This window comes from Bufo bufo, chromosome 2 (assembly GCF_905171765.1).
Source record: "Bufo bufo chromosome 2, aBufBuf1.1, whole genome shotgun sequence".
NCBI classification, from domain to species: Eukaryota; Metazoa; Chordata; class Amphibia; order Anura; family Bufonidae; genus Bufo; species Bufo bufo.
Window position 1 is genome coordinate 282,660,227 of NC_053390.1, and position 72,089 is coordinate 282,732,315.

Here is a 72,089-nt window from a genome sequence, read left to right on the forward strand (position 1 = left end):
GCTGTGGGAGGGAGTGACGTTATTTACATGGGACTGAATGTTACAGGGGTCTGAGGGAGGGAGTGGTTATTTATATGGGACTGAATGTTGAGGAGGCGATGTTATTTACATGGGACTGTATGTTGAAGGTGGCTGGTGGGGGGGATGATGTTATTTACATGGGACTAAATGTTGAGGGGGTGATGTTTACATGGGATTTCATGTTGGAGGCGGCAGGGGAGGGGGTGATATTTACTTGGGACTGTATGTTGAAGGCGGCTGGGGAGGAGGTGATGTTATTTACATGGGGCTGTATTTTGGAGAGGGCTGTAGATAGAGAGGGGTGTTATTTACATGGGACTGTAAATTGCAGGGGGCTGTGGAGATGTTATTTACATGGGACTCTATGACGGAGGGAGGGAAATAGTGTTATTTACATGGGACTGTATGTTGGAGGGGCTGAAGGGAGGGTAGTGATGTTCTATACATAGGGCTGTATTTTGGAGAGGGCAGGAGAGATGGTGTTATGTTATTTACATGGGACTGTATGGTGGAGGGAGGAATATACGTAACTACAGGAGGTACTGCAAATCCAGGGGACATTATAGGCGTTTTTATTACTACTGTGGGCTCTATAGGAGGGACTTATAGATCCTCCTTATTTTTACTAAGAGCACTATGGGGGCCTTATTACTACTGAGTGGTCAGTAGATAGCTTTATTACCACTGGGGGAACAATAGGGGGCCTTATTTCTACTGGGGGCTCTGTGAGGGCATTATTAATACTGAAGAGCTCTTCTACTAATAGGGGCAATCTTGGGGAGCATTATCACTGTTAGGGGCACTGTAGGGGGCATTATTACTAATAGGGGCATTCTGGAAAGGAATTACTATTGGTAGGACTTGGAGGAGCACTATTACTATGGGGGCACTCATATTTCTTCAGGATAGAATTTGGGGGTATTGGGGAGCACAGTGAGCAGAAGGATAACACTGTGGGGGCTCCAGGTTGGGGGATAATGATAGAAAAGTGAGTAATCTAAGATGTCTGTGTGTCACACTCTGCAGAGACGAGGCGCGATTGAAAGAAGTTGTCAGGACCAAATGGAGATGATGACAGAGAAGATCTACATTGGAGGAGACGTCACCCGGGAGGCTCTAGATGTGACAGGTATGTGCTGCTGTATAGCGACTTAGAGAACTGGACCATATTCATTGGGGCTTGGGCCCCGGATCTTTTGAGACACTAGCAACACCCCTGCGTGGCTGGTGGTCTGGTCTAACAGGAGAAGAGGAAAGAGAATATCTACATCAGAGAAGAGAAGTCACTGGATGTAAGAGGTACATATGTGGCGCTGTATGACCCTGTATGTTCTGTAGCGCTGCATGTAATGTTTTCCAAGTATGTCTTTAAAGGGGTTGTCCGCTTTGTATGCTGCCTTCTCTGCTCTGTTTGCCTGCTCATCACCGCAAATGCTACGACAAGCAAGTGAACAGAACAGAGAAAGCTGCTCTCATATGAGCGCTGCCCTCTTTTCAAACAGCTGGGGGCACATAGGTCATTACTACTATGAAAGGGGGCACAGAGGGCATTACTAATGAGAAGGGGGCACAATGGGCATTATTACTGTGAAGGGGGCACAATTGGCATTATTACTTTGATGGGGGCACAATGGGCATTATTACTGTGAAGGGGGCACAATTGGCATTATTACTGTGAAGAGGGCACAGTGGGCATTATTACTTTGAAGGGGGCACAATGGGCATTATTACTGTGAAGGGGGCACAATGGGGATTATTACTGTGAAGGGGGCACAAAGAGGGCATTACAACTGTGAAAAGGGAAAGAGAGGGCATAACTACTCTGAGAGGGCACAATGTGGGCATAACTACTGTGAGTGGGCACACATCTGTACAAAACTACTGTGAAGGTTGTACAATGAGGGCAATACTTCTGTGAGGGGGTACCATTTTTTTAAAAAGTATTTGGGGAGGGGGGGCAGAGAAAGGACCCGCCCCGGGTGCCAAACATTGCGTGGCATGCGCATTCTCTTCAACTAGCTGAATGGTGGGAGTACCGGGTGTTGGACCCCAGCCGATCTAATATTGATGACCTATCCTGAGGATAGGTGATCAATAAAACTAACTTGGACAACCCCGTTAAATACAGTGCACATAGAATACTATACGGTCAGGATGGTAATTTTCTGATACAGAGCTCCAAATCCCCTGCTCTCGTCAAATTATTTCTGTCTGCCTGCACCTGTCACTAGAGGGAGCTCATTGCAAAGGAATTTAAACATACTGCTACTTGAAAAGAAAACACCCTGCCCTTAGTTTTCCAATAGTTTAGGTCTGAGCCTAGATGTTATACCACACTGGCGGTACTGCAAGGTTATGGGCTACCTTGATATGGACTACACATGACCTCTAAAGGTGTCCTGTGGTATCTGGCACCAAGACTTTAGCAGCAGATCCTTTAACCCCTTAATGGAAACTGATATACATGTATGTCATCTGCATGGCCTGTTTATTACAGAATGCAGCCCATGTACATCGTTATGATCAAGCAGGCACACCAGCCCATGTGATTATGGGAAGCCAGACATGACTGACAGCTGATAAAGATGCCCCTAATAAGGGCCGATCACGTTTGCTCTACTGCTCCAAATTAATAGTAACCGAAGTGTTTTACATCCACGGAAGAAAATAACTGTGACACACACACTGGGGTCAAAGCAAATTCTCATTTATTACAGGAAGTACAGCAGTTTATAACGTCATCAGAGGGGCTTTCCCCCTGAGGCACGTGGCATTGTTACATTGGCTAAAATATGAAAATAAGAAAAGAGATAACACTTGGCATCTGCCCATTGTGCATTGTTTTACAACTGTGGTATGTGAACTATGTAAATATCTAGCTGTAAGCGCCATCTTGTAATGGAGTCTTCTTTAACAGCAGAAAAGCATATATGACGTAGCAAGGAGGCGTGTTCTCTTCGGTAGGATGGAACCTTTGTGCTCTGGAGAAGATAAGGTGTTGTCTGAGAGCTAGAGTATGTGGGAGCTTTCTGAGCTGAACCAAAGAATGGAGTCCATATCTCTATCACAGCTAAGCTCCTGCTGAAACAGCTGGGGTTGGAACAAAATGTGATCTAGGACATTTAACCTATTAGATTTCATTATCAATAGCAACTGCAGCATCTGAACGGTTAGACAGAGGCAGGGTGCTACTGCTGTCACATCAAATGAAAAGAAGAAATAGCCCAGCAGCAGGGAAGTACGGTTCTTGCTTTATTCATGTTATGTCCGTGGGTGTGGAACCACCATGTTAACCAAAAGAGTTGACTTTGGGCTAATCCTAAGGGCATTATCCTGACAGTCCCCCAGTAGTCAACCTTTACCGCTATACAGGGATCCAGACATCATTTAGGGGAACCACTAGGCCACTACTGTCTGTGTGTGGTTGAATGCTGACCTACTGGGGAGACAACATTTAGAGCACTGAGGGGTCAGGCCAAATTGTAACCAGGGACAGACTGAGCTCATTGCCAGTGGAGTTCATGCTATGTGGTAAATGGTCCAAGGTCAGTGCAGGCAGCGAAGGGTCAATACAGAGGTCAGATCAGGCAGGGGAGAGGATGCTCAGAATCCAGTAAATGTGCAGAAAGTCCGTACATCAGCAGACCATACACCTTTGCAGGATAATATGCTAGGAAAACTATTGCTCAGGCACCTCTCCACAGAGGAAGGTGCCTAAATTACCCCAGAGTTGCCAGCCAACGGCTGGTCAAGATTAAACTGCTTTGGCCCTTTAAATGGGTTTTCCCGAGACTTTAATACTGATGCCTCAGGATAGGTCATCAGTATCGTCTGACACCCGGGACCCCCGCCAATCAGCTGTTTGAAAAGACAGCGGTGCTCTCAACAGCGCCACGGCCTTCTCACAGCTTTCCCTAGGCCAACGACAACACGTTCATCAGTCATGTGGCCTAGACGCAGCTCAGCCCCATTAAATTGAATAGCAATACCAATCACAGCCGCTATACAATATACGGCCCTATGCTTGGTAAGCAGGGAGAAGGCCGTGGCTCTCACAGGAGTGCCGTTGCCTTCTCAAACAGCTGATCAGGAGGGGGTCCAGGGTGTCAGACCCCACTGATCAGATACGTGGTAGGCGTATGAGAGTGCCGGATTTGTGTGAGGAGGAGGCGGGGCGTGCACTATTTAAACCTGGCCCTCCTGCCCCCACTTGTCGGTTCGAACACTTTCGAATTGGCTTGTGGGTTGGTGCCAGAGAAGTGCGTGCGTGCGTCACTGGAGGATCGGGTGATCGGTTGCGTCGGGCTCGTCGCTACAGGACTAGGTAGGCAGGGTGGTCGCACACCCGTCTTACGATGTATTAACATGTGGGGCTGCCGAGCGTGCTGCCGGTCCCCAGCCGCGCTGGCGACTACTGTATAAACATGTGGCGCTCCCGATCGCTTCCGGCACCCCCAGTGACATGTCCCGTTTTTTTCCATGTGTATACTCGTGCTGACTTACACACTCCCGCTCTAGGCACCCCCATACAGGCACCCCGTCCCGCTCCAGGGCCGGCGCCAAGCACCCCCGCTCCCACACACAGTGTCCCCCAGGCGGGCACCCCTCACCTGTGGCGCAGCAGCATCTGATCACGCCGGCCGTCGGCTCCACAGCACAGCTCACTGACTTGCTGCGCTCCAGCAGCTCCTGGCTTGTCAGTGGGCGACACCTACAGGCCCACACTGGTATTGCAGTCCAAGCACAGGCATCACTTGCTCAGGCAGTGGCTAGGTACTAGGGCAGGGGAAAAAGAAAAAAAAAAAAAAGTGTGTGTTTAATATATTTGGAAGATGTGTTGAAGTGCAAATACATGGTGGGCTTCAAGGAGGGGGGGGCTGGCCACTGCACTTGCGCACGCAGCCGGGCCGCCCGTAAGGCCGTACGATGAGGCAGGAGGTTGGTTAAAGCGCAGTCGCCATAGTCCGGTGGTTAGCTAGGGAGCGGCGGCATGAGTGAAGGGTCACCCAGCCAGCGTGCGCTCACCCACATGTCTGTCCTTGTTTATCCAGGTCCACAGGTGGTTGGCTATACTTACGACACTGTGGGGTTTGTGGCTGTCATGGCCGCCAGGTGAGTCAGGGGTGGGGCATGCATGGGCGGAACCCCTCTTTTCTCCTACGTAGGCTTGGGGGTCGGGGGATGGTGGACTACTATGTCCAGCCGCTGGCGCATCTATTACAGGGGGGCGCCTACAGAGAGGAATGTTGCTTTGCCAGGTCTGTCACGACTACAGACTCCTTATAAAGCCCTGCCACGACTGCAGGCATCAGTCTGTCACGTCTACAGACCCGCTCTAAAGCCCTGCCACGACTGCAGGCAACAGTCTGTCACGACTACAGACCCGTTATAAAGCCCTGCCACGACTGCAGGCTTCAGTCTGTCACGACTACAGACACGTTATAAAGTCCTGCCACGACTGCAGGCATCAGTCTGTCACGACTACAGACCTGTTATAAAGCCCTGCCACGACTGCAGGCATCAGTCTGTCACGACTACAGACACGTTATAAAGTCCTGCCACGACTGCAGGCATCAGTCTGTCACGACTACAGACCTGTTATAAAGCCCTGCCACGACTGCAGGCATCAGTCTGTCACGACTACAGACCCGCTCTAAAGCCCTGCCACGACTGCAGGCAAAAATCCGTTACGACTACAGACTCATTATCAAGGCCGGCCACTACGGCACGCAGTAACCTCACGACGGCATACCCGTCAGCTATACTACCACGGCAGTAGGAGGGATTCCGGTACCGCTACTACGATGCAGGGACCCCTCGGGGCTGCAGGTGCGAGGCGGTCACAACCACGGACTCGGCCGCACTCCCGTTGACCACAGGCACGGGGTGGGGATAGCTGCGGGAGGTGGCGCCACGGCCACATACTCAGCCCAGACACAGCCTGGGTATGCAACTTCACGGTCACAGGCTAGGCCGGCCAGGCCTCAGTCTTCCAGCGGGTCCCAGTCACGCCACGAAAAAAAAATAAAAAATATATATATACAGTCGGGCAGTTAACAGACCTGGCAGCGCTTCTGGTCATGACCGTGGGCGCCGTCGGCCCTTGGCCACAGACACTAGGTCTCCCCCCCCCGGTCTGGACCGGCCAGTAGGTAGCGATTAGCATTGATGTTGTTACTTGAGTTTGAATTTCTTTTAGTAGGGAGATGTCTCAGGAGTTTCTTCCGGAGGGTTCCTTATCTTCTCGGGACAGCGGGGAGCAGCAGTCCGTGAGATCGGCGGAGTTGCCGATAAGGTTGTGGACCGTCCCTAGGCTGACGGCAGAATTATCAAGAAGGGGGATACCGTTCCCGGCCGCCGCGAGAAAGGCGGAACTTCACCACCTTCTGACTTCACAACCCGCGGCTCCTAGCCGAGATGAGGGGTCCCTCAGTGCCATTCTGACTTCCCTAACGGAGCTGCATGCTGCGGTCAACACCATGGGTACAGCGGTGTCAGATATGCAGGCTAGGCTGGAGACTGTCGAGGGCCAGCCTGCAGCGTTCAACACAGTGTTGCAGACAGGGTCTGTCGCCAGCTCATCAGCATCCGCAGCGCCGGGTGGGTCCAGCCTTCCCATTTTGTTCCTCCCAATATCCGGCAGGATATTCTGGAAGGGAAAGACATTAATTTAGCGTCCCTGCTCGTGCCGGCACACGAAGCCCCGGACAATAAGACCATTTCCTGCGGAGAGGTCTCTGTTGTGCTCAAGTCTAGGGACGCAAGGCTCAACAGGAAACTCAATGTTGCCGAATTTGTGTTGGCATTCAGCCTTTACCGAGACGTGGTGTGCTCTGCTAGCCCCCTTAGGAGGGAGGAGCTTGACCTATATTTATTCAAGGTCGTCGATCTAGGGTATAAATATGGAGGCACCGCCTTCTATGAGTACCACCGCTCCTTCTCGGCAAAGGCTGCGGCCACACTCGCTCAGTGCAAACATGTCGTAGACTGGTCTCGGATGGATACCGAGTTATTTTGCCGCCACTTTGCGGGCCTCAAAGCCCCGGCTTGCGCTGGTTGCGGTTCCTACGCCCACACGGCCGAATGGTGCTCGGAGAGCGGCAGTACAGCCGCGCCTTCCGTGTCAGGCGTTCTCCCCATCCAGCCGGCGGAGAGGGCTTCCGCGTCCTGCGGGAACTTGGCGTCGGCTATCCGAGATCCCGAGACGGTCACCCAATTAATCCAAATCGAGCTGGATAAGGCTTATGTGATTGGCCCAGTGCGGCAGCCTCCGTTTGATTGCTGGAGGGTTAACCCGGTCGGGGTGGTGACAGGCAAATTTTCCAATAAAAAAAGATTGGTGTGCGATTTGTCGGCCCCACATTCCTTATCAGTCCCCAGTCTGAATTCTCTGATCCCCTCGGAAGAATTCTCCATGAGGTACGCCTCTATTGATGAGGCGATTGAGGTCATACTCAAGTTCGGGAGAGGGGCCTGGTTATCCAAGGCGGATATCACAGACGCCTTTAAACTGCTCCCCATCCAACCGGAACTCTGGCAGTGGCATGGGATAAAGTGGCAAGGGCTGTACTACTTTGCCAGCAAACTGACCTTCGGGTCCAAGTCAAGTCCATGGCTCTTTGATCAGTTGGCTAGCGCGTTGCATTGGGTCTTATCAGACGTCTTCAGGGTCAGCCATGTCATGCATTACCTGGACGACTTCCTTCTGGTTGAGCCCTCGACACGGCAGCCTCAGGACCTACAGCGCTTGCAGACAGTATTTTCAGACCTAAATGTGCCAATAGCTTCTCACAAAGTAGAAGGCCCCGACACCACCATCACCTTTTTAGGGATACGTTTAGACACAGTACGCATGCAGGCGAGTCTCCCACCTGATAAATTAGATAGGATTAGGCAGGCCGTGCATAGGTGGGCTCAAGTGAGAGTAGCTTCCAGAGCGGACCTGCAATCCCTGTAAGGCATGCTCAATTTTGCCATGCGCATCATTCCCCAAGGCAGGTCCTTCATCTCTAGGCTTTTGGCGCTGCTCCCACAGGCCCGCGCACAGAACGAGATGGTACGGTTAGGTCCAGAGGCCATGGCCGACCTGATGATGTGGGACAGGTTTTTGACACACTGGAATGGCGTGTCACTATTCATTCCGGTAGTCTCGAACTAGTCTCCAGTGGTCCACACTGATGCCTCATCGTCAGTCGGCTTTGCCGCGCTGCACGGCAACCACTGGTTCGCTGGTCCTTGGCCGCCGGAGGTCGCATCCATTCCAGGTTTCTCTTCATGTTCCGCCTTGTTTGAGGTATATCCCTTAGTGGGGGCAGCAGTGGCATGGGGCGAGCAGTGGAGGAACTGCACGGTACTATTTCTCACGGACAATACGGCAGTTGTGGACATCATCATGAAGGGCAGGTCTAGTTCCAAACTGGTCATGTCATTCGTGAGGAGGTTCGTCTGGTTGTCTCTGAGGCATAATTTTCGTTTCGTATGCAGGCATATCAGTGGAGAACGCAATGTCGCTGCAGACGCCTTATCTCGCCTTAATTTTCCACTTTTCTTTCAGGTTTATCCAGGGGCAGATCTCTCGCCGACACCAATTCCACACCAGGCCCAGCTGCGCTTGGATTAGTCTCGCATCTCACCGTAGCTAAGACACTGATGGCTAAGTCCTTGTCCCACAATACCCTGAGGGTATATAAGACAGCGTGGCGCCTGTTCCAGAAATACGAAAATACCTACCCGGCCGCAGGCCTGGGGCCTATCACTCACCTACTGGGTTTTGTTGGGTTTTGCCACTCTCAATTACACTTATCCTATAGTACGGTCAAATTATATCTGGCAGGTATTCAGCACCACCGGTACAGCCTATATCCGGAACTACCATCACTTTTCTCTGCCCACCCTATCAAAGCGGCCTTGAAGGGTTTGCGCAAGGCGTCAGCCCTTTACTGGCCGCTTGTTCAGGTTGGTGATAGACAAACTACAGGGCGAACCATTTGGCCCACAAGTTAGCGCGCTGATAGTAACAGCATTGCATCTGGCCTTCTATGGGTTCCTCAGGGCAGGTGAGCTCATGGGCGCCAACACGCTGGCCGGGTGCTTGCAGAAGGCTCAGCTCGTCCGGCGCGGGTTCATCTATGTGCTCACCTTGGCCTCATCCAAGACGGCACGGCCCGGGGAGTCGGTGGAGGTCAGATACTTCCCCACGGCCAACAGGTGGTGTCCGGAACGTGCCTTCGATGCTTGGCTCCTCAGCATTGAATCCGAGCCGTCATCCTCTCCCTTACTCGCACTAGGCAATACCTGGCTAACCATCACGGTCTTTCTTAAATACGTTCGGGTGCTGCTGGCAGGGTCAGGGGTCGATCCCCTCTCAATCACAGGACATTCCTTAAGCATTGGCGCGGCAGCCGCGGCGTCCCTGCATAAGGTGCCGGCACATATTATTAAACGGTTGGGTCGCTGGAGTTCCGCATGTTACATGCGGTATATCCCGGATCCGCATAACGAAATGTCACTGGCTTTTCAAGTGTTGGTGTTGTAATTTCTGTTATTAAAGCTTTTCAACACTCCTACGCATGGTTCTTTTGGCCCCTTTAGGCTACCCTTCTATAAGCAGTTCCGGCACAACTCTGCTGCTTCTAGTAGGCGGGGGAGGGTAGGCTTAGGTAGGGTATACTCTCAGCATGAGCCGATCCGAGCACAAGTGGTAGGCAATTGAGAGTGCCGGATTTGTGTGAGGAGGAGGTGGGGCGTGCACTATTTAAACCTGGCCCTCCTGCCCCCACTTGTCGGTTCGAACACTTTCAACCCACCCAGGAGCCCTCCCTTCTTTCAGGGCTCATCATTGGGGTAGCCCCCTTTAGGCTACCCTTCTATAAGCAGTTCCGGCACAACTCTGCTGCTTCTAGTAGGCGGGGGAGGGTAGGCTTAGGTAGGGTATACTCTCAGCATGAGCCGATCCGAGCACAATGATAATCTATCCAGAGCATAGGTCATCAGTATAAGGGCTCATGCACGCGAACGTATTTTCTTTCCGTGTCCATTTTTTTTTGCGGACCGTATACGAACCATTACAATGGGTCCGCAAGAAAAACTGAAGGTACTCCGTGTGCATTCCGTTTCCATATGTCCGTATTTACATTCTGCAAAAAAACAAATTACTTACCGGTAATTCCCTTTTCATGAATCCACCATGAGATGACCCGCCTCCAACCAGGTAGGGACAGGAAGTATAAATTTGACCCTCCTTCGGCTCTTCCTTAGTGTCTTTCTGGACCGAAAGCCTAGAGAGTCTTATCCTCATATATAAAGGATTTATATATATATATATATATATATATATATTTATATATTTTTTTTTGCATTCACACCAACAGACTCCTCCACTTATCTATTGACCTATATGTGTATCTCTATATACATATCCCTATATATGTGTGTGTATGTATATATATATATATATATATATATATATACACAGTGCTGCCCATAATTATTCATACCCCTGGCAAATTTTGGCTTAAAGTTACTTTTATTCAAGCAGCAAGTAATTTTTTGACGGGAAATGACATAGGTGTCTCCCAAAAGATAATAAGACGATGTACAAGAGGCATTATTGTGGGGAAAAAACATTTCTCAGCTTTTATTTACATTTGAGCAAAAAGTGTCCAGTCCAAAATTATTCATACCCTTCTCAATAATCAATAGAAAAGCCTTTATCGGCTATTACAGCAATCAAATGCTTCCTATAATTGCAGACCAGCTTTTTGCATGTCTCCACAGGTATTTTTGCCCATTCATCTTTAGCAATGAGCTCCAAATCTTTCAGGTTGGAGGGTCTTCTTGCCATCACCCTGATCTTTAGCTCCCTCCACAAATTCTCAATTGGATTCAAGTCTGGACTCTGGCTGGGCCACTCTAAAACGTTATTGTTGTTGTCTGCTAACCATTTCTTCACCACTTTTGCTGTGTGTTTTGGGTCATTGTCATGCTGAAATGTCCACTGGTCACCAAGGCCAAGTTTCTCTACAGACTGCCTGATGTTGTCGTTGAGAATCCTCATGTATTGCTCTTTTTTCATGGTGCCGTTTACTGTGAATAGGTTCCCTGGTCCATTGGCATAGTGCGGAACATCTTGTATCTTTTTCTCAAATGTAAATAAAAGCTGAGAAATGTTTTTTTTTGCCCACAATAATGCCTCTTGTACATCGTCTTGTTATCTTTTGAGAGACACCTAAATTTACTTGCTGGTTGAATAAAAGTAACTAAGTCAAAATTTGCCGGTTGTATGAATAATTATGGACAGCACTGTGTATATATATATATATATCCTTTTTGGGGGGGGGGGGGGGGGGGTTATTCATGCCGTCATGGAGGATTCATGAAAAGGGAATTACCGGTAAGTAATTTGTTTTTTCCTTTCATCCTCCATAACGGCATACCATGAGATATAACAGATTAATACTCCTATTTAGGGAGGGACTATGGCCTGAAGCACCTTTCTGCCAAAAGCGAGCTCCTGACTAGCCCTAGTATCCACTCTATAATGTTTAATATATGTATGAGGACTTGACCACGTTGCTGCCCTGCAGATCTGTTCTAATGAGGCGCTCGCCCTCTCAGCCTAGGATGCTGCAACAGATCTTGTGGAATGTGCCGTAAAAGATTTTGGTGGAGGAATACCTAACGACTTATATGATTCTAAGATCGCCATTTTTATCCATCTGGATAATGAGTTTTTTGTGGCTTTATGCCCTTTATGTGCTCCACTGAACTGGACGAATAAATAGTCTGTCTCTCTGAACATTTTTGTGGTTTCGAGATAGAGTAACACGGCCCTACGTACATCCAGCTTGTGAAAATTCTCTTCCCCCTCTGTTTTTGGGTTCGAGCAAAACGATGGGACAATAATTTCTTCTTGTCTGTGGAAATTTGATATCACTTTGGGAAGAAAGGAATTGTCTAATCTGAACACAATTCTGTCTGAAAACACGATGCAGAAGGGTTCCACTATCTTTAGAGCTTAAATTTCACTTACTCTACGCGCTGAGGTAATCGCCACCAAAAATAAGGTCTTTAGTGACAAATATCTCAAAAAGGTTTCTGACAGGTGTTCAAAGGGGGCATTTGTCAGACCTGATAGTACTAAATTGAGGTCCCAAGGGGAAACCGTAGGTCTTAACCTATCTGCCCCTCTCAAAAAACAGATAACCCATGGGTGCTCCGCAATTTTTTCTCCAAATACAGCACTTAATGCTGATATGTGCACCCTTAATGTATTTGGATGTAATCCCTTTTCAAAGCCTGACTGCAGGAAACCTAGAACTGCTTGGACCGAAAACTTCTGAGAAGTTGTTTTTTCTTGAATACACCAACTGCAGAACTTTCTCCAAATTTAGCAGTAAATTTTTGAAGTTACATCTTTTCTTCTGGCTGACATAGTGTCGATAATGGCTTCTGATAGACCCTTTGACCTCAAAATCATCCTTTCAGGTTCCAGGCTGTTAGATGTAACCTTTCTATTTTGGGATGGTAGATCGGACCTTGAGATAATAGATCTTGTTTCCAAGGAAGAATCCATGGGCTCTGGACTGACAAGGTCTTCAGCAATGGAAACCAAGGTTTTTTCGCCCATAGAGGAGCTATTAGAATCACATGGGCCCTTTCTAGCCAAATCTTTTTTTAAACCCTGGGGATTAGCTGAAGAGGGGGAAAGGCATAGGCCAGTTGAAAATCCAATTTTTGTGATAGTGCGTCTACCCCTATATTTCCGTCGAAAGGATTCAGTGAAAATAACTTTTTTAATTTTGCATTTGTGGCTGAAGCAAAAAGATCCACTTGTGGCATCCCCCATAATTTCGTGATTTGGAGCAAAACCTGTTTCTCTAGACTCCATTCTGTTGATTTTAAAGAAGTTCTGCTTAAAAAATCTGCTTTTATGTTTTGGGACCTGATCTGATTCTTGCTCTGAGTCAGAGGATGATGAGCCGGAGATACTCATTTTCGTATCCCTATATTTTGAGCTAGATGTCCCCAGGGTAACAACAGGATTCTCTGCTATGGCAGATCTCATTTCTTCCCTTATTACATCTCTTAGCTCCTCCCTAATAGACAGGACCAGATCTTTTACCATATTAGAGGTACACTTTTTGGTTATATGCGACAGGCAATCTAACTGAACACATAACATATTTTTTTGTTTTTGGACTAGCTTTTTTCTGAGCCCCATCCTTCTCACTCTGCATACATACAGGAAGAGAGAGAGAGACAGAGGTATAAGGGGGTTTAGCAAGGGTAAGATAACCAGCATTCCCCCCTTCCAGATACTTTTTACTTACAATAGAGAGGCCCTGAGAGGCTTCCATCTGACCAGTACCCGGCTCAGACATATTTAAATCTATCACCTCTGATCCCCTTTTAAATACTCTTACCTGCAGACCTCAGATCAGCGGGTGACTTCCGCCATGGTCCTGCGCCCCGATTGTAGCTCCGCCCCCTCAGCATGCGTTCCACGGACCGTAAGTACCTCTTGGAACGCACAAGAGCCGCATACGACTTCCGGTGGCGTAATCGTGAGTGCCGAAACTATCGGATCGCGATGAGGAGCTTGCTAACAGACCGGAGGGACTCCCTGAGTGTCTGGTCGCACATGGACCTCCACACCCAACGAGCAGAGATCCTGACAGTCTTCTCAACCCCTCAATACCGAACTAGAGGATCGGTCATCAGTATAAGAGCTCATACACACGAACGTATTTTCTTTTCGTGTCCATTTTTTTTGCGGACCGTATACAGAACATTTCAATGGGGTCCGCAAAAAAAAGGAAGGTACTCCGTGTGCATTCCGTTTCCATATGTCTGTATTTACGTTCCGCAAAAAAAATAGAACATGTCCTATTATTGTCCGCATTACGGACAAGGATAGTACTGTTCTATTAGGGCTTAAATTTGGTTTGAGACAGCACACCAGATGATCTTCAAGAAAAATTGATACTTTTATTGATTTTTCCAACATCAGTGGTACATGTTATAGCAACGTTTCGGGTTGCCCTTCATTAGGCTGTATAAGAAATTTGGGCCCAAAACGTTGCTATAACATGTACCACTGATGTTGAAAAATCAATAAAAGTATCAATTTTTCTTGAAGATCATCTGGTGTGCTGTCTCAAACCAAATTTAAGTATTTATATAGATCCCTGGGGTGGAAGAGATCAACCTGAGACGTGTATCCACGTAAGCCCTTTGGATGAGTGCTGTAGTTGTACATCTGCACACTGTTCTATTAGGGGCCAGCTGTTCCGTTCACCAAAATACAGATGGACGTCATCCGTATTTTTTGCGGATCTGTTTCTTGCAGACCGCAAAATACATACGTTCGTGTGCATGAGGCCTTTAAGTCTTGGAAAACCCTTTTAAAAGCTGGATGGAGCACAGGCGTACATCTTACGGATACTGGAGGAGAGGCCAAGCCAGGAAGCAGGCTGCAGCCTGCAAGGAGAAATAGAGAGCCTTGTAGCCAGACTGCCAGGAAGAAGAGTGGGTCCGTGCCGCCAGTTAGCAGAGACCCATCACTGGTAAGTGAGGCAGCGGTTGCCATGGGCCATCACTGTAACAACTTATATCCAATTAAAAACCTCATGGTGTATTTTCAGACAATACTGCTTGCATGTTTCTAACACAACCACGCTCTTGGGCTGGGTTTACATCGCATTTTTATCTTACGTTTAACGTATATGGTAAATGAATGTCTCATACAGATGCCATACAGTGGTATTCGTCACCATGAAGTGCAATTATTAATAAAATTGTATGTGTACTTTTTTTTGACCAGGCTTTGCAGGATGCAAAAGTGTAGTGTGCTTCACTTTTGCAACCTATTTTCCCCCAATCTATACATTCAGTGTATGGCAAAAACATGACTTGATACCAGCCTCTCATTGTATGAGTGAAGAGCGCATTTAAAATCACTAAGCAGTGTAAGGCCTCTTTCACACGACCGTTTTTTTTTTTTTCCCATTTACGGGCTGTTTTTTGCATTCTATATACGGAACCATTGGAATAAAAAAACGGAATGTATTCGTATGCATTCCGTTTTGTTGAAAGATAAAACACGTCCTATTATTGCCTGCAAATCCCGTTCCGTGGGTCCATTCAAGTCAATAGGGCCGCAAAAAAAAAAAAAACACGGAACACATACGGAAATGCATCCTTATGTCTTCCGTATCAGTTCTGTTTTTGCGGAACCATCGATTGAAAATTTTATGTCCAGCCCAATTTTTTCTATGTAATTACTATATACTGTATTATGCCATACGGAAAAACAGACCGCAAAACACTGAAAAAGCCATACGGTCGTGTGAAAGGGGCCTAAGAAGTGCCAGAGTAGATCTCGACTTTTATGCTCTATTCACCTCAGCACTCACGCTCTGTAACTTTATGTGGTCTACAATTTCATGGCTGAGTTGCTGTAAATTCACTTCAGCGTTTCAGTTCTCAGTTCCTCTAGTCCGTCCAGAAGCGACAAAAAAAAAGTGTCAATAAAACGTATCAGTTCCCCCCTTCCCCCCATAGACATCTATTGACGGATGTAAGCATTTGCTTGTCAGTTATTGTGCAATCCGTTCCAAATACCCTTCTTTGGACGGACAAAAAAAGCAGATTGGGAACGGTTTGGATAATAACTGACACAAACAAATGCTTACATCCGTCAATAGATGTCTATGGGGGGGGGGAACGATACGTTTTATTGACTTTTTTTAAACTTCCGGAGGGACTAGAGCAGGCATTCTCAAACTGCGACCCTTCACCTGTTGCAAAACTACAACTCCCAGCATGCCCAAACAGCCTACAGGTATCAGCCTACAGCAGGGCATTGTGGGAGTTGTAGTTTTACAACAGCTGGAGGGCTGCAGGTTGAGGATGCCTGTCCTAGAGGAACTGAAACGCTGATGTGCACTCAGCCTAAAAAGTTTTACAAACTGACATGCGCACAGTGCTAAAACACTATAAGAGGCATAGTGATCTGGACCTATAATGGTAATAGAAAGGCACCAAAATAGTTCACAAAAGACACACTATAGTTTAAAAAATGTAAACACTCCCAACAGTATCCACATCAATGTGGTCCAACAACAGGTAAAGTTCATGTAAAATCTCTATCATGCCCCTTCACATTCTCTAGAGGTTTGTAAAGTAGCTAGAGACAGGCCAATATAAACAGGAAGCTCAGCCAAGATACTCTAGCAGGGACAAAATGCCTCAAAAATCCTTCATCATTTACGTACAGCTCTAACACTTGTTACATCTCCTTTTAAGGGGTATTCCTATCTGAACATTCATGGTAAGTCTATAGGATATACAATAACCGCCTATAATAGTTGTAGTACCCACCTCTGGGACCCTCACCATGTCAAGAATAGGGCCCCATCTCGCGCCATTGTTACTGGAGCAGTTTTGTGAGAAGTGGCCCTGCTTTTGAGATAGGTGCGGGTCTTACCCCTGGGACCCACACCTATTGGATATTTATATAAATGCACAAATGGGAACATCACTTTAACCTGTTCTTTATAACCAATTATCTAATTATTTAAAGATTGCATTCAACAGAAGAAAAAAAAACTAAGAACACATAGGAAAGCTCAAGGAAATTAGATCTTCTAAAGGTCTCATGTATAAATATCCATATGTAAAATTTCCATCATAGTTTTGTTACGTGGCAGACCTAGAGTTTGTGCATATTTTAAGCAGGACTAGTGTGCTGTCCTATGCTGCAGCTTTATTCTAAATGCTATGATTTCTGCTGGATCAAAACCTCATTCCTGACCCTCTTACTGTGTATGTGTTCCAATGTGTTTTTTCCATCCCTTCTAGAAGCCACAACTTTATCCGCCCCTTGTAACGTAGTCATAAGAGCGCTTATATTCTGCAGGGCACCATTTTGGTGTACATATAGCTTATTAACTCTTACAGAGGGAAATAAAATAATTATTCCGCAATCTTTTTTGATGTTCACCATGTGGTTTAAATGACAATGTATAGTTTTTTTTTATTACAATAATTTTGCACAGTATTCCCTGCCACAGAAACCATCAATCACATCACATGGTGGCCAATGAGGTAATGGAGGGAGCCTCCTTCCTCTAGTAATTACTTACATGGGATTAACGCTGGGTTCACACCTGAGCGTTCTGAAAGGAGCGCTCTGTATGCGCGATTGTACGGGCGTTTACAAGCGCGCATACAGAGACAAGTGAACACACATTGTCGCGCGTTCCCGAAAGTCTATGTACGGGAACGCGCGACAAACGCCCCAAAAAACGCTCATGTACTTGTTTGAGCGTCGGGCGTTTTACAGCGCGATCGTACGCGCTGTAAAACACCCAGGTGAGAACCATTCCCATAGGGAAGCATTGGTTTCTCCTTGTTGAGCGTTTTACAGCGCGTAGGAACGCGCTGTAAAACGCTCAGGTCTGAACTGAGGGTAAGGCCTCTTTCACACGGGCATGTGCACCCCGTGGTCGTGCTGCGGGCCGCAATTCACGAGCACAGTGCGTGGGGCAGCCGCAGCAGATCGCGGACCCATTCACTTGAATGGGTCCGCGATCCGGCCGTTCCGCAAAAAGATGGACATTTTCTATCTTTTTGCGGAACGGAAGTACGGGAAAACACCCCACGGAAGCACTCCGTAGTGCTTCTGTAGGGTTCCGTGCTTCCATTCTGCATCTCCGGATTTGCAGACCCATTGCAGTGAATGGGTCCGCATCAGTGATGCGGAATGCCCACGGAACGGCACCCGTGTATTGCGGATCCGCAATACGGCAACGGGGTGCACACGCCTGTGTGAAAGAGGGCTTAATGGCCAGGATCAGAGTAATTGCCAATCCCAGCCATAGTACAGAGTGTTGGTTGTAATATACTGTACATGTGCAGGAATTACTTGCTCCACTGGGTGGAGGTCTGACTTCTGGAACCACCACCGGTTGCCATAATGGGAACCCAATTATAAATAACTCACACAACTCACCTTCCAAACACCATGTTTCTCCTTTATTAAACATAATGGCAAGTAAAGCAAAAAAATAAAAATAAATGGGAAATTCACCCATCTCACAACCAAAAATCTATATGTATTTCATTTTCTACTTTTAGAATCCACTGCTGAGTTTTGGTTAATAATAAACATGTAGAAATCAGTTTTTTATATTTTAGGGCGAAAAAAAAGCAGTGCCACCCACAAAATAGCCCAAACTGGGAGAAGAGAGGAGCAAAAGATTCCCTGTACTGCACACAAGTGAGGTTACAGTGCTTCTTAGTGGTCAATGGAGCACTATACTGCAGGGATGCCAACCTGTGGCTCTCCAGCTGTTGTAAAACGACAATTCCCACCATGCCCTTCTGTAGGCTGATAGTTGTATGTAGACTGTCTGGGCAGTGTAGTTTTGCAACAGCTGGAGAGGCACAGGTTGGATAGAGATAGAGATAGTATAAGTATATGTATATATATATATACACATACACACACACACACACACACACACACACACACACACACACTATACTGTACAAACTTCTAGCTGTTCAGATATTGTATAACCTCGGCCACTACATAGTGCAGAGGGCTCACACGGCCTAATTTACATACAGCGAATCTTATGCACTCATAGTGCTGTTGAGTGGGAGCTGGTGCAACCACTAACTCAACTTTAGAGGGACATATAATGGATTTCCTAAAATAAAGAATTGTCAAATGACCGATGCCATTTTGGTTGGATTCACAGCTTTTACTGTTGTTTTTGCTGAATACTTTCACGCATTTTAGTTTTTATAAATAAATAAAACTCCACCACCAGATGGTAGCTGTAAGTCAATGAGAATTATGAAATGAAGTAGACATATGTGTTTTTATTTAGCAGCATGTCTTTCATTTGTAGTGTGTTCTTTTGGGGGAGAGGGGGGGGGGGCAATGGAGTTTTTTTTTTTATTGCAGCCTTGGCTTTGACATTTTTTCCATTACTGAAGAAACTTTAGCAAAAAAAAAAAAAAAACTAAACAAAAAACAATCAGACTAAGTGTGTGTGAAGGAAGCATTCAAGAAAAAAAAAAAAAAAAAAAAAACCCAGCAAATTGATTTTATATTTCATTTTTAATATGAAATATATATACACAAGAACAAAAGATGGGCGATTGAGTTTTCTTGCTTACACTATACACTACGTACAAAACTATGAAGCTTTGATTAAGCCCTCTTTCCTCTGCAAGAAAAAAAAATAATAATTCTATATATATCAGTTTTCACTTTGGATCAACAGCTTCCTTCGAGTTGGCGTAGGTCTCCGAAAATAATAACAAAGTTGGAAAAAGAAGAAGAAAAAAAAAAAAAAGAAGGGCTCCACATAATCTCAGACCACAATACTTGTGCATACATTTAAGATCTAAGGAAAGTAAGGGCTGCCGCCCATGGCGTGCATTGGGGAACTCAAATTGCAGTCCCCAATGTACGTGCACCGTCAGTGTGGCCGGTGCTGACAGATGCAGACCTATTCAACTTGATCAGTCGGCACCGCAAAAAAACAAAACAAAAAAAAAAAAAAAGCATGTTGGTTTTTTTTGGCGGTGCAGGGGCACAGACCAAAATGCCACAGAAGCGCCAAGTAATGCTTCCGTGGCCTTCCACTCTGTATCTTCCGGATTGCAGACCCATTCAAGTGAATGTTGGCGGGCCGCAATACGAGCATGGCCGACACATTTCACACTGAGCATTTTTTTTTTTTTTTTGTGTGTGGATAAGCAGTGGATTTTGTACCTCCCTTTAGGATTCACAGCAAATTGCTATTTGTGAACCTAGCCTACAACAGACCCTTTGGGCATGTATAGGTCTGTAACTTACCATATAGACTTTCATGACTTTCCATAGTTCCAGACTGAGTGCTATCCTAATGCGAGTTGTTTTAAACCACAGAACTGAATAGCTTCTTACACCCGTGCTGGGTCACTGTCTGCCCCACATACATTTGTGATGTGTGTGCAGCACATGTGAGCCTCAAACACTAACACTGGTTTAATGTGGCTAAGGCCTCATGCACATGACCGTTGTGTGTTTTGTGGTCCGCAAATCGCGGATCCACAAAACACGGATGGCGTCCCGCAATTTGCAGAACAGCATGGACAGCCATTGATATAACTGCCTATTTGTATCCGCAAAACAGACAATAGGACAGGTTATATTTTTTTTGCGGACCACGGAACGGAGCAACGGATGCGGACAGCACACGGAAGTGTGCATGAGGCCTTAATCTGTAACATAATTTAATAAGACCACATTCCAAAAGGAAGGGGGGGGGGGGGGGGGGAGAAGGGAAACTAGTTAAGGCTACTACCAAAAACCACCTTGGAGGCTCCGTTCAGGTCCTCAGTCATAGCATTAGTTAAAAATAGTGGAGAGAAAAGTTCTAGAAGCAGGACCTTTTTTCTCCACTTTTTTTTTTCCTTCTAAAGAACCCCCCCGTTCGTCCGCTGTGGTCCCAGTATCTTTTGGCGTCTCATATGCTAATGAGGCGACTCAGTTATACTAAGCGTGGACTTGTATTTCTCCTTGGCTGTGAGCCCATCCAATCAGAGCATCCCACTCTTAGCCAGGGAGAAGGAGCTCAAGTTCTCGCGAGAATCGCCAAGACATCAGTGGGGGCCGCACTATAAAGGTAGGATAATAATTAGATTAAGGATATCCAGGTGAAAGGTCCTCTTTAAAAAGTGTTCTCCCGCACAGGAACCGAACGGATCCCAATCCGTTCAGATCCATTTGCTTCAGTTATGTGCTGAATGCGGCACTTTTATTATTTTCATTGTCCTGCTCTTATAACGGGGCAGAATAATGGAAATAAACGCTGATGTGAAAGAGCCCTACGATGTACAAATGTATTTCACAGGTATTTGCAGCATTTTATCAAATTGCATACTCCTGTGTATGAACAGAATCAGTACAATACAGGTCAGAATCAAGACCATCACCCTTTTTCTTTAAGAGCACATTTTACAAAACTAAGAAATCATACAGTTACAGAGAGAACACTCACACAGTTGAACAAGCTGCTGTATAATTGTGCGCATTATCGAGTCTGCTGTTCTAATGGTAAAGGCATGCCCTATAACCTACGAGAACGGCATTAAGTGTCCAGATAATAGGAGGACTAGTTGCTAGCTGCTGCTTTCTCCTTGTCTTGCTTAAGTCTGTAGTCCGCCAAGGCAGCTCTGATTGCATCCTCTGCAAGCACTGGAAAGAAAATAGGTAAGAACAAACATATATTATATACAGGTCATTACTTTACCACAGCCAACATGTGTTTTATAAAATGCTTACCTTAAAAAAAAGGAAGCTCTGTCACTTAGGCTCCATTCACACGTCCGTGGTGTGTTGCGGACCCACAAATTGCGAATCCGCAACACACCCGCCCCGGCACCCCTATAGAAATGCCTATTCTTGTTCTATCTTTTGCGGAGCTGCGTACCCGAAGATCAGGGCTGCGCTCCGCAAATGTGGACAGCACACTGTGTGCTGTCCGCATCCATTCCGTCCCCATAGAAATTGAATGGATTGCGGAACGGATGCGGACCCATTTGCGGACGTGTGAATGGAGCCTTAATATAAGGGGTAGGAGCTCAGTTTGTCCCATTCAGAAGCTAATTCTATCTCCCCTGAACATGTCAACAGAAGTAGATGCTAGGGGCTATCCACAAGAGCATATTCTAGACATCTCCCAACATCACAGGAATCTATGATGCTATGAGCTTAAGTCAGTGAGGCTGTGATGCCTAACGTCCAGTTTTGCGTTTCATCCATGACCATGTCCGTACGTCTGTTTTTGTCCTCCATGTGTCATCCATTTGTGTGTGCACGGATTTCCAGAGCATCTCATAGTAATGTTCATTACAAACCACTGACAGAACACAGATACCATTTTCGGTCAGTGGTTTTCACTGACGCAAAGACTTCAATGGTTAATTATCCCCCTATCCTGTGGATAGTAGATAACTTCAAAACACGGCACAGCCCCTTAATATGGCCAGAATAAACTTGTGCGAATAGCCCCCAAAAATAAAAATGGGAGTGGTTGCAGTGAAGACGTTTCCAATCTGTGTGCAGCATGATCTGTGCATAGCAGTCATGTGGGCAGTCTTATAGCGGCAGACTTTCCTGTATGACTGTATATAGAGGTAGCTGTCCATCACTGATGACCGCCCACAAGACTACTGAGCTCAGAGTCAGCAGATTTAATGAATAAATGACACATTACAGCATACTGCTGCATTTTTTTTTTAGATTAAAAATGTTGTGAGCAGATGTTACTTACTGGGGTTACACGGCAACACTGATTGCAGCCAGGATCGCTAAGTAGCAAGCATTCCATAGAAAGGCATGGGATCGCAGCGGCAGTCACAAGAAATCCAACATAGCTGGATTTCTTGCGACTGCTGTGGCGATGCCATTCATTTCTATGGGATCACCGCTACTCAGCGATCCTGGCTGTGACAGCTGTTGCGCAACCAGTGTTGCCATATAGCAGGCATGGCCAACCTGCGGCTCTCCAGCTGTTGTAAAACTATAACTCACACCAAGCCCTGCTGTAGGCAGTCTGGGCATGTTGGTAGTTGTAGTTTTGCAACAGCTAGACAGCCTCAGTTTCGTCATCCCTGCCATATAGCTTTGGCCTAAAAGGGCTGTCAGTTTTTTTTTCCATCCAGCCGTACATGTAAAAAAAAAAATATATATATATATATATATATATATATATATATAACACACACTCCTGCTCCCCTCCGTTTCACATCCATGGGTCTAAGGCTCTCTTCACTTGATTCCTGGTCCCCATTTTTAACTTTTACAAGAACAAGTCATGTGTGCCGACGCAGCCAATGGCTGGCCTCAGCAGTGATGTGTCCCCAAACAGCATGTCACTGCAGGGTGATGTGCTACTTGGGGACACGTCACAGCTGAGGCCAGTCACTGGCTGCAGCAGTGCATGACCCTATCTGGGCGAAAGTTGGCAGATGAGCAAAATACAGGAAGCTGAAGACGGTGCCACTAAAAAGCACAAGCGTCAACCAAGGAAGGCCCAGTGGGACTTTATTAAAGGGGTTGTCCCATCTCCCCTGTTCAGGGCTGCGACAGATCCACAGTCCTGAACTCCCTGACTGCAGGAACCCCGTAGTTATGATTCATAGTGACTCTCCCCTAGACCGCAATGGTAAATTGCAGTCTATGTTAGAAGCACTCAATCGCATCTTAAACTTAGGGAGGACTAAAAATAAATGTAAAAAAAGAAAACATTTTAAAAATTTATATAAAAGGAAAAAATTCAAATCATCCACATAAAAAGAAAATCATTAGTATCACTGCATCCAAAAATGGCCAGACTAATGCAATATAAAAAAGTATTTATTCCGTATGGTGAATGCCGTAATAGAAAAAAAAAAATATGCATCAAAACGGCGAGTTAATTTTTTGGTTGCTTCACCTCAAAAAAAAAATTGGGATAAAAAGTGATATAAATATTTTAAGGGGGGGGGGGGGATGTCAGAATAGGGGCTCATGCACATGACCGATGTTTGGGTCCGCATCCGTTGCTCTGTTCCATGACCTAGCAAAAAAAAAAAAATATATAGAACATGTCCGTTTTGCGAAGAATAGGCATTTCTAGAAAAAGGGCTGCCCATTCTGGCCTCGCACCCGGGTTTCACGGATCCGCAATTGGATCTGCGGACTGCAAAACACAACAAGGTCATGTGCATGAGCCCTAAGGTGATTTATTTTTTTTTTTTTCAGCTAAACCCTACATTGTATGCAATTTTAAATGGTGGCATTGGAAAGTTGGAAAGTACAGAAAAAAATAAAATAAATAAACAACACCACAAGTCCAATACACAGAGGCTCCACCTTGCAACTAACAGCATTTAGAGGATCTGCTGCTAGTATACCTGTGCCAGATCCACAGGACACCTTCAGAGGAATTGTGGAGTCCATTAATCAATGGGTAACAATATTAGGAAAGTGCTTCCATTGTCATGGCTGGGCTATATACACATACAAACTTGTATAAAGGCAGTGGGAAATAACAAGGAACACTGGGTTTACAAAGATACATCATGGCTCTCAATGAGCTTATGACAGCTCATTTATTATAAATGGGAGAAGAGAACAGTATATCTAATGGAACGGCATCATCTTTGCAACCAGTATGTACGGTATAACTTCATCTTCAGAAGTGGAATGGGAAGAGCTGCAATTAGAACTGGTATTCTCACTGCTTATGCACAATGTCTTAGGGATTGTCCGGTGTTAAAGGGGTTATTCCATGACTAAAGTAAAAAAATAAAAGGCAGTGCGGCACCTGAGGGGTTAACTGCCGGTGATCGCAGCTCCCCGTCATAGAGGTCGGGTCCGGGTTATTTGATTCCGGCACCCGCCTCCTGTATTTGTATCAACAGGTCAGTTATCTTCATTGGTGGCGCAGTGCGCCCCCCCGCCCGCCCCCCAACCCCTCAGTTTTAAAGTCAAAGGTGGCAGTGGCCACAGGGTCCCCTGCCCCTCTTCATTGGTGATTCAGTGGCAGTTCCGATTGGAGTCCCAGCAGTGTAATCCATGGCAGCTATGCACAGGGTCAGCTGTATGCACTATGCACAGGGTCAGCTGTATGCACTATGCACAGGGTCAGCTGTATGCACTATGCACAGGGTCAGCTGTATGCACTATGCACAGGGTCAGCTGTATGCACTATGCACAGGGTCAGCTGTATGCACTATGCACAGGGTCAGCTGTATGCACTATGCACAGGGTCAGCTGTATGCACTATGCACAGGGTCAGCTGTATGCACTATGCACAGGGTCAGCTGTATGCACTATGCACAGGGTCAGCTGTATGCACTATGCACAGGGTCAGCTGTATGCACTATGCACAGGGTCAGCTGTATGCACTATGCACAGGGTCAGCTGTATGCACTATGCACAGGGTCAGCTGTATGCACTATGCACAGGGTCAGCTGTATGCACTATGCACAGGGTCAGCTGTATGCACTATGCACAGGGTCAGCTGTATGCACTATGCACAGGGTCAGCTGTATGCACTATGCACAGGGTCAGCTGTATGCACTATGCACAGGGTCAGCTGTATGCACTATGCACAGGGTCAGCTGTATGCACTATGCACAGGGTCAGCTGTATGCACTATGCACAGGGTCAGCTGTATGCACTATGCACAGGGTCAGCTGTATGCACTATGCACAGGGTCAGCTGTATGCACTATGCACAGGGTCAGCTGTATGCACTATGCACAGGGTCAGCTGTATGCACTATGCACAGGGTCAGCTGTATGCACTATGCACAGGGTCAGCTGTATGCACTATGCACAGGGTCAGCTGTATGCACTATGCACAGGGTCAGCTGTATGCACTATGCACAGGGTCAGCTGTATGCACTATGCACAGGGTCAGCTGTATGCACTATGCACAGGGTCAGCTGTATGCACTATGCACAGGCTCAGCTGTATGCACTATGCACAGGCTCAGCTGTATGCACTATGCACAGGCTCAGCTGTATGCACTATGCACAGGGTCAGCTGTATGCACTATGCACAGGGTCAGCTGTATGCACTATGCACAGGGCCAGCTGTATGCACTATGCACAGGGCCAACTGTATGTACTATGCACAGGGCCAGCTGTATGTACTATGCACAGGGCCAGCTGTATGTACTATGCACAGGGCAGCAGGGAGAGTGTGAAGTCCTACTCACCCTAATAGAGCTCTATCAGGGTGAATAGGACAAGGGTTCAAGCCCCTAAGGGGACTAATAGTAAAGTATATAAAAAAATAAATAAATAATAATAATAATAATAATAATAATAATAATAAATAATATTTGAAAACACTTAGAAGGATATCTATTGATAAATTACACGTGGGAAATATGTTTGGAAGAAAAATTGAAATTTAACGTGCTTAATTAGAAAACTTGATACCTTTATTAATAAATGGGTATGAGCAAGTGTGGTCGATATGATCAGATGCTCTGATGTATAAAAAGAAGCGAACCTCCTATTATAGATAGGTGGTATAATACTGAATCACTAAAGGGACGGGGGTAATATTGGGTCAGTCTGTGGAAAAATACTCTCCCTAGACGACCCTATGGAGCTATGTCCTTAGCACAGGGATGTCCCCTGATGGTGGAGACACCCTGCCCCCGTACCTAGGCCTAGATATGGCCCTAGTGATGCCCTACTTAGAAAAGCTGGATCGGGAAATATTGATCCAGTGAACAAAAACAAAAAGAATAAGTCTAATATAAATAAATATAAAGACACAACCCCAGACTTATTCTTTTTGTTTTTGTTCACTGGATCAATATTTCCCGATCCAGCTTTTCTAAGTAGGGCATCACTAGGGCCATATCTAGGCCTAGGTACGGGGGCAGGGTGTCTCCACCATCAGGGGACATCCCTGTGCTAAGGACATAGCTCCATAGGGTCGTCTAGGGAGAGTATTTTTCCACAGACTGACCCAATATTACCCCCGTCCCTTTAGTGATTCAGTATTATACCACCTATCTATAATAGGAGGTTCGCTTCTTTTTATACATCAGAGCATCTGAGCATATCGACCACTCTTGCTCATACCCATTTATTAATAAAGGTATCAAGTTTTCTAATTAAGCACGTTAAATTTCAATTTTTCTTCCAATAATAATAATAAGTTTAAATCCCCCTTTCCCAATTTTACATATAAAATATATAAACAATAAATAAACATTTTACATAGCGCTGCGTACGAAAAGTCCAAACTATTAAATTATTAAAAAATATCCCCTATGCGGTGAACGCCGTAACAGAAATAAATAAAAACCATGCGATTCGACTTTTTTTGTCCCCTTATCACTCCAAAAAAACTGGTTAGGACTGTTCTATTACAGGCCGAACGTTTTTATAAAATGTGGAATGCACATGGCTTTTTTTTGGCGTTTTTTTTTAATTTATTTTCGCGTGGTATTGAGTATCGCAATACTTTTTTATGGTATCGAAACCTAATCAAAATTTTGGTATTGAAACAACCCTACGCCGATCTGATTTTCAGTTTCGATTTGGCGACAAAAAATTTAAATTGGCTCCTAAATTTTTCAGTTCAGGAGTCAATGGCTACTAGGTATTTTTTTTTAGTCTTTAGCACTGGGTCATCATTATAAGATCTGCAGGGGTCCAAGTCCTGGTACCCTCGCCGATCAGCAGTTTCAGGGAGACGCCGCTCTCACCAAAGCCGGCAGCTTTCCAAGAACAGCGCTGTACACATTGGAATTGCAGTTCAGCCCCATTCACTTCAATGGGGCTGTGCTGCAACTAGGCCAAGTGACCGATGTACGGTGATGTCGACTTTACATGGCCTATGAATTGACCGGGACCCCCCGATGATCTGATATTGATGACATATCCTGAGTTTGTCATCAATATATATTACCAGATAAACGCTTTAAAGAAAAATTATTAGCGATGGTAGCACCACCTGCAGGTTATTGTAAAGAATTACATCATATAACAGTGTAGCTACAAGGGTATGTCAACTTGGTCGTATTTTATTTTTAAACGCTCAGATGTGCTTGTTCAACCAGACAAAAACCGAAAAGAACCTTCAGCATAAATCCACCCATCTGTCAACAGAAGACAGAAAGTTGAACAGTACGAAGTATCATGGTTGTGGCTCCCTAGTTCACATGGAGTTTTTCTGCTGTAGACTTAGACTGGGAAACCGCATGGTAAAATACCTCAAATTCTGCATGTTTTCAGTCAAGGTTGTGACTGGTGCTTTTTTTTTTTTGCAGGGCTGAAGAAAAAGAAGCATTTAGCCTTCTACCTAGTTTCCACACCAGAAAAGGTGCCGACACTGAGGCGGTGGGCACAAACTGATTAGTGCCAATGAATGATGCTAAACTGTATGCAAATCGGTAGCAGAAACATGTGGCAGGGGGCAGAGGCTTAAGCTAAATGATTATAAAAAATAAAAAAGTTCAATATAAAAGACAAATCCTAACAGCTGCCCTCGCACAGCCCCACCCCTAGGCACTGTGATGGCATACTTACTAGAACAGTGAAGCTTCACTGGGGGAAGGCAGAGCTCTTTGGCAATATCGGTGTTCTTGATAGTCATTGCCTCATCAACCTATGAAATGATGCAAAATAATTAATCACATCTCAAAACACACAGCAAGTTATTCCCGTGTCTAGATGGCTGATCTGCGTCAATAATCTTGTATCGGCAACGGTTTTCCTTCATCCAATTGCAAAGTTGAGAATACCCAAATAAGAGAGAATGAATGCAGACATGGTCCTAAGGCAAAGTTAGACAATCCATTGAATTCAAAGTCAAGAAGCAGCACAAGGACACTTACAAGAGTAACTAAAACTTTGTATGAAATCTTAAGATGTCCCTAATGCCCTAATAAAACTTTTTCTAATATATTTTACTAATTTTGTATTTTTCGCAGTCTTTTCCCTACCTAAAGCGCACCATTCACCCTGCACACCACTGACTGCTTAACTATAAGCTAAGAGCTGACATGCAGTTCTCTTATAGAAACATAGAATGTGTCAGCAGATAAGAACCATTTGGCCCATCTAGTCTGCCCAATATACTGAGTACTATGGATAGCCCCTGGCCCTATCTTATATGAAGGATGGCCTTATGCCTATCCCATGCATGCTTAAACTCCTTCACTGTATTTGCAGCTACCACTTCTGCAGGAAGGCTATTCCATGCATCCACTACTCTCTCAGTAAAGTAATACTTCCTGATATTACTTTTAAACCTTTGCCCCTCTAATTTAAAACTATGTCCTCTTGTAGCAGTTTTTCTTCTTTTAAATATTCTCTCCTCTTTTACCTTGTTCATTCCCTTTATGTATTTAAAAGTTTCTATCATATTTCTATCATACCGTGGGGTCAGACCTAATAATTGAATGTCTGACCCCACGGTGCCAGTTTTAATGACCGGCGCAGTGTTGTTGAGGTGCGCATGACCTAATGGATCTACCTCCCATTGAAGTTTATGTATTATAGCATGACGTCGGATGCTGCCCGACGTTGCGGTCACGTGACTCCCCTTTGCGATCCGGAAGTCACGGCTCAGTGTTAGACCTGCAGTGGTTACCTGGGTGCGTCTTGCGTCAGACGCTGTCCTCCTCTCCCTCTGGCGAGGCGTGACTATAGGTGTCTGACGTCTTACGTCGGACGCTCTCTGTCATTATAATCACGTGGCCACTCATGTGACCCGATACCCGGAAGTTAGGGTTTAAAAGACAGGAACGCCGACAACACCTCGCCGCTTACCTGCCGGACGCCATCACCACAGGTCTCTCCCTAAAGCTATCATCACTAAGAGCATCTGGAGCTGCGGACATGACCCTTTGTCTACCCAGTCGTAAATGGGCATGCAAGTACCACTGATACTAATGAGCTGCTATTATCTAGCAGTACATATTGAATGGTCGTGATATATATACTTATACCGCTTGATGCGATAGCTGCTGTCTATAGCTATGTAGATAGCTGTGCCATTTCACTATGAGAATCATGTATATCGCTTTATTGATCTCTGCTATTGGCATAATTGTTTGGTGATGTGAAGGTGTGGAGGTATAGTCCCAATGCAGCAGATAGACTAGTATACACCTAAACATATGGTCTGGTGTAATTGAGTCTGGTTTATAGCCTTAAACATGAGATGGATGAATGAGCTGGGGGTCTATATCTATATCAATACCGTTACTCCCTCCTGCTCACAAATTAATGTATCATCTCCTGCTGCCGGTAATTGATCTGATCATGTTTTCTGACCCCATTGATCAGCTTTAGTTTAAGTAGTGGCTTTTCTTGAATCTTAATATCTTTCTATGTACCCTCAATCGGAGGAAATATAAATAAAAGGAAATTAAAAATCTGTATGTATATATATACAATAATATTTGTATTACTCTATGGTGATAGGTATTCTTTGTCAAACATGTCCCCTGATGAGCCTGACACCAACCAGGCGAAACGCGTAGGGACTACTTTGGACATCTCACTTCTGTAATTCTATATACTTCATTTCATAATTGGGTGTAGTTTGTCACCGGGTTTTTTGCTACTTACATACATTTTATTATTTATTTTGGTGTAACTTAGCCCAGGTGTCTCATTAGGGTCCCCCCTTATTTAGGTATCCATCCCTATAGGGCTAATCAGGGACACTAGGAGGCACGAGAAACGGGATCGCCCCTATCGGGGCGGCCATTCCGTATTAGGTAGGGCTGTTACTTCAGGGTCAATTATAGGGTCATACCTCCCTAAATAGGCTTTACTAACATCTACTAAACCTATAACCAATCCTTGGCTAATATATCACTCTGACCCTAGTTTTTCAAATTTGTTTTTTCCTTTTTTTCTTTCTATGTTTATTGATTAATTATCATTTAGAGGGATTTATTGACTATTTTATATATAAATATTAAAAGTTATATTTTAGAATTTTGGCATTACTGTGAATACATAATCTGTTGACCATATTCTACTATAGAAGTCCCTGAACAGGAATTTGTTCAATCTGTGAATACTATATCATATCCCCTCTGTCTCGTCTTTCTTCCAAGCTATACATGTTAAGGTCCTTTAATCTTTCCTGGTAAGTTTTATCCTGCAATCCATGTACTAGTTTAGTAGCTCTTCTCTGAACTCTCTCCAAAGTATCAATATCCTTCTGGAGATATGGGGCCAGATTCATCATTACTCTGACAGCTCACTCCACTTTAACATATGGCTAAAGTCAGTTTTAGCCAAGTCAGATTTATGATCGGCCCTTTAAGACTGTAATAAATGTGGTTTGACGGTAGCAGTTTATCCGTCAGTAAGAAGCTTTACAAAAGTCGCACGTTTTTATGAAAAAGTCGCACGTTCTATTAAAAAGTCTATAAGATAAGCACGGTCCTCACTCGAGTGAAATTGCGACTTTTTAAATAGTCCCAATAGTAAATCTGTTTAGAGATTCATTTACATAAGAAAACACGCCCACTTTCAGAAAACTGGCGAGCATAGTGCAGAGCAGAAAAAAGTCGCAAATTTGTGGGCAGTTTTAGCGTTTGGGACTTTTTTGGGGACTTTTTCACTCCATTATTCTGACCTGAGCTAATGATAAATCTGGCCCATGGTCTCCAGTACTGAGCACAATACTCCAAATTAGGTCTCTCTAGTGCTCTGTAGAGCGGCATGAGCACCTCCCTCTTTCTACTGGTAATGCCTCTCCCTATACACCCAAGCATTCTGCTAGCATTTCCTGCTGCTCCATGACATTGTCTGCCTACCTTTAAGTCTTCTGAAATAATGACCCCTAAATCCCTTTCCTCAGATACTGAGGTTAGGACTGTATCACTGATTTTATATTCTGCTCTCGGGTTTTTACGCCCCAGGTGCATTATCTTGCACTTATCAACATTAAATTTTAGTTGCCAGATTTTTGACCATTCCTCTAGTTTTCCCAAGTCCTTTTCCATTTGGTGTATCCCTCCAGGAACATCAACCCTGTTACAAATCTTTGTGTCATCAGCAAAAAGACACACCTTACCATTGAGGCCTTCTGCAATTTCGCTGATAAAGATATTAAACAATATGGGTCCCAGAACAGATCCCTGAGGTACCCCACTGGTAACAAGACCATGGTCTGAATATACTCCATTGACTACAACCCTCTGTTGTCTGTCCCTCAGCCACTGCCTAATCCATTCAACAATATGGGAGTCCAAGCCCAAAGACTGCAATTTATTGATGAGCCTTCTATGTGGGACAGTATCAAAAGCCTTACTAAAGTCTAGATAAGCGATGTTTACTGCACCTCCTCCATCTATTATTTTAGTCACCCAATCAAAAAAATCAATAAGATTAGTTTGACATGATCTCCCTGAAGTAAACCCATGCTGTTTTTCATCTTTCAATCCATGGGATTTTAGATGTTCCACAATCCTCTCCTTAAGTATGGTTTCCATTAATTTCCCCACTATTGATGTCAGGCTTACTGGCCTATAGCTGCCCGATTCCTCCCTACTACCTTTCTTGTGAATGGGCACAACATTTGCTAATTGCCGGATCCAGCAAAAACACTAGTGTGAAAGTAGCCTTACATTCATGCAAAAAAATAAAAAATACACAACGCCCTTATTGTTCTATACCAAAACAATAGTAAGCCTGATATAATGAAGAGCCTATTATATTACTCTGAATATGCACAATTAAATTATGATCTCAGTCACTAAACCCCTAGGACGCTGCAGTCAATAGCAACCGCAGCATCTGAAAGGTTAAACAGAGGGAGCAGGCTCCCTCTGACCTCCAAATAGAGCCCCGGCAGCGAAATTGCAGGGCTCCAATTAGATACTATGGCAGTCTGGGGCCTTGTAATGGATCCCAGGCCCGTCATAGCGATCTGCCTGTAAAGCCATGCCCGAGGCACGGCCTGACAGGCAGCTTGTCAGAATATTTGCAGTCTATTATTCGATTGCTGTCTGAAGGTACAAGCATTGAGAAGATGGGATGTACAAGTCCCTAAGGGGATTTAAAAAGTACAGTGAAGTAAAAAAATATATATATTTAAAAAAAACACAAATATTGAAAAGTCACCCCTTTCACATAATTTTTTTTTTTAAACATAATAGTTATCGCCGCGCTCAAAAATATCCGATTAACCCCTTAAGAACTACACCCAATTTACATTTTTGCATTTTTCATCCGGAAATTCTAATAGCCTAACTTTCTGTTCACATAGCTAATGAGGGCTTATTATTTGCAGGACAAGATGCATTTTTAATAGGGAAAAAGGCTTAGGCTTCGTTCACATCACCGTTCAGCCTTTCCATTCTCCTGCTCCGTTATAGGAGCAGGAGAAGGGAAAGGACAGATTCGGCACATAACTGAGCCGAACGGAGCCTACGGATCCCATAGACCAGGCATCCTCAAACTGCGGCCCTCCAGCTGTTGCAAAACTCCCAGCATGCCCGAACAGCCTACAGGTATCAGCATACAGCAGGGCATTGTAGAAATTGTAGTTTTACAACAGCTGGAGGGCCGCAGTTTGAGGATGCCTGCCATAGTCTATAATGAGGTCCGTTAGGTCTCCGTTAAAAACTAGATTTTTGTAAAACTTACCTGCAAAATCTCTTTCTCGCTCTTCATTGGGGGACACAGAGACCGTGGGTATAGCCATGTCCTCTAGGAGGCTTGACACTAGTAAAAGCTGTTAGCTCCTCCCCTGGCAGCTATACCCCCTCCAGCCTGGAGAGAGAGCTTCAGTTTGTGAGAAGCAGTAGGAGAAGCAAGCAAACCAACGAAAAAACGTGGAACAGCAACAATGCCAAGAACCGAACCAGGTTCTAACCAGCAACAGCCACAACTGTGGTCGAACAACAATACTGGGTGGGTGCTGTGTCCCCCAATGAAGAGCGAGAAAGATTTTACAGGTAAGTTTTACAAAAATCTAGTTTTCTCGCCCATATTCATTGGGGGACACAGAGACCGTGGGATGTCCTAGAGCAGTCCACAGGGAGGGAAAACCACAGACCCATGGAGTAAGCGCCCACCAAAGCATAAGCATGCATCTGGCAAACCTTTGTGAATGTGCGCAAGGAGGACAGTAGCCGCCCTGCACAACTGCGCGGCCGAACTTTGAATCCTCCGAGCCCAAGAGCGCCACCGCTCTGGTGGAGTGAGCCGTGACACCGAAGGGCGGGACCCTGCCCCGGGTGCAGTACGCTTAAGCAAATTTAGATGTGCAATTGCCCCCTGGAGGCCACCAATGCCTTGCGAGGACCCTCCGTGATGACAAAAAAGGAGAGTCCGTACCCCGGAAGGAACTGGAGGCTAGCAAATTGTCAAATACCTGACAACTTCCAAACGATCTAACTCCCGTTCCCTAGGGGGTGAAGGGGAGGGACACAGTGATGGAAGGACAGTTTCTTCATTGAAATGGAACTCAGAGACCACCGTCGGAGAAAAGAATGAACGGGCCGTTCTAACTGCTTATCCCTGTTAGAACCAGGAGGTTCTCTGCAAGAGAGCGCCCCAACCCGGACACCCATCTGATGGAAGTAATAGCCACAAGAAAAAAAACACCTTCCAGAACCGGAGTCTGAGAGACCTCTCCCGCAAGGGTTCAAGGGGAGAATTCCGGAGTGCTGAAAGGACTAAGGTCAGATCCCAAGGTGGTAAAGGAGGACGGTATGGAGGAACCGCATGTGCCTAGGAAACAACACATTGGCTAGGTAAAAGCAGAGACGATATAAGAATTACCGGCGGTGGAGTTCCGTCAACGACCGTGTATTAACGGAGTAGCAACACTGCTTGACAGGAAATTTCGAACAGACCAAGACGAGAGAAAAAAACTCCTGCCTTGAAGAGGAAGAAAAGAAGGGGTGTTCCGTTCCAGAAACGAAACTCCATCAACAGTCGTGACAGCATCCCTGCTCAGCCTGGCGTGGCGAGTCTCGTAGTCTAGCCACGGAATGTGCAGTGAAAAGGCATGACTACATTGGACTGACATAGCAGTCACTAGTCAAGTCTTGAGAGGTAGTTGTAGATACGGGTAGTACACACAGGACCAACGGGTAGGAGTTGGAAAAAACGTCACAGCCCAACAGTTGTTCCGGAACAGGGCTTGGAAGAAAAAAAACACAGAACCAATACCCTGCATCCACATAGATGAGGGGAAGTATTAACGTAGGAGCTACCAAGGTTTGCGGAGTGGCTGTGAACCTTGAGCCAGAAAAGAAAAGGAAAAAATAAATAAATCAGAAGAAAAAATGGCAATGCGAAGTCCATTCCCCATCTGAGACTAGCACTACACCGAAGTAACCACTGGATGAGAGTGGCGGTGCCACACTCCGCCTAAGGAGGGGGCCATACAGCGTACACCACCGAATCTAGCGATAGAAGAATTCGTCACCTGACGGAGGAGCTGTGTAGGAGGAGCTAGAGTATGTAATGGCTACTCCAGGACCCCCGTACTGTAGTAGCCGCAGTGCGCCCGCCAGAACAAGCTGAGGGGCAGACTAGAGGGATCCGGTAGAGGCCATGGTACCATACTGCCTCAGGAAGGAGAGCTAACCTTAAATACTTCACCAGGGAAGGGCGTTAGACAGGAACAACCGCCAAGCCAGCGTCAGGGTAGAACCCCTACCTGAGGGAATGACCCACTGCAGCGACCGCGAACGATAGTATCAGCATAAGCGGAGGAGAACACGCTGCCATGCTAAACCAGAGTGCCAGCACAACTACTTCCCATATCAAAAATGGTGGATAGGGAATATAGAGTCAGTTTAACACTCGACCTGCTGAAACGTAATCGCAACATTACGTGCCATGGTATACGCACTACATATTGTTGAAGACCCATATTGGAGAGAGGTTGTCATACTCATCCCCTAAAACGGCACCAAGGACAAGACAACGTGGAAACAGCCACAGTATCCCTGGTGGCACCGAAATACCATGAGAAGAAGAGTACAGGGCACCAGCGTGTATCGATACACGCTACACTCCACTTGTAAAAGAAGCCAAGACAACTATAACCGTGGCGTAGTTGAAGTGCAACATCCAAGATGTGTACTCATTCCCCACGGTAGTGGATCAGTCGTGGAAAGGGCAATGTTGCAATTATCCCACCATTTAAAGGGGGTAATGCTTACGGCAAGCACTACACTAGTGGTAGTGCAAATACTCCATCATGAGGGTGGTGATGCAGTAATGCATCTAGCAGGAACTGAATCCAAGTACAGAGAGTACGCCACTTACGGAAAGGGCAAGGCATAAGGAGAGTCCCGTATCCATACCTCACCTACGTAAAGGGGTAATACATACAGTAAACACTGAACCAGGGACAATGCCATAGCGCCACCTATGCAAGGCGGGAAGAATTCGCGCCAGACCGCCCCCCCACCCCGGAGAAGAATTGTGGGCTAGTAGGCCGCAAGCTGGGGTCTAAAGTTATGGGACCCAGCCGACTGTACCGCCGGTGCACCGAGGGCTTTGGGGACAACGGTGTATGACCGCGGCCGGCCGAATCGGAATGCGCAGGTGAAAAGGTCCGGCGCGTACCACACACCAGCTATCGCTGTAAGCGCAGATAGGGCTTTTGAATGCCACCAGACTGTAGATAAATGCGCCCGCATGTGGGAGCGCAGGTCGGAGTGAAGGCGGAGCCAGATTAATGGTGTCCGGAGCCAAGCTGGCGTTAGATTCCTGGAGCATTGCGCACTTAGGCGCCCGACAGGGGAGCAGAAGATATAAACGACCCCTGTGTCAGTGTTAGTTGCACAGGCACTCTGCGTCCGTTCTCCACACCCGACCAAAGCGGTGCGCACGGAGCCCGCTGTATCATATAATAGCGCCTGCGGGGAGCTGGCCATTAACCCCCTTATGTGCCCGAATATAAACGTCACAGAGGGGGAGGGAAGGAAGACTGTTGGAGCTGGGCTAGTGATAAATGAAGCCCTTGTCTGGCCAAAGAGGGAGCCTTTCCGTAGAACCCTTTAATGGGAAGGGGAGGGAGGGGGCTAACATACTTACCTAGTCCCGTACTCACCCATCTTCCTCCTCTTCACCCTCTAAGTGGGCCATAAGGTACCTTTTTCCAGCAGGGTCACCTCAGCAGCTGGCACCAGAGTGGCAGGAGTCTGGTATGGCGGGAGGGTCTTCTCTTTGGCGGACCTAGGTGACCCCTTGGCTGGCGGGATGCAGGGGAGCAAGTCTGCCCTGGTCCACCTTGTCTTCTGTGGGGAAGGCAGCAGTGCGGATGACCGGCACTAGTGCAACTCGACCCCGGGAGAACAGGGAGGTGAGGCGACCACTGTTGTCCCATCTGAAAAAGAAGGAAGAAAATAAACTAAAATAAAAAAATCTTCAGGAGATCCCCGCAGAGCAGGGAGGTCTTGCCTCCTATTGACACTAGAAAAAACTGAAGCTCTCTCTCTCCAGGCTGGAGGGGGTATAGCTGCCAGGGGAGGAGCTAACAGCTTTTACTAGTGTCAATGCCTCCTAGAGGACATAGCTATACCCACGGTCTCTGTGTCCCCCAATGAATATGGGCGAGAAATAAAGATTTTTGAAGCGGAGACCTTTATATATATATTTTCATATGTAAAATTGGAAAAGGCACAGCTTAACAGGAAGCTTACCATAACAGGCCTGGGAAGCTTCAGAAGCTGTTTGGACATTTTTGGTCACCTTGTTCCCACAAAAAAAAAAAAAAAAAACTTAATAAAAAGTGATCAAAAAGTCATATGTACCCCAAAATGGGAGCAATAAAAACTACAGTTCACCAGCAAAAACAAGCCCTCACACAGCTCTGTACACAAACAAAATATATATATAATTATGGGTGTATAGGTGGCAGAATATGGTGATAAAAATTTTTAATTAAATGTAAAAAAAAAAAAAAAAAAATTTTAAAAATGCAACTTGCCCCACAAAATCTAAGCTTTAATAAGGCTGCTTGGACAGAAAAGTGAATAAGCTGGGATTCTTGGAAGAAGGGGAGGAATAAAAACATACTGCAAAACCAAAAACTGTCCCGGTCTTTTTGTCCGTTTCCTAGAATTTTTAAGATCTTAGTATACTGTTGTTGAGATCTACATGATAAAGAACAAAACAAACATAAGAGACGAATCAGTAAAAATTACCGTTTTCCCTTTCACCCATTCAGTAGCCAGAGAGCTGGAGGCAATTGCAGAACCACACCCAAATGTTTTGAACCTGGCATCAACAATTTTTCCCTCTTCATCCACTTCAATCTGCAAGATAAAAATATATGAGCAAGACCTCTTGCACACAAACGCTGTGTGTACGCTGCATCACTTGAATGGGTCCGCAATCTGGGAGATGCGGATTGGAAGCACGGATCGGAAGCCCACTGAAGCACTACGGAGTGCTTCCGTGGTGTTGGTCTGTGCCTCTGCACCGCAAAAAAATAGAACATGTTCTATTTTTTTACGGTGCGGACAGATAACGGACCCATTCACGTTGAATGGGTCTCGATCCGTCTCGGCCTCCGCACGAATGTTACCCGTGCATTGGGGACCGCAAATTGCACAACGGCCGTGTGCATGATGCCAAAGTCTTTTTTTTTTTGAGAAAAAAGGCTGTTAAAAAAAAAAAAAAAAAAAGTGCAGAATTTAAAAATAAACATAAATAAAGCAACACAATGTGTCCAACCCCACTTGGGGTATAACTATGGTGCAAAAATTAACTTTTTTTTTAGGAACAAGACAAACCAGTGGAAGCATAAAATGATTCATGGTCAGCAGTTACAGTGCTCTGCCTTATATAACAAAAGCTGCATTACACAAGATACACAAACCTGCAGTTTCATAACATCGCCACATGCTGGAGCACCCACTAGGCCCGTTCCAACATTCTTTGCAGTCTTGTCAAGGGATCCAACGTTCCGCGGGTTCTCATAGTGGTCAACAACCTGCAAATATACAAATGGAGAATGTGTTACTGAAGGAAGGTCAAAGTAGTTGTCCCTGCCCTTCACTGGACATGTTGTAGCCTTGCCAACTTGTCACGCAGCAAATGTATCAGGTCTAAACTAAACGGGCAAGATTTATTTGGGAGAGAAGTGATAAAAAATATATATGTATCATTCAGAAATCGAGAAGCACAATTGTGACTGTAATGAGATTTCCATAAATCGACGTTAACCCCATTTTTAAAAACCACATGTACCTGGAGTTCAATGCTTCTATTGACCACGGTTGATCCAGAAATCTGGCACGCATGCTGTGCACCATAATTATCAAGGGATTAAAGGGATTTTCTCACTTCAGAAAATACCCTGCAATCCAGCAGAGGTGGCCGTGCTTGCACACTATAGGAGAAAGTGCCAGCCTATGTGCGCGCCCACGGTCTCGGCCACTAGAGAGGCCTGCGCTTTTTCCTATAGTGTGCAAGTATGACCTCCGCTGCTGGATTGCAGGGCGGTCGTAACCATGGAAACGAGCTGTATAATGTGATGAAGAAAAATAAAAAAAATCAAGAGGAGTGTGCAGCTTCCCGCAAAATCTACCACATCATCACTGTGATCATGTCGTCTCCGTTTGCGTCTAGACTTCAGACAGCAGTAGGAAATCTGCCCCCACAGAATTGAGGCATGGGCAAACATGGCAAAAATGTGACTCAGTTGCACATCAGCTGGTTGTAAAAATGGGTTAGAGGAAACAATCTGAACAGACATAGCTTATGCAATAGCCAGAACGCAAAAGTGCTTACATCACATAGTTTACTCTTGGCAATAGGTCTCTTTCTACATGCATAGAGTGCCGCTTGGCACTGCCAACCCACAGACACCCTGGCATGCTGGGTAGTGAGTAACCCTGTAATTATTAGAGAACTCTGCTCTTAATTGATTTCAACGAGTTGAATGTCATTAGAAAAAAGGCAGACGCTTTATTGTAAATTTAAAAAACAGCAGGTTTTGATTTTTCTTCCAGCAAAGGTAACCCGCACAGCAGCCTTAAATTACCGTAAAGTAACCCTAGATCAGTGGTGCTCACGCAAGCGCTGCAGCCGCTTCAATATTTACCCGCACAGCCATGTAATTACACCGCAACCCCGCTACAAGCAGCCACTGAACAATGTGCTGGGAGATGGACCCTCACCAACTGGATACTGACGACCTATCGTAAGGAAAGGTCATGAATATCACGAAACTGGACAAACCCTTTATGAAAAATCACCAGCCTCCGTCCTAGAGGCTCTATACAGGAAAAGAACTGATCAGTTTTATCCCTATGCATTCTGAATGGAGAGCAATCCGTTCAGGATGCATCAGGATGTCTTCAGTTCCGTCTTTCTGACTGATCAGGACAAAGATAAAACTGCAGCATGCTACGGTTTTATCTCCGGCAAAAAAAAAAAAAAAGAACACTTGCCTGAATCTCGGATGCAACATTTTTTTCCCCATAGGAATGTATTAGTGTCGGATCCGCCATTCAAAATACCTCAATTCTGGATCCGTCCTTCGGGTCCGCGCATGCGCAGACTGGTAAATATGTGATATTTTTTTTTTTTTTTATAACGGATCCGTTTCTCCGGATGACAAACGGACAGACGGATCCGTTCTTGCAATGCATTTGTAAGACTGATCCGCATCCAGATCCGTCCACAAATGCTTTCCGTTTGCACGCAGACTGCCGGATTCGGCAGGCAGTTCCGGCGACGGAACTGCTTGCCGGATCACTCTGTGTGAAAGTGTGAAAGTAGCCTAAGTCATCTCCACAAGCCTCTGCCCCTGATGTTTTCTCCAGGACAGTTAGGCCTCTTTCACAGGAAGGATACAGATTGTGTCGGGATGTGTTCTGGGAAACTCGCACTATTTCAGAAGCAAGTTCAGTCAGTTTTGTCTGCAATTGCATTTAGTGTTTTAGGTATTTCCACGCGGGTGCAATCCGTTTTTCACACGCGTGAAAATAAACTGAATATTTACCAACATCTCCCAGCAACCTTCAGTGAAAACCACCAGATGCAATGTGTTGTTCACTCAACCACATGTCACTTCTATGCGGCCAGAGCTGCATGAAAAATGTACCTGCACAATCTCACTCTATCCAGTCAGTGCTGCCATTTTCAGACTGTGCAGGTACACCCCCCAACTGGTAACACCCCTCTGTACCCTTACTGCAGACTGCTAGCAATTCATTCATAATGTATAGTGCAAATAATAAAGGAATGGCCAAACATAGAGCTATAAGAATAGATGCTCCAGAATTGTTATTACATGGCGAATGCATGAAGATATTAACCCCTTCAGGATCGGGGTAATTTCCATTTTTGCGTTTTCGTTTTTCACTCCCCGCCTTCCCATAGTCCTAACTTTTTTATTTTTACCATTTACATAGCCTTATGAGGGCTTATTTTTTGCAGGACAAGTTGTACTTTCCGAGACAGAAGGGCGTGGAAATGAGGTGGGCGAACTGAGCCTCTAGGAGCAGGTGCAACGCCCCCCCCCCCCAGGCTCATTTGCATTTACTAAAAGTTCAAAATTACACGAAAACGGGGGCATACTTAAATAAATGCAGAGTTAAATTCAGGTGACATTTTCACATCTATAATGTCAGTAGTCTGTTTAATAGCGAAAATTGGGGCGACAGAAACCCTTTAAGCGGACTCCCAGCAGCTCACTGGAGCTTCTCAATAGGGATTTTAAGTAGACAACAGAACAAGAAAATAATTGAGTGACCCTACGTTTGAATCGGGGTTCCCTTGTCCTCAGAGTTTACGCTGTCCCCATATAGGAAAGTATAAACCTGGTGACAGATTCCCTTTAAATTCCATAAAACCGTAATAGTTAAAATAATGATAGAATGAGGGTTTTTTTTCCCCCACTGGAAACATGGCATGGGGCATCAGGTACACATGGCATGGGGCATCAGGTACACATGGCATGGGGCATCAGGTACACATGGCATGGGGCATCAGGTACACATGGCATGGGGCATCAGGTACACATGGCATGGGGCATCAGGTACACATGGCATGGGGCATCAGGTACACATGGCATGGGGCATCAGGTACACATGGCATGGGGCATCAGGTACACATGGCATGGGGCATCAGGTACACATGGCAGGGCATTCTGTACACAGCAGAGGCTCCTGTCAGTGATACAGGGGGAGGATACTGGAGCCCTCATAGTTATTGATACGGGCACTGGCCACCTCTGGGGTCTGTCCACACCCCCTGTCTGAAATAAATGACAGAAACTCTATAACCCAGCACGAGCACTTGCATGCAGCCAGCACTATGTCCGCACCAGCTGCGCTCTGCTACATAACCTGCTCGGTCTCCACTGCCTGCTATTAACCGAACATGTCCCTCAGCCTGCGGTACTGGGGTACTCTACCTTCTTGTGATAGCAGGCACAGGGAGCTCGGAGCTCTGGCACCGCACACCGACTCCACGCCGAGCAAAACAGCCGTCCTACTCCTGACATCGCGTCCTTCCGGCAGTCAAGTTGAGAGAAATGGCGGCGGGATCGGGATGACGTCGCTGTTTACAGCAGTAACATGACTCCTGGCAGTACGCCATGCTGTAGGGCCGCTGCTCATTTGTCACGTGATGAGCGGGGGCGTGGCCTGGGTTATGCAAGGGAGAGATACACTTGTGTAAAGTGCGTCACACTGTCTGTGTCTGCTTTTATCATGGTCACTCTATGGACATCCCAGTCTAAATCCATATGGAGGTGGCCCCTCTTTGCAGCTAAAGCATCTTCCACTCTTCGGGAAAGGCTTTCTACAAGAGTTTGGAGTGTGTCTGTGGGAATTTCCCCCCCATTCATCCAGTAGAGCATGTGTGAGGTTAGACACAGTCGCTGTTCTAGTTCATCCCAAGGTGTTTGACAGGGTTGAGGGCAGTGTCTAGAGTGACCACCCTTCCCTGCAAAAAGTACTATACTGTGACAATAATAGTGCTATACAGATAGTGCCCCCAAAAGGCCCGCCAATAGTAATATTTCTTAGAGTGCCCTCAGTAGTAATAGTATCCTTAAAGGGGTTGTCCGGGTTCAGAGCTGAACCGGGACATCCCCCCATTTTCACCCAGGCAGCCCCCCCTGACTTGAGCATCGGAGCAGTTCATGTTCCGATGCTCTCCTTTGCCCTGTGCTAAATCGCGCAGGGCAAAGGCATTTTTAGGAGTTCCGGTGACGTACCGGCCTCTCCATGGGGCTGCCAGGAAGCCTGGTGACGTCACCGGCACTGACGGGCGGGATTTAGCACTGTTCTAGCCAGTAAACCAGCTAGGGCAGCGCTAAAGCACGCCCATCAGAGCCGGTGACGTCACGGAGCACACTGACGGGCGGAAGCCTCCGTCTGGCAGTGTGTTATTGTAAACAAAAGAGCCTGTGCCTTGCGCGATTTAGCGCAGGGCAAAAGAGGAGCATCGGTGCATGAACTGCTCCGATGCTCAAGTCAGGGGGGCTGCCTGGGTGAAAATGGAGGTATGTCCGGGTTCAGCTCTGAACCCGGACAACCCCTTTAATAGCAATAATGCTCCTCAGAGTCCCCCATTAGTAGTAATGCCCTTCATATTGTGCTAAATAATAATACCCCCATAGTAGAAATAATTTTCCCTATATTGCCCCCAGTAGTAATAAAGCCCTCTATGTTCTTTTAAAAGTAATAATGCCGCTTCATATGGGGGCAGGGTAGTCCGCGGATAGGTCATTCCACTTTGGTCAGATCTAAACCCCAAGGGGGCGTAGGTTTACCGGACCTTAAGTTGTATCATTCAGCTGCAATACTCATTAGAGTGTTAGACTGGCATCACAACGCAGGCACGAAACAATGGGTTGGTTTAGAACAAACCTTATGCATCCTCCCTCTCAAAAACATTACTTGGCTATCACCTGTGGACCGCCCACGATCTTCTAACCACTCCTTTTTATTACAACATACTATTAAACGTTGGGACTCATTAACCCATAAGGGGATGGGTATCAGAGGACTTAGCCCGCTCACTCCTATTTTTCATAACCCAGCATTCCCTGCTGGAATGGGTAGGGATTCATTTTTGGGCTGTAGGACCTCGGACGACCTTCGCTTTCATCACTTGATGCAAGGAAGTGCATTTCCGTCTCTATTAGTTATGTCCACGAAATTTCCGGACAAGAGGATATCTTGGCTGGAATATGAGCAGATTAAATCTTTCGTCTTGTCCAGGGGAGCACAGTGTTCTTTCGGGGCCTCACTCACAGAGTTTGAAAAATTGTTTACTTTGTCTTCTCCACCGACTCACCTTGTTTCCTACCTGTATCAGATTCTTCTAACGGACTCACATAAAGGCAGCCCGATTTTTATAAAGGGCTGGGAGTCAGATTTAGGTACTAGCATAGCAGAAATTGATTGTCAAAAAGCTTTCCTATACTCTCATAAGCTTTCTATGGCGTGTGCCGCTCAAGAGAAGAACTACAAAATATTATCCCGTTGGTATAGATACCCGGTCAGACTCCATAGAAGTTTCAGAGTTATGCTGGAGATGCTGCAAAGAAAGAGGTACGATGCTTCATGTGTGGTGGGGCTGTGACTTGATTAAACCCTTTTGGGACTCAGTATTCCAAGCATTTAATAAAATTTCTCCAAAACCAGCTAATAATTCTCCTCAGGTGGCGCTCCTCTCCATCCTCCCGGGATCTATGTCGTCTCAAAAGGGGTCCTTACTAAGATTTTTTATTACAGCAGCCAGAACAGTGATCCCCAGATACTGGCGCTCAACACAGGTTCCCACGATGAGGGATTGGTTTCAAGAAATGCAACAAATAGCTAGAATGGAGGAGATTTCGGCTGAGGCGTCCGATTTGTCGGCTAAATATAGCAGGACATGGGCTGGATGGGCTACTGCAATAGAATCCCCAGATTTTCTCTCTCTTCTGGCTTTATGAGGTAGGATGACTTTGGTTTATGGTGGTTGTTGGGCAATATACTCTCTTGCCTAACGTGTCCCTGACACATGATTTCGGTGATCAGCTTGAATTAAGTCTATCCGGTATCGGGAGAATGAATCAGATGAACACTGAACACATGTCTAGTTCCAATCCATTCTGGTTTATTTCACAGTTGGCAAACAGTTATAATAGAGGGGGTTGAGCTTCCTTGACATCCAATCATATGTTAGCATTAGTATTCGACCTATGGTATGATCACACATAAGCTCTGCATTAACATCATAGCTGACTCATAGTAACAGCATTTGACCATTTAGGTATATTCACATAGGCCAGCATGCACTTGAGCCAAAATGACCTTATATGGTAGGACTAAGGAATGTATGGGTATCTGAAACCGCACAGGAAGTTTCTCACATTCCAAAAGGGGGAAGGGGGTAGGGAGATTTTGTAGTGTACTGGCCAAATGTAATACACGTTGCTGAATAAGACAAAATGGAGTTACTTATACTCCTTCAATCCCCTCTAAGAACCTTATATACTGTATATACCTTATACTATATGGTTCTTTCTCTGCTCTTCCTTGGTTTGCTTGTAAGCCTTTAGATATTCCATATACCCTTCAGCAGTATAATCCTCAGGCTTTGTTGAGGTTGTGTTTACCTCTTCTACCTCTACCGGTGTATAGAGGAATGTTGAGTGTACCCCTCTTTCGGCCACCTTTTGACATACGGCCAGAAGGGAGGGCACACACTGTAGACAACAGCAGAGGCACACTATTGCAGCGATCACGGCGAGTACCACTCCTAAAACATATCTTATTTGACCAAAGTCAGGTATTCAGCCAAAAAGCCAGTCCCACCAACCTTGGTCAACATCTTATTTTATATGTTTTCTCATCTCCTCTAATTGGCCTATTTTATCTTTTATTCCACGGGAGTGATCTGATAAATTGAAACAACACATCCCTGCGAACGCTGAGCATCCTACACCATGTTGGAGCAATAAATAGTCAATAGTTGCCCTATTCTGCATGATAGCCTTTTTATACGATTGTATATCCAGCAGCATATCTTGCAGAATTGCACTAGTGATATTTATCTGTTTTACCATAAAACAGGCAAGTTTTGATATTGTCCTGTGGTTATATATGGCCAACCCTGGTACTCCTATCAAAGACATCCCTAAACTCATATATTCTGATCTAGAGAGGAGATTCACATTATAATCACAATTTTCTGGTAACTGTAGGGAAGTGTCTCTCGTGTGTCGTGTCTGCATTGCTGGGAATAGTTGTATCATCGTTAACGTCAGCCTGGCTATTGTACAGGGTCCCTCTGTAATATTGGCCGGTATGTATGTGTAACTAGTATTCCCACAGGCCAATACCCATCCTGTTGGTAGAGGTACATGTTTGTCTAGGGATGGTACTGTTTTTGTAATATTACATTGCATATTCTTTCCTGATACTATCTTTTTTACAACTACCTAAATCTCTATCACAAATATTTGGCTTAGTCTTATTCTGCATTTTTGCTTGTATGCAGGGAGGCAATAGTGTCTCATCACAGGTGAAGTTATAACATATTTCTGCTGCTGTGACAAGACCTGTAATTATTTCTATCATATTACTCTGCAGATTCTCATATGTAGGACAGTCATAACAAGCATGATAAGGATTTACATATCCATATTTAACATCATGATCCTCCAAATCTGTGTCATTCCATTGAGAACGTAGGAGCCCCGTCCATACATCTACTGGGGTGGGGACTGCTACCAGACATGTCTCCAAAATGTTAAATACAGATAAAGTGGTTTGGAGACAAAAGTCAGTTAAGTTCAGAGTTTTGGCCAGGTACAGCCATAAGTTCTCCTTTGTCTTCCATAGACTGTCTTCCCCTCTGCATTCTGTTTTCAAGTATATCTGTCTGTTCCACAGCCATGGGACAGTAAGTAGGAGACACAAAATTGCAATTATTAAGGCACTGCATCTCAGCCATCTCGAGGAATTTCCCGACTGCGTCATCTCGTTGGGGGTTAAGACTGTCTGCCTCCGTTAGTACCCCTTCTGTATCTTCTTCGAGGTCAAGGCTGTCTGCCTCCGTTAGTACCTCTGGGCCTCGTTGGAGGTCAGGGCTGTCTGCCCCCGTTAGTACTTCTCTTTTCTTCACCAACTTAATCCTTGTGGCGTGGATCCACGTGGGCGACTGTTCAGTGAGGACTGCTGTTCTGGTGATCGCGACTACCTCGGTGGGTGGTCCATAGGTGAAGCTTCCTGGTTCCTTTCCCTTCTTTAAGATCTTGATCATCACCTGGTCGCCTTTCCGGAATGGACGGGTTGGTTCCTGTGAAAGAGAAGGAGACTTACAAGCAACTTATTCTTCAGTTTTACTGAGGACCTTGATCAGATTATTACTCCTCTCTGATCAGGTCCAAGTCCCCTTCCTGCACTACCAGGGGGCATCTTGCCCATGGTGTGGAGAAAGGCCTCCCCATGAGTATCTTAATGCTGTTTATGTCCTACTCCGTGGAAATGTGCTATTAAGATGGAAGCACTGTGTTGGGGAATGCATAGCTTCCCCTCTTCGCAGACTAATCCTATCTCAGGATTTTTCTGCAATACTGGATAACACCAGTCTTACTGTTCCTGTTCAGTGGAATACCACTGAAGATCAGTAAGCATTTGCAACATCTCAGGGGTTGGAGGTGCCAAACATGGCATCTCCCAATGGTTACACAAACCTGTGAGGTTGCATTTGGCCACTCATTTCACCACCTTATCTGCCAGTGCATTGCCCTGTGAGACATGATCCTTACCATCTGCTGCCGTGAATCCTCTCCTCTGCCAGATCATACCATGGTCCCACACTACCCCATGTGTGTACCTTCTCTCAGTATAAATGGTGACAGGTCTATCAGTATGTAGAATACATGTCCTAGTGAGTGCAATGAGCTCAGCTGCCTGCTGTGTTGAGTGTGGATGCCCTTGAGTAGGCCTACAACATCATGAGTGGTGTGCAAAATGGTGTAATGTCACATTGTGAAAGAATTTGTCAACTCTTACCATCATAGCACAGGCTGCAAGAGAACACAGACATGCCGGCATCCCCTGGACAGAGGTGGGCATTACCTTTGAGAAAAACACACAAGGACGCAACTTGCCTCCGTTTTCTTGTGTCAGTACACCCGCCATGGTTTTACAATTTTGGCGTGCAAACATGTGGAAGGGCATATTATAGTCAGGGAGGCCCAGCCCTGGACTCGACATGAGCGAACATTTCAGATAATCAAATGCATTGTACATTTCAGAAGACCATTTAATCAAATCTGGATTTTCTTCCAGAGTGGCTTGCCTCAAAACATTGTCATAATAGGAGCAATCAGGAATCCATTGTCTACCGTTTATCATACCAAGGAAAGATAACATTTCTTTCTTGGTGTGCGGGGCGACCAAACCCGCAATAGACTGGACTCTTTCTGCGCTGATTCTCCGTTCACCTTTTGTGAGGACAAAGCCCAAGTATTCAACCTGCATTTTACACCATTGCATTTTCTTAAGTGTCACTTTGTGACCACATCCTGACAATCATTATAACATTGATAAACCATCCTGAATGCTGGCCTCCGCTGACATGCTACACAGTAACAAATCATCGACATATTGCAGCAGCACAGAACCTTGGGGGGGGGGGGGTACCATGATTTTAACGTGGCTTGGAGGACTATGCTGTACACTACAGGTGAATCAGCATATCCCTGGGGCATTTCTGCACCAGGTCAGTTGACGTCTGTCAAAGGAAAAAGCAAAAAGTAGTCTGGTTATCTTATCAACTGGGATAGAAAAGAATGCATTTTTCAGATCTATCACACTGAACCAAACAGCGTCTGCTGGAATGGCAGATAATAATTAAGTGACATCAGGTACAACAGGGGCTATAGGCACAATGATGTTGTTGATGGCCCCTAAATCCTGTACAAAGCGGGTAGCACCATCTGCCTTTGTCACTGGATTCACGGGCGTGCTGTAGGGTGAAATCACCTCTGCCAGGATTCCCTTTTGTAGGAATTCTTCTATCATTGGTCTAAGTCCATCAAGTTTCTCTTTTGACAGCGGGTATTGTTTCTGGAACACTGAGATGACACATGGTTTCGCAGTAGCTTTGTAATGTGTGCAATCTATGAATCCTGTGTCATATTCATTTGAGGACCATAATGCAGGGTTAATGTTATTAAGTTCTGGGTGGTCCTGTATGTTTGCAAGAATCAGTGGCACTGGTGTAGAGACTGGAATGAGATCTGAGTGTACTCTTATGTCCTGATTCTTCGCTGATACCTGCAAGTCAAGCTTAATGAACAAATCTCTCCCTAATAGGCTGACTGGGCAATCTAGTATAATGCTAAATACATGATCTATGATGTATTCCCTGTCCATGGTCTCAAGTGGTAGTGAGTCAGTTTTGAAAGTTTTTTTTTTTTTTTTTCAAATAACTTCCTGACAGTGCTCTGCTTTCTCACTCACCATAGCCTCCCCCCTTCACCATCACAGGAGCTCTGATGTAACCAGTCTGTAAGCTTCCAACTTCACAGATTATTACAGCTTTTCATCCCTGTTGCCAGCCGGGCATAACATTCTGTTTCACATTTTAACTGTCAATTCTCACATCCTGCCAAATTGTCTACCCATGTGTTAACTAGGAAGTAATTTGTGAGACTAGACCGTGCAACATAAAGTTTACATGTTGGCAGTGATGGAAACAGAATAATTTCACAGTGGGATGTGACCGTACACTTACCACCCGGTCAACATCTCACACAGACAGATAATCTTAATACTTCTAAAATACTTATACTATATATACATAAGAGTTAATTCAAGCTTGTAACCTTCTGTTCCCGGAACAGATTATTCATATAGTGCACTATCTCTAACGATACGGACTCCCTGAGCCTCTTACAATCAACATAAGCTTCCCAGAGCTTTTGCGTGTGCCCCGGACACCGCAATCCACCGAAATCATAAATAGATGGTTCGACTTACTTGATTGAGATTTTGGTCATTGCTCCAGGTCCAAGAGGAGGACAAGAATTGATGTCTTTCACTGTAGACCTGAAGAGGACCCTCCCAATCCCAGAACCGAGCCCCCAAAACTGTTGGGCAATATACTCTCTTGCCTAACGTGTCCCTGACACATGATTTCGGTGATCAGCTTGAATTAAATCTATCCGGTACCGGGAGAATGAATCAGATGAACACTGAACACATGTCTAGTTCCAATCCATTCTGGTTTATTTCACAGTTGGCAAACAGTTATAATAGAGGGGGTTAAGCTTCCTTGACATCCAATCATATGTTAGCATTAGTATTCGACCTATGGTATGATCACACATAAGCTCTGCATTAACATAATAGATGACTCATAGTAACAGCATTTGACCAATCAGGTACAGTATATACACATAGGCCAGCATGCACTTGAGCCAAAATGACCTTATATGGTAGGACTAAGGAATGTATGGGTATCTGAAACCGCACAGGAAGTTTCCCACATTCCAAAGGGGGAAGGGGGTAGGGAGATTTTGTAGTGTACTGGCCAAATGTAATACACGTGGCTGAATAAGACAAAATGGAGTTACTTATACTCCTTCAGTGGTGATGAAAGCCTCAGGCTTTATATCTCCCCTAGTGACAGGGATATGGTTCCTTCCCCTTCCTTACCCTCCTCTTTCCTTTCTTTCTTTTTCTTTCCTGTTCGACATTCTTTCTGTTTTTATATTTTTTCAGTTAGGTTTATGTGCTCTGTTGACAAACTGAGCAGCAGATTATGACAGAATGGAATAGCATCGACAATGTTATGCACTTTATGTATGTACTTGATGTCATGATATCTTATACCAGTACTGTCATAAGTTGACATGGAGCTCCTACAAGGAGTTTTTGTTATTTTGTAAAGTTTAATCTGATGAAAACTTTAATAAAATCTGATTAATCTAATAGTAATAATGCCATCTTTAGTGTCATCAATAGTATTAGGGCCCCCTTATAGAGCCCTAATAATAATAAGGCCATTCTATAGAGCCCCCAGTAATTAGAATGCTCCCTTATAGCACCCCCTGTAGGGAACCCAGTAGTTATAATGCCTCCTATACTGTCCCCGATAGTTATAATGCCCCCTATAGGGCTCCCAGTAGTTATAATTTTACTTATAGCTCCCCCAGTAGTTATAATACTCCCTATAGTGTCCTAGTAGTTATAATGCCTCCTATACTGTCCCCGATAGTTATAATGCCCCCTATAGGGCTCCCAGTAGTTATAATTTTACTTATAGCTCCCCCAGTAGTTATAATACTCCCTATAGTGTCCCAGTAGTTATAATGCCCCTTATAGTGCCCACAGTAGTTATAATGTCACTTATAATAGCCCCAGTAGTTATAATACTCCCTATAGTAACCCAGCAGTTATAATGCCCCCTAAAGTGCCCCATTAATTAGAATGTCCCCTGCAGTGGCGAAGCATGGGTTGCCAGCACCCGGGGCAAGCTATGTATTGCGCCCCATCCCCCAAACTGTGGATACGCCCCTTTTTACAAATAATGTAGTAGATGTCACTTGCAGTCCCATGTAACACCACAGATAGCACAGTGACAACTTTCTCAGTACAGATAATGTAGTAGATGGGTGTGAAACCCCAGAATTCAGAACACGCACAGTAGTCTGGAGTCAGGATGTGGCAGGGTGGGCCATATTTTCAATCCCCCCCCCCCAACCCTACTGTGAAGCAAATATGTGGATGGATATTATTATATACAGTAGAATACAGCATCACATACCTCATCCATCCAGTGACATCTCCTGTGATGTAGACTTTCCTCAACATCTTCATTCGGAGATAAGACCGCCATGATACTGTCACAGTCACTCCCAGGCTAGGTGTTAGAAGGTCAGAGAGGCTGTTGTTGATGGTAATTGTGACAACCACCCGCCAATCCCCTCGTACTATGCCACAGTTGCCATACAGGTCTCGTCCACTATAGACTTCTGGAGGCGAATCCACTGTGAGCACAGTAGATGTTTCAGATTGGTTGGTGTGCCCATACATGGTACAATCGTGATTGTATGTACAATCGGTAAAATAAAATTATCGATTTCAAGCTGGAAATCAAATTAATTTGCTGCCACCACTCTTCGTATTGAGGTGGAGAAGAGACCTCGACTAGCTAATCCTAAAGGGACGAAACGGTTATTTGCAACCTAGCTAACCAATTAACAATGTATAAAAATAAGACAAATGCGGTAGTATGTCTCCTCTGAGGACAGAATTCTTAGCATAGACCAGATTATCGGGTAACAAGGACAAAACTGGAACGATGAAATCGTTAGTTTTATTTTAAAACCTATACACAAAAATATACATTAAAACTGACAGATAAATATACCTGCCAGTCGAACAGATTGGTAGGATGGAAATAGGTGAGAGATGGAAAGGAAAAGAATGTCTGTAAGTTCTTAATTACCGTGGTAGTGTCCAGTAAAAGATAAAGTCTTTGCAAGGAATAATCCAAGGACTAGGACCTGAGTAGGTCACTGTGTTTTACCCACTCTGTAGCTGGGAGTGGCTATGACACATACAAGCCCAGCCCTGTGTAATTGGAAGAGGGGCAGTTCTTGCCCTGAGAGGGAGAAAACATGGCAGAATCTTGGCTTTGCCATTTTCTCTGTACCCGTAGGTCAAATTAAGAAATACATTTATAATCAGGACAATTTTACTCATCATCTGATACCAAATATGACTGGAAGATAATACAGGGTGACTGAGAACTGTTATATCTCAGAGCGGGAATTTCCAATTGACTTGCAGATTTCCTGGAAGGTGTGTTAGAAGAACCGAAACATTTTCTGAAGATATTGTTCATTTCGTATTTTCCTAACCAAGGAAATATGGGAAAAATATGAAGTCTATGGATTGGAGGTGACCTTAAGGTCATCTTCCTTCTTGTACCAACCAGCTGTGTGATAACGATCTGTCCTTTTCTTTTGAAGGTCTGACCAGGCTTAACCACCTCCGGACCGCCTAACGCAGGATCGCGTTCCGGAGGCGGCAGCCCTGCGCACAGTCACGCATATACGCGTCATCTCGCGAGACGCGAGATTTCCTGTGAACGCGCGCACACAGGCGCGCTCGTTCACAAGATCGGAAGGTAAGCGAGTGGATCTCCAGCCTGCCAGCGGCGATCGTTCGCTGGCAGGCTGGAGATGTGATTTTTTTAACCCCTAACAGGTATATTAGACGCTGTTTTGATAACAGCGTCTAATATACCTGCTACCTGGTCCTCTGGTGGTCCCTTTTGTTTGGATCGACCACCAGAAGACACAGGTAGCTCAGCAATATGTAGCACCAAACATCACTACACTACACCCCCCCCTGTCACTTATTAACCCCTTATTAACCCCTGATCACCCCGGATCACCCCATATAGACTCCCTGATCACCCCCCTGTCATTGATCACCCCCCTGTCATTGATCACCCCCCTGTCATTGATCACCCCCTTGTAAGGCTCTATTCAGACGTCCGTATGATTTTTACGGATCCACTGATACATGGATCGGATCCGTAAAAAACATACGGACGTCTGAATGGAGCCTTACAGGGCGGTGATCAATGACGGGGGTGATCACCCCATATAGACTCCCTGATCACCCCCCTGTCATTGATCACCCCCTTGTAAGGCTCCATTCAGATGTCCGTATGAATTTTACGGATCCACTGATACATGGATCGGATCTGTAAAAAACATACGGACCTCTGAATGGAGCCTTACAGGGGGGTGATCACCCCATATAGACTCCCTGATCACCCCCCTGTCATTGATCACCCCCCTGTCATTTATCACCCCCCTGTCATTTATCACCCCCCTGTAAGGCTGCATTCAGATGTCCGTATGTTTTTTACGGATCCACGGATACATGGATCGGATCCGCAAAACACATACAGACGTCTGAATGGAGCCTTACAGGGGGGTGATCACCCCATATAGACTCCCTGATCACCCCCCTGTCATTGATCACCCCCCTGTAAGGCTCCATTCAGATGTCCGTATGATTTTTACGGATCCACTGATACATGGATCGGATCCGTAAAAAACATACGGACGTCTGAATGGAGCCTTATAGGGGGGTGATCAATGACAGGGGGGTGATCACCCCATATAGACTCCCTGATCACCCCCCTGTCATTGATCACCCCCCTGTCATTGATCACCCCCCTGTAAGGCTGCATTCAGATGTCCGTATGTTTTTTACGGATCCACGGATACATGGATCAGATCCGCAAAACACATACAGATGTCTGAATTGAGCCTTACAGGGGGGTGCTCACCCCATATAGACTCCCTGATCACCCCCCTGTCATTGATCACCCCCCTGTAAGGCTCCATTCAGATGTCCGTATGTTTTTTACGGATCCACGGATACATGGATCGGATCCGCAAAACGCATACGGACATCTGAATGGAGCCTTACAGGGGGGTGATCAATGACAGGGGGGTGATCACCCCATATAGACTCCCTGATCACCCCCCTGTCATTGATCACCCCCCCCTGTCATTGATCACCCTCCTGTCATTGATCACCCCCCTGTAAGGCTCCATTCAGATGTCCATATGTTTTTTACGGATCCACGGATACATGGATCGGATCCGCAAAACACATACGGACATCTGAATGGAGCCTTACAGGGGGGTGATCAATGACAGGGGGGTGATCACCCCATATAGACTCCCTGATCACCCCCCTGTCATTGATCACCCCCCTGTCATTGATCACCCCCCTGTAAGGCTGCATTCAGATGTCCGTATGTTTTTTACGGATCCACGGATACATGGATCGGATCCGCAAAACACATACGGACATATGAATGGACCCTTACAGGGGGGTGATCAATGACAGGGGGGTGATCACGCCATATAGACTCCCTGATCACCCCCCTGTCATTAATCACCCCCCTGTCATTGATCACCCCCCTGTCATTGATCACCCCCCTGTAAGGCTGCATTCAGATGTCCGTATGTTTTTTACGGATACATGGATCGGATCCGCAAAACACATACGGACATCTGAATGGAGCCTTATAGGGGGGTGTGATGAATACCACCCCTCGTGCCTGCTGACGTCAACCACGTCGAGCTCACGAGACCTGGTATGATCACAGGGTTTACCAAAAACGTGAAGTTACGCCCTCCAGGGGAGCACGTAAGGTCAGGTTGGTATAGCTTACACACACCTTCTGTCCACGCGGGCACAGAGAGGCAACAAGCTGAGAGAGCCTGGTCACTGCCGCAGTGAAACAGCGACTCCTCAGCCTGGGTATCTGCCACCAGTTCTAGTTTGATATAAACCCGGTCCGCTAACGGGATTATATAGGGTCAGAAACCAACCCGCGGTAGCTTATAACTAGGCCAAAACACGGACGTGGGGATTCGTGATCGAGATACAAGATAGCACAAGATTAAATTATAGATTTAATCGCCGTATGGGCACACTAGATAATACACAATATACACAGACAATATATACAGTGGTCTGAGGTTACAGATTACAGGTTATATGGTTACAACAGGGTTAAGCAGGGTAAAAGTCAGTTACCAAGTATGATGAAAGTTCCTTGGAGATGTTCTTTGCTGCAGTCCACATGAAGGGCCATGAACTCAGCTATTTCCTGGGTCCCTCTAAACACATGTGTAGGATGTGACCCCTCTTCAGAGAAAGACGCGCCTACTTGCTGGCACCAGACTTTTAACCTGTAGCCGGCCCCTCCCCTCCCGGCCTCAGGGAGGGGTCCACTCCCCCTCTTCTGGGCTGGCAGCAAATGACCCACAAAACCCTTTAGGGTTCATAGCTCCAGACCAGAGGGTCATAGGGAGATGGTTCTGGGACCAATGGACCTGCCTGGGTTCCGGCTACAAGTAGAGCCCAAACATGGTACCGTCATGTGGTTTCTATGGGGAGATATGGATATCTCTCTACCCTGACCTCGTCTCATTAAACAAAGACATTGGGAACGTACCTCGTGGCCACCGGGACACAAATATGTATCCGGTTTGCGCCTGCGATGGCCAGGCGGTTCATAATTCCTTATGAAAGGTAGGTGCCACCATGTCTGGGAGGTCTCATTGATCCTGGGCAAAGGCAGATACCCCCTGCTGGGGGTTTTCCTGCAATATTCTGTTGGCTCCAAACTGGTGGAGATGAGGTGTGACCTTCTCCTTGAAGCCTGGACCCCCTGCGGGGGGTGGAAACAAATTTTGCATGTACACTGAGTATGCCAAGAGGCCTGGGGCTTTGAAGCAGGGAAGCAGGGCCCTCCTGTGGAGTTCACTCCCTCTGCTATCTGTCAGCACATGGGGGTGTGAGGACATGGCTGACGGTAAATATTAATCCATATTCCTCCCACCTCCCCCTTTTAGAGGGCGCCAGGGGGCAGCACATTCCTGTGTTCCCCCGTGCGCCCATCCGCACCCTCTCCTTGTCAGGATAGCCCATCGGCGTTCCCGTGGTCACGGCCCCTTTTGTGGCGAATGGTCAAGTGATACTGCTGGAGAGCTAGGCTCCAGTGTAGCAGCCTCCCATTCGTCCCGGATACAGTGTTTAACCAGCTGAGGGGGTTGTGGTCGGTCTCCACCGTGAAGCGGCGCCCGTATAAATACGGCTGCAACCGTTGCAGGGCCCAGACAATTGGCAGGCACTCCTTCTCCATAGTGGAGTACGCCACCTCCCTCGGCAGGAGCTTCCGACTCAGGTACAGAACGGGGTGTTCCTGGCCCGTAGTGTCAACCTGGCTGAGTACGGCACCGAGGCCAAAATCACTGGCGTCGGTCTGCACTATAAACGGCAGCGTGAAGTCGGCCGCCTGTAGTACAGGGAAGCTTGAGAGGGCGGCCTTCAGCGCTCGGAAGGCCGTCTCGCAGTCGTTCGTCCAATCGACTGCGGAGGGCAGCTTCTTCTTGGTGAGGTCCGTCAAGGGCTTCGCCAGGCTACTATAGTGGGGGACGAACCTCCTATAGTACCCGGCGGTGCCCAGGAAGGACATCACCTGCTTCTTGGTCCTGGGGGTGGGCCAGGATGCGATAGCATCCACTTTCCCCGACTCTGGCTTAAGGGTCCCCCCACCTACCCGGTGCCCCAGGTAGTGGACCTCGCTCATGCCCAGCTGGCACTTTTCCGGCTTGATGGTCAAGCCTGCCTGGTGGATCCGCCCCAGCACCTGTGTCAGGTGCTGTAGGTGATCCTCCCAGGTGGGACTGAAGACGGCAATGTCATCCAGGTACGCGGCCGTGTACTCTTCAAGTCCCTTAAGCAGCGTGTTGACCATCCGCTGAAAAGTGGCAGGGGCATTCTTCATGCCGAACGACATCACTGTGGATTCGTACAATCCAAAGGGAGTGATAAAGGCAGAGCGTTCCCGCGCCTCCTGGGTCAGGGGAATCTGCCAGTACCCCCTGCTCAGATCCATGATGGTCAGGTACCGGGCCCCGGCCAACTGATCGAGCAGGTCATCGATGCGTGGCATAGGGTACGCATCGGTGACCGAGACAGCGTTGAGTCCCCTGTAGTCCACGCAGAACCGGGTGGTCCGGTCCTTCTTTGGGACGAGGACCACAGGCGAGGCCCAAGCGCTGTTGGATGCCTGGATGACCCCCAGCTTCAGCATCTCGTCAATCTCCTGGCGCATGTGTTGCTGCACCTCCAAGGAAACCCGATATGCTGAACGCCGGATTGGGGGGTGATCCCTAGTGTCCACGTGATGGACGGCCAACTCAGTCCTTCCAGGCTTGTTGCTAAACAACTCCCGGAAGGGGTGAAGGGTGGCCCATAGCTGGGACCGTTGGTCCTTCAAGAGCTGTTGGCCCACCTCCACATCCTCGATGGACCCACCCGCCTTCACCTGGGTGAGCATGTCCAGGAGGGTTTCCTCCTCCCCCTCTTCGGGGAGGTTGCAGACAGGGAGGGCACATGCCTCCCTCTCATGATGAGCCTTCATCATGTTCACGTGGAAGGCCTTCTGCCTTCCTCGGGCGTGGTCCAGGGTGACCAGGTACGTCATGGCATTGAGGCGCTGATGCACGAGGTACGGGCCTTCCCAGGCCGCCTGAAGCTTGTCCTGAGGTACGGGGACCAGTACCCATACCTTCTGACCCACCTGGTAGGTCCTCTCACAAGCATTCTGGTCATACCATCGCTTCTGGTCGGCCTGGGCCCGCTCCATATTATCGTGCACCAGCTGCGACAAGGCCTGCATCTTGTTCCGGAAGCGCATGACATACTCGACGACCGACACTCCAGGGGTGGCTACCTCTCCCTCCCAGGCCTCTTTCACCAGAGCCAGGGGCCCCCGCACACGTCGCCCGTACAGGAGCTCGAAGGGGGAGAACCCCGTGGAGGCCTGTGGGACCTCTTGGTAGGCAAACAGTAGATGTGGGAGGTACCGCTCCCAGTCACGCCCGTGGGAGTCGACCAACATCTTAAGCATCTGCTTTAAGGTGCCATTAAATCGTTCACACAGGCCGTTGGTCTGTGTGTGGTACGGGCTGGTCACCAGATGTTGCACCTGTGTTTGCCTACAGAGGGACTCCATCAATTGCGACATGAACTGGGTCCCCCGGTCGGTGAGCATTTCCTGGGGAAAGCCTACTCTGGAGAAAATCTCCAGCAAGGCAGTAGCCACCTTGTCGGCCCGAATGGATGACAAGGCTACCGCCTCCGGGTACCGGGTGGCATAGTCTACTACCGTCAATATGAAGCGTTTCCCGGAGCTGCTGGGAATGGACAGCGGTCCAATGAGATCCACAGCCACCCTCCTGAAAGGCTCTTCAATTATGGGCAGCGTTACCAGTGGGGCTTTGGGGCGCCGCCCCGCCTTCCCCACCCGCTGGCAGGTGTCACATGAACGGCAGTAGGCAACCACATCAGCCCCCATCTTTGGCCAGTAGAAATGCTGGGCTAATCTGGCCCTTGTCTTAGCGATCCCTAGGTGTCCAGCCATCGGAATCTCATGCGCAACCTGCAACAACTCCGTCCTGAACTGATAGGGTATCACTAGCTGTCGGTCCCTAGGCCACGCCTCCCGTGAGCCCGGCTGGACCGTGACCCGGTACAGCCGTCCTTGGTCCCAGACCATCCGCTCAAGGTCTGAGTCCGAAGGGGGCTGTTCCGCTTGCTCCTTGAGAGCGCTCAGGCTGGCGTCAGCCGCTAACGCTGCCTGAAACTCCTGACTGGACGTGGCCAGAATAGACGAGACTGCCACGTCCCCTGTCAGGTCCCCGGGACCTGTCTCCTGGCCTCCCTCTGACTCGGCAGCCACTTGGTCGGAAGGGGGAAAGCCATCAGACCCCTGAGGGGCCCCTAGGGCCCCAGCACTCCCACTGCGCGTGACAGCAGCTATGGCCGCTGCCACTGCTGGTAGTGCCTGCTTTCCCTTGGCTCCCGACCAAGTCGCCAGTCCAGACGAACTAACCTGGCCCTCTGACATCCCAGTGGGGGAGGAACCCTGCACTGAGGCTTCACCTGGCAGCCCTACTTCTCCTGGGACAGCCCTGACCTCATTTGCATCCTCTTCCCCCGCAGCTGTCTGCCCCCTGCTTGTCCCCTCAGTCACCACACTGGAGGACAACAGGGTCCAGCAGGCTTGCTGGCCACAGCCTGGGGTTTCAGCCGAGCTGGCAGCAATGACCCCCTCCCCACTAAGGGGAGAGGCACTCATTACAGCCCCCACCCCCACATCCCCAAAAACAGGCATGATAGGTACATTCACAGTATCATCAGGGGGGGGCATTACAGGTACATCACATTCTGGGGAATCGGACATCGGGGGGTCAGCGGCCACATACTTAGACACAAGCCGCCCCAGGTCTGTCCCCAGCAAAACACTGGCGGGGATATTTGCGGATACCCCCACCTCCCTTACTCCTCGACCGGCGCCCCAGTCCAAATAGACCTTGGCGACGGGCAGCGCTGGTTCTACCCCTCCAATCCCGGAGACAATGAGGGATCTCCCGGGCAGTAAATCATGGGGTGCCACCAGTTCAGGCCGTACCAGTGTCATTTCAGCGCCGGTGTCTCTAAGTCCCATTGCCACTGCCTGGCCCACGGTGACCGGTTGAACATTGTCAAGGGACCTCCCACCACCCCCACCCACACACAACACAGTGGACGGTTTCTGGGTTGATGACTGGGACGGATCCCTCGGGCGCTGGGGACACATGGCTTTGAAGTGTCCTGGCTGCTTACACAGGTGACACAGGCGGGGTTCCCCCACCGACGTGGAAAGTGCAGCAGGGGCCGGTGCCCACTTGGGCCTAGGGGCAGGGGTAGCAGGTGCAGCGTGCGTCTTACCCCCTCTCCAGCCGACCGGTTTCCGGGCCTCTGAAGTTCTGTTGTTGGTGTATTCATCGGCCAGGGCTGCTGTTGCGGAGGCCCCCTTTGGCTTCCGGTCACGGAGGTACTGCTGGAGATCCTCTGGGCAGTTCCACAAGAACTGTTCTGTGGCGATGAGCTCTTTCAGCTGCGGGACGGTGGTGAGCTCCAATCCTGTGGTCCATTGGTCGACCGCTCTCAGCAAGGCCCGCATGTGATCGGCCCAGCTCTGGGTAGAACCCCGCTGCAAATTCCTGAGCCTTTTCCGGTACGACTCAGGGGTTAAGTTATACTGCCTGACCAGAGCCTGCTTGATGTCCTCATAGCTCAGGAGGGTCTCGCTGGGCAGGTACCCGAAGATTTCAAGGGCTTTTCCCCTGAATCTGACCCACTGGTCCTCTGGCAGCTGGTATTGATGGCAGGCTGTCTCAAATGCCAACAAAAAGGTGTCCAAGTCCCCATCTTTGTCCATTAGGGGAAAGTCCTCCGCCCGCAGTTTGGGAATCCGGACCTCTGGAGATTCAGCTTGGGCTGGGGAGGGCTGCTGGAATTGAAGCTTCAGCTGGAGCATTTGTAGCTGGTGCTCACGCTCGGCCTGTGCTTGCTCGCGACGTTCTGCAGCCTCTGCTCGCTCGCGACGCTCTGCAGCCTCTGCTTGCTCGCGACGCTCTGCAGCCTCTGCTTGCTCGCAACGCTCCGCAGCCGCGAGGAGGAGCTCAGAGGCTGCCTGGTCTCCAGCCTGAAGACGGTCCATGGCAGCTTGTAGGAGAGCAGCTGAGCCAGCTTGGCTGGGGGGATGGGCAGGTGGAGTGAGGTCCACCGCGGACCTCACCTCTGGCGACTGGCTCCTTGGGGGGCTTTGGCTGTGCTCCCCCTCGCCTTCCACCTCCTCTCCGCCACCATTCAAAGCATCGGCCATCTCCCTCGCTTTTCTCCTTGTGATACTGGCCGTCATGCAACCTGATGCCCACACACCTTATTGTATCTGCACTCAGACTGTCTAGTGTTGAGCTGATCTTAAGACTCCAGTGGCAAGAGCTACTGCTGGTTGTCTTTAGTGTCTGGGAGTATGGGTCTCACACTTACACACACACTAGTATCTCGATCCCACTTTGCTGCCACCAATATGTGATGAATACCACCCCTCGTGCCCACTGACGTCAACCACGTCGAGCTCACGAGACCTGGTATGATCACAGGGTTTACCAAAAACGTGAAGTTACGCCCTCCAGGGGAGCACGTAAGGTCAGGTTGGTATAGCTTACACACACCTTCTGTCCACGCGGGCACAGAGAGGCAACAAGCTGAGAGAGCCTGGTCACTGCCGCAGTGAAACAGCGACTCCTCAGCCTGGGTATCTGCCACCAGTTCTAGTTTGATATAAACCCGGTCCGCTAACGGGATTATATAGGGTCAGAAACCAACCCGCGGTAGCTTATAACTAGGCCAAAACACGGACGTGGGGATTCGTGATCGAGATACAAGATAGCACAAGATTAAATTATAGATTTATAATTTATTTAATCGCCGTATGGGCACACTAGATAATACACAATATACACAGACAATATATACAGTGGTCTGAGGTTACAGATTACAGGTTATATGGTTACAACAGGGTTAAGCAGGGTAAAAGTCAGTTACCAAGTATGATGAAAGTTCCTTGGAGATGTTCTTTGCTGCAGTCCACATGAAGGGCCATGAACTCAGCTATTTCCTGGGTCCCTCTAAACACATGTGTAGGATGTGACCCCTCTTCAGAGAAAGACGCGCCTACTTGCTGGCACCAGACTTTTAACCTGTAGCCGGCCCCTCCCCTCCCGGCCTCAGGGAGGGGTCCACTCCCCCTCTTCTGGGCTGGCACAAAACCCTTTAGGGTTCATAGCTCCAGACCAGAGGGTCATAGGGAGATGGTTCTGGGACCAATGGACCTGCCTGGGTTCCGGCTACAAGTAGAGCCCAAACATGGTACCGTCATGTGGTTTCTATGGGGATATATGGATATCTCTCTACCCTGACCTCGTCTCATTAAACAAAGACATTGGGAACGTACCTCGTGGCCACCGGGACACAAATATGTATCCGGTTTGCGCCTGTGATGGCCAGGCGGTTCATAATTCCTTATGAAAGGTAGGTGCCACCATGTCTGGGAGGTCTCATTGATCCTGGGCAAAGGCAGATACCCCCTGCTGGGGGTTTTCCTGCAATATTCTGTTGGCTCCAAACTGGTGGAGATGAGGTGTGACCTTCTCCTTGAAGCCTGGACCCCCTGCGGGGGGTGGAAACAAATTTTGCATGTACACTGAGTATGCCAAGAGGCCTGGGGCTTTGAAGCAGGGAAGCAGGGCCCTCCTGTGGAGTTCACTCCCTCTGCTATCTGTCAGCACATGGGGGTGTGAGGACATGGCTGACAGTAAATATTAATCCATATTCCTCACAGGGGGTGATCAATGACAGGGGGGTGATCACCCCATATAGACTCCCTGATCACCCCCCTGTCATTGATCACCCCACTGTCATTGATCACCCCCCCTGTCATTGATCACCCCCCTGTGACCCCATTGATCACCCCACATGTGACCCCATTTCGGAAAGAAGACACCCCAAGGTATTCCGTGAGGGGCATATTGAGTCCATGAAAGATTGAAATTTTCGTCCCAACTTGTGCCAAAAAAAATAAAAATTCTATGAACTCGCCATGCCCCTCATTGAATACCTTGGGGTGTCTTCTTTCCAAAATGGGGTCACATGTGGGGTATTTATACTGCCCTGGCATTTTAGGGGCCCTAAAGCGTGAGAAGAAGTCTGGGATCCAAATGTCTAAAAATGCCCTCATAAAAGGAATGTGGGCCCCTTTGCGCATCTAGGCTGCAAAAAAGTGTCACACATCTGGTATCGCCGTACTCAGGAGAAGTTGGGCAATGTGTTTTGGGGTGTCATTTTACATATACCCATGCTGGGTGAGATAAATATCTTGGTCAAAAGCCAACTTTGTATAAAAAAATGGGAAAAGTTGTCTTTTGCCGAGATATTTCTCTCACCCAGCATGAGTATATGTAAAAATACACCCCAAAACACATTGCCCAACTTCTCCTGAATACGGCGATACCACATGTGTGACACTTTTTTGCAGCCTAGGTGGGCAAAGGGGCCCACATTCCAAAGAGCACCTTTAGAATTTCACAGGTCATTTACCTACTTACCACACATTAGGGCCCCTAGAATGCCAGGGCAGTATAACTACCCCACAAGTGACCCCATTTTGGAAAGAAGACACCCCAAGGTATTCCGTGAGGGGCATGGCGAGTTCCTAGAATTTTTTCTTTTTTGTCACAAGTTAGCGGAAAATGATGATTTTTTTTTTTCTTACAAAGTCTCATATTCCACTAAGTTGTGACAAAAAATAAAAACTTCCATGAACTCACTATGCCCATCACGAAATACCTTGGGGTGTCTTCTTTCCAAAATCGGGTCACTTGTGGGGTAGTTATACTGCCCTGGCATTTTAGGGGCCCGAATGCGTGAGAAGTGGTTTGAAATCAAAATCTGTAAAAAATGGCCGGTGAAATCCGAAAGGTGCTCTTTGGAATGTGGGCCCCTTTGCCCACCTAGGCTGCAAAAAAGTGTCACACATCTGGTATCACCGTACTCAGGAGAAGTTGGGCAATGTGTTTTGGGGTGTCTTTTTACATATACCCATGCTGGGTGAGAGAAATATCTTGGCAAAAGACAACTTTTCCCATTTTTTTATACAAAGTTGGCATTTGACCGAGATATTTCTCTCACCCAGCATGGGTATATGTAAAATGACACCCCAAAACACATTGCCCAACTTCTCCTGAGTACGGCAATACAACATGTGTGACACTTTTTTGCAGCCTAGGTGGGCAAAGGGGCCCACATTCCAAAGAGCACCTTTCGGATTTCACCGGCCATTTTTTACAGATTTTGATTTCAAACTACTTCGCACGCATTTGGGCCCCTAAAATGCCAGGGCAGTATAACTACCCCACAAGTGACCCCATTTTGGAAAGAAGACACCCCAAGGTATTTCGTGATGGGCATAGTGAGTTCATGGAAGTTTTTATTTTTTGTCACAAGTTAGTGGAATATGAGACTTTGTAAGAAAAAATAAAAATAAAAAAATCATCATATTCCGCTAACTTGTGACAATAAATAAAAAGTTCTATGAACTCACTATGCCCATCAGCGAATACCTTAGGGTGTCTACTTTCTGAAATGGGGTCATTTGTGGGGTGTTTGTACTGTCTGGCCATTGTAGAACCTCAGGAAACATGACAGGTGCTCAGAAAGTCAGAGCTGCTTCAAAAAGCGGAAATTCACATTTTTGTACCATAGTTTGTAAACGCTATAACTTTTACCCAAACCATTTTTTTTTTACCCAAACATTTTTTTTTATCAAAGACATGTAGAACAATAAATTTATATAATACATATAGGTCCATGTCGCGAGTTGATCTGGCCCTCGCCAGCCCCGGGCTCATTAATAAGGTCAAAAAAATGAACTATGAACGTCACGGCGTTTCCGACCACAGCCCCGTTATGGTAACACTGCAGAACCAGAATAAAACAAATCAAAATAAAATTTTTAAACTTAATCCTCATTGGATGACATTAATAAAGGATCTGGATAAGATTAATGAAGAAATAAAGCTCTTTTGGAGCGATAACGTTAACTCAACCCATATCCATATGGTCTGGGACTCGCTCAAGGCATTCCTTCGAGGTATACAGGGAGTGCAGAATTATTAGGCAAGTTGTATTTTTGAGGATTAATTTTATTATTGAACAACAACCATGTTCTCAATGAACCCAAAAAACTCATTAATATTAAAGCTGAATATTTTTGGAAGTAGTTTTTAGTTTGTTTTTAGTTTTAGCTATTTTAGGGGGATATCTGTGTGTGCAGGTGACTATTACTGTGCATAATTATTAGGCAACTTAACAAAAAACAAATATATACCCATTTCAATTATTTATTTTTACCAGTGAAACCAATATAACATCTCAACATTCACAAATATACATTTCTGACATTCAAAAACAAAACAAAAACAAATCAGTGACCAATATAGCCACCTTTCTTTGCAAGGACACTCAAAAGCCTGCCATCCATGGATTCTGTCAGTGTTTTGATCTGTTCACCATCAACATTGCGTGCAGCAGCAACCACAGCCTCCCAGACACTGTTTAGAGAGGTGTACTGTTTTCCCTCCTTGTAAATCTCACATTTGATGATGGACCACAGGTTCTCAATGGGGTTCAGATCAGGTGAACAAGGAGGCCATGTCATTAGATTTTCTTCTTTTATACCCTTTCTTGCCAGCCACGCTGTGGAGTACTTGGACGCGTGTGATGGAGCATTGTCCTGCATGAAAATCATGTTTTTCTTGAAGGATGCAGACTTCTTCCTGTACCACTGCTTGAAGAAGGTGTCTTCCAGAAACTGGCAGTAGGACTGGGAGTTGAGCCTGACTCCATCCTCAACCCGAAAAGGCCCCACAAGCTCATCTTTGATGATACCAGCCCAAAACAGTACTCCACCTCCACCTTGCTGGCGTCTGAGTCGGACTGGAGCTCTCTGCCCTTTACCAATCCAGGCACGGGCCCATCCATCTGGCCCATCAAGACTCACTCTCATTTCATCAGTCCATAAAACCTTAGAAAAATCAGTCTTGAGATATTTCTTGGCCCAGTCTTGACGTTTCAGCTTGTGTGTCTTGTTCAGTGGTGGTCGTCTTTCAGCCTTTCTTACCTTGGCCATGTCTCTAAGTATTGCACACCTTGTGCTTTTGGGCACTCCAGTGATGTTGCAGCTCTGAAATATGGCCAAACTGGTGGCAAGTGGCATCTTGGCAGCTGCACGCTTGACTTTTCTCAGTTTATGGGCAGTTATTTTGCGCCTTGGTTTTTCCACACGCTTCTTGCGACCCTGTTGACTATTTTGAATAAAACACTTGATTGTTCGATGATCACGCTTCAGAAGCTTTGCAATTTTAAGAGTGCTGCATCCCCCTGCAAGATATCTCACTATTTTTGACTTTTCGGAGCCTGTCAAGTCCTTCTTTTGACCCATTTTGCCAAAGGAAAGGAAGTTGCCTAATAATTATGCACACCTGATATAGGGTGTTAATGTCATTAGACCACACCCCTTCTCATTACAGAGATGCACATCACCTAATATGCTTAATTGGTAGTAGGCTTTCGAGCCTATACAGCTTGGAGTAAGACAACATGCATAAAGAGGATGATGTGGTCAAAATACTCATTTGCCTAATAATTCTGTACAGGGTGTATATTCATACCAAATTAGGAAACAGAAAAATGCCTTTTCAGAAACGCAAAAAGAAATAGAAGGCCTGCTTGGCCAGGCAATGGAAGAGATCACCAGTGCAAATACCCCAGAAAAACAACATCAATTAAAAAAAATACAAGATGAATATAAACAATACCTATTTAAAAAAGAGCAAAATAAAATGTTCTTCTCTGGGTTGAGAACCTTTAGCGAGTCCGGGAAACCAAGCAGACTGGTATCTATGATAGTAGAGAATCAAAGGGGGAGTAATAATATAACCGGAATTAGGACTGAGGCGGGAACCATTCTACGAGATCCCGACGATATTCTAAGGGAGTTTACCCGATATTTCTCAATGCTATATAAAGCCGGGCCCCAAAACCAGGGAGAAAAAATAGATCAATATTTAGATAACATCAAGATCCCTGAATTCGATCAACAAGATATTGACTGGCTGAACAGACCTATTCAACTGAATGAGTTACAAACCACGTTGCAAACCATTAAGGGAAATACCTCCCCAGGGATGGACGGTTTTCCATTTGAAATATACCGAAAACACGGGGGAATGATCTTTCCCCAAATGTTGGAGGTATTAAATCAATCCTGGACAATGGGTTCTCTTCCCCCCTCATGGATGGAAGCAACCATCACATTGATCCCTAAAAAAGGGAAAGACCCGCTGTCAGTCACATCTTATCGCCCCATCTCTCTGTTAAACACAGATTATAAAATCCTGGCCAAACTGTTAGCGAACAGATTAAAAACAGTTATCCACAAAGTGGTCCACGCGGATCAAACCGGGTTTATTCCGAAAAGGAATATACAGGATAATGTAAGGAGGGCCTTTCTGAATGTTCAGATGGGGGATGGGGAGGACTGCTCCATCCTGTCCTTGGATGCCGCTAAGGCCTTCGACAGGGTGGAGTGGTCCTTCCTTTGGAGAGTAATGTCACGGGTTAAAATAGGCGAATACTTCTCTAAATGGGTTCGCATTTTGTATCAAAACCCAGTATCTAGGGTCCGAATTAATGGCGCGCACTCTGCCCCTTTCCCCTTGACACGCGGAACACGCCAGGGCTGTCCCCTTTCCCCCTTGCTCTTCTCGCTGTTTCTGGAGCCAATGGCGTGTAAGATTCGAGCAGATGGGGAAATACCCGGTTTTGGGTGTGAGGGAGAGGACGATAAAATCAGTCTCTATGCGGACGACATGTTACTATTCCTGGGGAGAGGATACATGAATTTGCCCAGGGTTATGGATAGTCTTGATAAATTTGGGTACCTATCAGGATATGAGATAAATTGGGAGAAATCAAAATTCCTGCCATTAAAACGTCCGGTTCCGCCCGGTCACAATCTCCGAGTTAGTATACTGACCCCAGCAGATTCTCTATTATATCTGGGTATCCAGATAGGGACCAAATTGGAAAATTATACGAAACTGAACATACTTCCAATAATAGATAGAGTTAAGGAAAAAATTAGAACATGGCTTAAACTCCCCCTGTCACAAATTAATCGCATAGCACTTATAAAAATGACGCTGCTTCCAATGTTATTATATGTATTCAATGCTAGCCCAATAACGATAGAAGACAAATTTTTCAATAAGTTAGAGCCCCTCTTCAATGAACTAATATGGGGGCGCAAACGAGTCAGAATTAAGATATATTATCTATACAAAGAAGAGGGCGGACTCTCCGTTCCTTTTCTAAAGGGATACTATATAGCCGCCCAATTGAGATGGTGTGTGAGGAATCGAAAGAATAAATGCATTCGGCTTATTTATGGGGAGCACTGTAGACCCTGGGAGGATCTCTTTCACATTCTCGAAACGGGTACCATGGAGAAGAAAATAATAATGAACCCGTTCGGTAGGATGCTCGGGTACATTTGGCAACAACTTAGATATATGGTTGGAGTAACCCAGGCAGTTCATTACACCCCACTGTGGGGGAATGCACATTTATCACAAGTTATGTTAATGGGTGATGTTGAATATTGGGAAAAATATGGGATATGCCTTATTGCACAAGTTTTTCATAAAGGACAGCTGAAGCCTTTAAATAAAATCCTACCCGATATTAAATTAGGATTTATTGATAAATTCAGATATGAACAATTACGACACGCTATTCACTACACGGAGAATAAGAATTACTTAAATATTGTAAGGAACACCTTTTTAGATTTCTGTTATAATATGACCTCTAACACTTCCATATCACACATTTATGCAAAATTAAAATATGAATACACTAAAACAATTATATTTAGAAGTGAGGCTAAATGGGAAAAGGACCTGCAGAATGGGGAACCTATCCCGTGGAACGCGGTGTATAGAAATATTAAAAGATCAACGGTCTCCGCGGCCCATGCATGGATCCTTTTGAAAATTATACTCCGTCTCTATTATACACCAGCCTTTTTACATACCATCTACAACGATAGGAAACAGAACTGTTATAAATGTAATAAAGATAGAGGAGACTATATACATGTACTTTGGGAATGCCCAGGGATAAAAGAGTACTGGACTAAAATATTTTGGAAATTGCGGGACAGTTCCCCCATGAAATATGAGGCTTGCATTAACTATGCTATCCTGGGTGTATTCCCAGAGATAGACCAAAATAAAACTGAGCAGACACTCTGGCTCCGGGGTATTGCGCTGGCCAAAATATTAATTGTAAAGTATTGGGGCACTTCGGAATACCCTAATTTTCAGGAGTGGATGGAACGGATGAACAGGGTTAAGCAATATGAATGCATCCTTGCCCAAACAGCAGGAAAAAAGGCAACTTGGATGCGGATATGGGGTAACCTGAAATGACCAAACTAGGCGTAAAGACAGTAGCTCCGCGGAAAAGAGGGGGGGTTGGAGGGAGGGAAGGGGGGGTTAAAAGATTTGGTATATGATGACACTCAGTATTATTGTATAACTACATGTATTAATGTTTTGTGACACCAAAATAGAATACTGTAGATCTACTACTTGCAAAATAAAATATATTTAATAAAAAAAATGCAAAATTTTACAACTGAAAGTGAAAAATATCTTTTTTTGGCAAAAAAATCATTAAATTTCGATTAATAACAAAAAAAGTAAAAATGTCAGCAGCAATGAAATACCACCAAATGAAAGCTCTATTAGTGAGAAGAAAAGGAGGTAAAATTCATTTGGGTGGTAAGTTGCATGACCAAGCAATAAACGGTTAAAGTAGTGTAGGTCAGAACTGTAAAAAGTGGCCTGGTCATTAAGGGTGTTTAAGCTAGGGGGGCTGAGGTGGTTAAGGAGTGTGAAAACTCATGCTGTGTTGGGGCCGCTCAGACTAGAGAGAAGGCCCGTTTATGAGGTTTTGTCATGATGATATCAGATTGATGGATGTATAACCTGACTGGGGGTCAGTAGGAATCTTTGGCTAGAGTTTGCTAATTAACCTCTGCTCTGTGAGCTGTAACAGAAAGTTTTAACTCTGTGTGCAGGAGAGGGCTCTGGCGATTCTGTGATTTTAGAACATGATGCATTCGCAATTTCTTTGTATTGCCGAGATCGCGAAGCGTCACACCTCCTCCCTTTGGAAGATTGGGGAAGGAGTGGTCAGCAAGACTGGGACTGAAGTAATTCCCGCTCGCTATTTGGGTTTGTTACAGCGGAAAAGCCTGTCAGCATTCTGAATGGCGACTGAACGCGTTTGGTGTAATCCTCCATGAAAGATTAGGAAGACTCACACTACTAAATATTGCTGGTCTAATTCATTGAGGACTCTCTGTGATAGAAAAATCTTCGAAAAAGCATCCTTACCTCTCAAATACAGATTTACCTACGTGCAAGAAAGCTTCGGTCATATGTGAACCGGCACCAGAACACAGACAGAGGTCAGAGTGCGGTGCTAGCTAAGCGTGGGAAAAAGAAGTGGTTGAGGACGCCAAATCGTGAGTTGAATAAGCGCATTAAAGTGTTTATATATTTTTAACGAAACAACAGATATCGCACAATATTTTAGCCAATACTGTATTCGAAATTACATAGGAATAAAACCAGCAAATAGAGTCTATCATATAGAACTCCTGGAAAGCGGGACGCTGCTTGTGTACTTAGAGTAGCGGGACGCCGCCAACTCGTACGAACAATTCTTAATTACACGAATTTATGGTCATATATGAATACTCTCGAATGTTGAAGATATTTTTGTATACTTTCGGAAGGATCCGAATATAATACTTATGTACTTAGCTACATGATTCTTATGTATTCAGCTATACTCTATATGATTGGGAGGAACCAACGCCCCTGATTATCATTTAACTGTTATTTGCCTTATATTGCACATATTTTCGAATTGCTTTTGTTCTGTCCCCACATGAAGGCAAATGAAGGTGTAACTGATAATGACTTTGTGACTGTCCTACCTTCGTATCCAAGCAGTGGAGCAGACCGGACTGGCAGATGCTCAGGTTAGATGGATCCAGACGTAGACATGAGGATGCAATCAAACGTGGGTTTATTTGATCCAGAGCAGTGACATACGATGATGCAATACAGGAATGCAGTAGCAGAGTAGATGCTGTGATGTGGATGTCTTTCCTGAGGCTGGTCAAACTGCTGGTCAAAAACTGATGCCTTCACAAGCTGAGTTGTGTGTCTCCAGTCACAAAGGAATGCAGCACTGAAAATGGCTACAGGAAGTGACAAGGACCAAGGCTTCTAAAACCACGCCCAGAGAGAAAAACGTTATTTAACAAGAACAAGGCGTGCAGCATACGAATTCCGGCCAGCAGATGGCAGCTGTCACGGCTGAGGATGGGGGAAATCCTCAGCCGTGCGGTGTCAGAAGATGTCCAGTCGCTACTCGCCAGGAACACAGAATCAGGGAGCAGGTCACCTCCTGTTGCGTCCCTAACGCTGTCCCTGTCTCCTACCTGCATGGGCCGACCTTGATGGTAGGAGGACCCATGCGCAGGAACCTCGGATTTCTGACTTACCCTCCGACCGGTCCCTGGGCTAAGGAGCAGGGTAAGACAACCCACTCCTCCTAGGCACGGAGGAGCAGGAGTCTCACTGGCCAAGCAGCATAAGGAAGGGGGGTACATAAACAGGACTATGGATAAGACAGGTGAACCAAACAGTTCCACACAAACCTGTCTCAGCCTTGCTGACTGGAACCCGTGCTAAGGAAAGGCTGTCCACACAGACAAAGGTAAACAGCACACACATGAAGACACACAGGGACCAGGTGTCACGGCCATGGCTATGACCGTGACTCCTGAACCGCATGCGGTTGTCAGCGGTTTTCATTGGTGTTCAATCACAGGTGAGGGCTGTGGTATTGGCCTCACCTGTGGTTGCCGCTGGCAATAGTATGTATGTGGCAGCGTAGCAGGCTGAGCTGTGCCATGCAGCTCGCTACGCTGCGCATGCGGTTTTGTGTGTGATGTGTGGATGTGTGCACTGTGTTTTATGTTATTGTGTGCACGTTCCCTTTAAGTGGTGTTTTCCCTTCCCTGGTGTTGGAAGGGTTAATCCCCTTCCTAGTGTGTGTGATCACTGGGTGTGTCCGACTGTGGGGTGTGGCTTCTTGGCCTATAAAGCCTCACTGCTTTTGCAGGCCTTGAGGTTGCTTCAGCCATGCTTAGCTGAGAGCAGCCTCATGTATTTATTACCTGCCAGTAAGAGCCACCCCTGTGGTCATAAACCTTAATGTCATAACCATATTGTGCTTTAGTTATTTCCAGTTATGTGTGATGTCCGTGTGATGTTTTATATGTGATTTTGTGCAGCTATGGATCTGGGTCCCTGTGTAGGGATGCGCTTGTGATCTGCACCCTGCTAACACAGGGATCCAGTCAGCAAGGC

At 46.4% G+C, this 72,089-nt stretch overlaps 1 protein-coding gene across 1 annotated transcript; it reads right to left on the bottom strand.

Moving 5' to 3' along the window:
- Positions 1-20,929: 20,929 nt before the first annotated feature.
- ISCU (iron-sulfur cluster assembly enzyme) lies at positions 20,930-42,126 on the bottom strand. The gene is made up of 5 exons (XM_040416618.1): positions 41,970-42,126; positions 38,424-38,537; positions 37,747-37,857; positions 28,133-28,211; positions 20,930-21,283 (listed from the first exon to the last, which is right to left on the bottom strand). Exons 1-5 carry the CDS (start codon positions 42,057-42,059, stop codon positions 21,201-21,203), a joined length of 477 nt encoding a protein of 158 aa, XP_040272552.1. The 5' UTR covers positions 42,060-42,126; the 3' UTR covers positions 20,930-21,200.
- Positions 42,127-72,089: the final 29,963 nt, after the last annotated feature.

Excerpts from the sequence above, each read along its gene's own strand:
- ISCU (XM_040416618.1), bottom strand. The coding sequence starts at position 42,059 with ATGTCAGGAGTAGGACGGCTGTTTTGCTCGGCGTGGAGTCGGTGTGCG. Across the intron at positions 28,212-37,746 it reads AATGGGTGAAAGGGAAAACG|GTTGATGAGGCAATGACTAT; the intron begins GTAATTTTTACT and ends ATCATTTCATAG. Across the intron at positions 21,284-28,132 it reads AGTGAAGCTTCACTGTTCTA|TGCTTGCAGAGGATGCAATC; the intron begins GTAAGTATGCCA and ends TTTTCTTTCCAG.